This window comes from Primulina tabacum, chromosome 3 (genome assembly GCF_025594145.1).
Source record: "Primulina tabacum isolate GXHZ01 chromosome 3, ASM2559414v2, whole genome shotgun sequence".
Classification (NCBI taxonomy): domain Eukaryota; kingdom Viridiplantae; phylum Streptophyta; class Magnoliopsida; order Lamiales; family Gesneriaceae; genus Primulina; species Primulina tabacum.
In genome coordinates this window covers 35,452,231-35,524,319 of record NC_134552.1, presented here as the reverse complement: position 1 = coordinate 35,524,319, position 72,089 = coordinate 35,452,231, and positions in this window count along the sequence as shown.

The following is a 72,089-nucleotide window of genomic DNA, read 5'->3' as shown; positions in this document are numbered from 1 at the left end:
CCATAATCTTGATAACGAGTAATACGTAATACAGTCAACATATAACGGTGAAAAATATTTGTACTTCAAATATCGTTTTCATGAAGATGCATAAACTTCAAACATTTTCGTAACCATTTTAATGATGCATAAAACTTTAAACATAAACATTTTCATAAAATACTTTTCCATGACATGCAATCATAAACCTTAACTTTTTCCTTTTTCCTCAACATTACATGACATAAAACCTTTAACATGATCATAAACATTTTCCTTTTTCCTTTTCCTTTTCCTTTGTTGAATTCAGATCGTTAATTGTGACTTTCCTGACATGACATGACATGACGATGGATCCATCTACATAAAACCACAGTACTGGGCGGCGGGGGACACCAGCAACACTCTCACCGGTCAACTGGGCCCTGGCCTAACATGATCGAATAGAAATACGATCGTCAGGGCTCCCTCTGGGGCCTTCTCCCATGGGGCTCCCTCTGGGGCCTTCTCCCCTCTCGATATTCCCATTCTTACCTCAAACCTCATAACCTCATATTCGTAATAATGGAAACACGATCGTCGGGCTCCCACTGGGACCATAACCCTCACGACGTCGCCATCATTAACGAATTAGTCACAATCACTTCACTTCCTTCAACATTTATATTCTCAACACTTTATAAAAATCATGCATAACATAACATTTTATTTTTGAAACCAAGCATGCAACATTTCTTTTAAATGTCTTCCTTAAATCATAAAAATCAAATAGACATTTAAAAATCATAATTTAATCATGAACATTTCATAAACATTTCAAATGACATTTTAACCTCAAAACATTTAAAATAACATTTTTACATATTAAATCATAACCATCTAATTTTCCTTAAACATTAAAAATATCCGTTTTAACATAAAAATTCCACAAACATCCATAACTTTAAAAAAAATAATCATATTAGCACATAAAACAGCATTCAGGGCACTGCTATGACGTTTACTAATTTTTAGGTGTAAAAAGACCGTTTTACCCCTAGACTCGACATTTTACGTTTTCAACTTTTATCTTGATTTCATGACTCTAACATGTCACAAATAATTATTTAAGCCTACATGAATTTTCTCATATTTTTATTTAGCTTAAATCGAGGACTTTTGATTTAATTTTTAAATAAGACGTATTAACACGTTTTAATTCCGAATTAAACCAAATTTTAGTATAAAATTCTCAAATTAAAAACTTAGACTTATAATAATTATTTAAGCTTAAACCTAATTTTTCATAATTTTATAAAGCTTAAAACTAGGCGTTTCAATTAATACGTTAAATAGTGTTTCGTGCGACGATTAAATTCCGAATAATTCTAAAACTCGTTATTTTGACCCCAAATTTTAAACATAGCATTTTTAAGATTTATTATACCCTTACAAGTCATGAGCTACCCACGTGGACCCATGGATTAAATTTTGGTTCTTTAATTTTCGAAATTGACACCCTAACGAACGTACCGAGCCATCTCCTAATTTACTCGAGCCACGCTCGAGCCACCTTGAGCCAAAACCTAGACAACCCATCTAGGGACCCTACTGTGCAATCCCAGCCCCTAGGACCAGTCCCTAAGTCGCACAATCACTCCTGGAAAGTGAGACCAAATCTGCCCCTGTGTGTGCGTGTGTTACCCTTGAGCAATAGGACTCCTTCTCCCTCTAGGACACTACCCGCTGCTAATCACTCGACCCCTCATGAACCTAACCCTCCCTGGACCACGCCCAGACACAGCCCAGGCCAGCCCAAGCCCTTGAACTCGCGACCGAAGCCCTGCCCATGACAGCAATCTCTCGCGCAGCACATGCTGCCCTGCTTCTCTCACGTTCTTCTGTGTTTGGCTCGAGCTACGTCGAGCCACCCTGCACCAACCCATGACCCGACCCTTGGACAATCTCCCTTGACCCTGATGGACCAGCCTGGCTCGCGCCCAGGCCATCCTCAACCCTTTCTTTCCCGCTGCTCTCAGATCTGTGCGCATGGGAGAGTCCTAGTTAACTAAGACTCTTCCTTAGTCACATCCCTCGACCCTAGCCGCCCTAGGACCCTACCTAGCCTTCGAATCTGACCCTCCTCGAGCCCCAGACAGCCCTGACCAAAGCCCCAAGCCCCATGCAAGGAAATCGAACCCATGAAGACACACCAACTCTCGGCCCTCTTCCCTTAACCCATGCACGTTCGTTCCAGCTTGTGTTTGTTTTTATGTGCAGCTTATTTGTGTTATTATGACTCTTAAACCTTGTGTAAAACACCCTTAATCCATACCCTAGCAATGGCAGCCCCTTACCACAAATTAAACATGATTTTTGGATCAAAATTCATGATTTCAATACATATATGCACAATAATCCGAAAATAATCACAAAAACTTCATGCTTTTCATGCACACAATATTTAAAAAAATAATACGACGTGATAGATTAGAAAAGGAGATGTATGGCGTGCCTTTGCGTAATTTACGCACGAATATACGTTGACGAATCGAAGAACGGCGACGAGAAACCTTGGGTGAATTTTCCCTTGAACCTTCAAACTTCCTAATTGAAATTGTGTGTGCCGTGTCTTGAGTTTGAGGGGAGAGTTTGATAGAATTTTAAAAAGTGGGAGGCGTGTATATGTGTAGGGTTTGGGGAGGGTTTAATCATATTATATAGTTTAATTATTAACTAATTAGGCTTGAGCCCAATAAGGGATTTAATTAGGCCCATTAATCTTTAATTAAATACTAAAAATAATTTTGTGAAAATAAGTTTGTGAATTTATTAGCCGGGTTGTCAAAACGTTCGTATTTTGTTGAAAATCCAACACCGATAAAAATTACGTCCCGGCGTATAAAATCATCTCAAAACCTCTTATTTCAAGAATAAGAAAAAGCAACACCCTTATTTTAAATAATTAAAAACAACTATTTAATAAAAATATTTTCTATTTTTCAACCATCGGTCTCCGTTCCTCGATCGCAACTCGAATAACCTTTAAAAATACATTTTTATGCAACAATGTAGAAAATATATTTTAAACATGTAAATATGTACAACATAATTAATTCATGCAATTAAAACATTTAATTAAGATACAAGATACTTTAATAATTTTTATGCATGTGGTTCGCGTGAACCCTTAAATTTTTCGGGGCGTTACACTCTCATTTTGAAAATAAACATTTAAATAAATCGCATGCATGTAATCCTACCTAAAAACATCGTTTAAGAATTTTCATAAGCAATTACAAATAAAATATTACGGAGTAGAGATGGGTAAAATCCTAACATCAAACTGCAAAATAAAATAGCGTATATATCCTCATATCCTCTCCAAAACATATAGTCATAAACGTGCAGAAAAATCATAAGGCCCTCGAGTTTTGTCGCCCACCAAGCTCACTGACTCAGATTCTAGCACCTCCAGTCTCCTTGAGATCGAACTCACCTGCATCACACATGTCTAGTGAGTCTAAACTGTAAAATAAAACAACGTATAAAATCCTCATATTCTCACCAAAACATAAAGTCATAAATATGCGGAAAAATCATAAGGTCCTCGAGTCGTGTCGCCCACCAGGTCCACTGACTCAGAGTCTATCACCTCCAGTCTCCTCGACATCAAACTCACCTGTATCATACACGCCTAGTGAGTCTAAAGACTCAACACACTTGTACCAGGAATAACAAGTACATATACAGGCACACAACATTGAAAAATATTAAACTCAACATAACTTTCATGAAATTAAAAACATGAACATAAACGTGTCGTGTAGAATCATAACGTGTTAAATCATGTCATCTCATGTCATCATAAATGTATACATTTTCCTTTTATTGAATTCAGTTTATTAGTTGTTACTTTCATATCAGCTCTATCAATGGATCCACCTACGTATAACCACGGCACCGGACGGCGGGGACATCAGCGACAACGATATCCGTCCACTGAGCCTTGGCCTCAGCTCATCATATCTCATGTCATCGTATACATATACATCGTCAGTCCAACAAAATCTCATCTTTCAAAAATAACATCATATTCACCACTTTATAAAAACATACATATACGTAGCTTTTTTCTTAAAACCAAGCATGCGAAGTAATTATAATAATTGCGTAAAAATTGTAAACATGATGCATAAACATTTGAAATATAATAAATTTGTGCTCAGGGCGCTGCCAGAACCAAAATCTCACCCCGTGTGCAAAATGACCATTTTGCCCCTGAAAAACCCAAAAATTACAGTTTACCCCTTGACCTCTAAAATTGACCCGAAGCTTACCAAAGACCATTTTGCCACTGAAAAACCCAAAAATTACCGTTTACCCCTGGACCTCTAAAATTGACCCGAAGCTTACCAAACTTCTTAAAATATCCCAAAACATATTTAAAAGCATTCGTATACGTAAACTCGAGCCCATTTTACAATTTAACTTATTTGTTTTTAAACTTGCACCGATTTCTCGGTTTTAACCCGAATCGCACCGAAACTTAACCAAACTTTTTATCACACCTTAAAATCACTATAATGCTCCTAAAACAATGTCATTAGGCCCCTAAACACATGGCTGAAATTCCAGAAATTAACATAACTCTCGTCTATTTTCTAAATCACCTCCTCGTGCACCCCTTTTTCCCAAAAACTCATGCCTTCAGCCAAATCCGATGCACCAGCCATGAACCAACCTACCATTGACTAGACCAGACCCTACTGGGACCACATGAGCCATGGTAAACGCCCCCATGTAGCCTCCACCACGGACGCAAATGCTAGAACTCAAAAACACACACCACGCGATTACCTCGACTCGACGTTACCAGCTGTCCTAACAGCGAGTCAAGCAGCTTGCGGCCACCTCTCAGCCATGGATCAGACCTAGCGGGGGCTGGTCCATGGCCTGGACCGGTCCCTCACGTAGCCGGCCCACTCTACAACTCGATTCCGATCGGCCCTCTTATCCCAAGCAGCCTTCGGTTCCAGCCCAATATATCTCTTCGTATCGATGATCCCAGACCTCAACGCACCCCATGACAGCCCCTTGCACCAACAGCAGCAAAAACCGTGAGATAATATGAACAAAATGCATGTCATGAACTAAAAACCGAAATTCTTACCCATTCACGGTTGGATCAAGAATTTACAAGAAAGAACACTTATATCAGAATACAATATGTTTATGATGCGTAAACAATAGTACAATGAATGCCTTGATGAAGCTTAGAGAGGCGTGGAAATCCGGAAGAAGTTTTTCTTAGCAAACCAAAGTGAAAACCGAGGCCTTCAGCTGTTGTTCTCTGAAACCAAGGGTGAGGAATACTGAATGGAGGTGTTGGCTGTTGGGGAGGGATTAAGTTTAGGTTAATGATGCTTAGGTGCTTAATTATATAGATGATAATTAGTTAATGGGCAACAAATTTCATTTTAAAAGTTTTAAAAGAGTTTTAAGCCCAATAAGCTTAAAATTAGGCCCATTAAATCCAAACACAAAATAAAAATACATTTCGTGTTGGAAAGCTTTTGAAAATAATAGTCGAACCCTCAAAAACTCACCTGATTCGATAAAATTTATGTATCGTTAAAAATAAAATCATGCGGGTATTAATACCAAATAAAATCTCATTTTTTGAAAAATACACTTAAAAACTCCTTATAATAATTAATAAAAAATTAATCATGAAATTAAAAAAAAAATTCTGAAATTTCTCCGGTCTCCGATCCTCGTTCGACCGTGAAATGCACCTAGAAATCCTAATACATGAACTTAAAAAAATTTCGTGAATTAAATCCTATCATGCATGAATTATGCATAAAATGCATAAAAATAATTAAACAAATAATTTAAAATAAAATCCTAAATTGCATGCATTCAGGTCACGTGAATTAAATTCTTGGACCTTACAACTCTCCCACTCCCTAAACAAAATTTCATCCTCGAAATTTAGTACATACCGAATAACTGCGGGAAGCGACTCCTCATCTCGGTCTCGGTCTCCCAAGTAGCCTCCTCATCGTAATGATTCAACCACTTGACCTTGACCATTTGGATCACCTTGTTCCGGAGCCTTTTTTCCTGTCTGTCGATAATCTGCGTGGGACTCTCTTCGAATGACAGATGCGGTGTCAGCTGAAGTGCCTCATTATTAAGCACAAGTGAAGGATTCGACATGTACTTACGCAGCGTGGAGACGTGGAACACGTTATGAACTCCTGCCAGATTCGGCGGTAATGCAACTCTATACGCAAGTGTCCCAACTCTCTCTAGGATATTGAATGGCCCGATGAATCTAGGGCTGAGCTTTCCCTTCTTCCCGAACCTCATCACACCCTTCATCGGTGCGACCTTCACGAACACGTGATCTCCTACTGCGAACTCAAGATCTTGCCGTCTCTGATCAGCACAACTCTTCTGACGGCTCTGTGCAGTCTTCATTATATCTCTAATCATGGCCACTAAATCTGTTGTATGTCTGACAATATCCGGACCCAACTCAGCTCTCTCTCCTACCTCATCCCAATAAACTGTCGACCTAAATTTCCTCCCATAAAGTGCTTCGTACGGAGCCATTCCGATCGATGGATGATAACTGTTGTTGTATGTGAACTACACAAGAGGTAACTTCGGCCCCAGCTGCCCTGGAAGTCGATCATGCAAGCTCGGAGTAGGTCCTCCAGAATCTGAATAACCCTCTAGGACTGACCGTCTGTGTAGAACCCGTAAATTAGACTACGTATAAGCCATGCATAATTCTAGTATTTTAAATTAAAATGATTTTATTGCATGAGTATTTAAATTTTTTTCTTTAAAGTTAATTATTTTATGCAGTAGTTTAATTTTTATCTTTTCAGTTAATTCAGTGAGGCCGGACTGGAGTTGAAGTTTTGAGATAGAATTTAAGATTTATAAATCATTCCAAGAGTTTATTTTAGCTAGCTAGTAAGTTAATTTAAGTTAAAAGGAGGTTTAAGGAATTATTTAAGTAACTTGAGGTGAGTAGGAAATAAGTTCATTTAGGTTCCATCATTAAGGTATTAATTCACTAAATTATTTAAGGGATGGGTAAGGATCTAAAGGTTTAAAATTTACTAACTAAACAATATTTCCCCTCCATTTATTTGTTTAATTTTCGGCCCCCTTAGATGATTAAACAATTCTTTGCCAACTCACATTTGACCCTTTCCTTGTCATTCCTTAGCATGATAATCTTTTCACCCTTAATTAATTAATATAAGATCAATATCCTAGCCTTGTTTAGCATGTAGGATTCGGTCACCCTAGTATCTCTCCAACAATCATTTTTGATATCAAACAAATTCAAATTTCAAAAGGGAGCAATACTTGGTCATGCCATTTGAACCCCTTTATTATTGGAACTCCCCTCACTCTCATAACCGTCATTTCCCCTCCCCCATCACCGAAAAATTGAGAGCATTTCTGAGCAAAATGTGAGCCTCATAGCTTGAGTAAGTGAGAAAAATAATTGAGTAGAAGGTAGATCAAGAAGATCACTCCGCCTCCTCCGCGCCGCGTCGTCGTTTCGTTAATTTTCTTTTCAAAACGAACCAAGGCATGTTTATATTTTTGTTGACTCTTCAATCAAGCCATATTAGTATTTTAAAACATCATACTCATGATTTGTTTAAGCTCAAAACCGAAATCCTTCCATACTATTTTCGAAAAAATGAGGTGCAGATTTTCGGTCCTTCATTTCATGCTTCACGGGTTGGTTTGTTTTCATTGTTTCAGGTATTGGTTTGATTCCAGGCTTCCAAGGCTGCTCCAAGGCATGTACTAGGACATGTTAGGAACACATTTGTCCATTGTTTCAGTCCCATTCAAGCTGGAAACTCGCATGTGACAGCAACACCCCAAATGTGTCCCTTTGTGTTCGATTTCTGTCATGTTACTGTCAAGGGGGGAGTGTCTGATCTTGGCAGCCCCAGGGGCCTATAGTAATGATTAGAACACCTCCTTATCATGTCTAAGACGTGACCAAGTTGCCCTTTTGAGGCTTGGTCCATGGTGAATCGGTTTTCAAATAAAAAAGAAACAAGAACAGATTTTCGGCCCCTTCTCCTTATTTCAAGTGCAGTTCGATTTTGTGTAGTGATGTGGATCTTGGTTGGCTTCTGGCCCTTAGCCACGGTTCAAACCCTACCTCTTGATGTCTAGATTGTGCTACGGTCAACCAAATGACCACTGGAAGGGTCCATGATAGCAATAATCGCCGCAACATTTCCACGCGCAGATTAGGTCCTCGGTTTGGATGTTTGTTTTGTTTCTTGGGTGGTTCAAATTGTGGCTAGCCTAGGGCCCTTAGCAATGGTTCAAATCATTCCTTAGGATGTTGGTAAGAGGTTCTGGTCGGGTGTTCAAGCCCCAATGGCCATTAGCCTTGCAAACGACGCAAGGAAACCAAAGCACAACTGCTGTATTTTGTGGACAGAAACTTGCTGCTTCGGTTCAGTGGCTCGTTCGAGTTCTTGGTTGGCTTTTAGCCTATGGCCTTGAATTGGACAGTGCCTAATCAAGTTAGGAAGGTCATTTTTTTGGCCTTTTGTGATTCGGATCAGTTTTGAGGTTGTACGAGAATTTATGGTGTGATGTGCCAAATTGACTCTCGAAAGAGCGTTTCATGTTTTGGCCTCCATTTACCAAAATTTCGACTTGCATCATTTTTGGAGCATTTTTTCATCATTTTAGGTGTATTTTAATCATGACTAAATGATGGTTTGGTGTTGTTTTGGGTTGGCACGGAGTCATGATTAAATACAAAGTCGTTGGGCGTAATTGTCTCGTTTTTGGATTCAATTACAAAGTTTGGTCAAGAAAATCATTTGCATATTTTTCATGTTAAATTTAGGTCGCAGCGAGCCTGGGAACGATCCAATCCATGTGGTAAAATAATACAGGATATTTCATTACGCCATTTAATTATATTACGTGCATAAAAATATAAAATATTCATTTTTGAGATTTATGCGATATTGCTTGTGGCCATGTCACTGACATGGGATCATTATATTATCCGGTCGTCAGTTACCGGTCAGTTAAGTTCAGTTCCACCCAGTATACTATGGCATTAGTCTGATCAGACGTTCATTACTTCACCTGGTCGCCAGTTACCGGTCCGTTCAGTTCAGTTCAGTGCAGGGGCCACTTGCGTAGACCATAATCTCACCAGAAAATTATTACATGCTATTTAATTATAGGGCTCCAAGGATCAAACATTTTCACTATGATTTTCAGTCAGTTATGCACGTATTATAATTGCTCTTGACAAGTTATTTTCACATTATGCCTCATGACATGATATTTTACTCCCATGCAACTTTATTATATTATTTACTCGTTTTTTACGATATATGCATGCTGAGTCTTTAGGCTCACTAGACTTGATTGTTGTAGGTAGTGATGATGTCGGGGCCGAGGGCGGGGACAGGTGAGCTAGCTTGGGTCGGCAGTAGTGGAACCCGAGGACCTCATTTACATCCCTTGCCATTTTTATGCTCAAACATTTTTATCTGTTGTTGGATTACTTTACTTGTTATTTTGAGAGCAATAACTTCTTCCCCTGCTATTTTTAAACATTAAACTTGATTTATCAGTTTATTTTGCGAATGAGGTATTTTAATTATTTTAAAAAGAAAATTTTTAATTTTTCCGCAAATTTTCAAACACGAATTTTCGGGCCATTATAGCTGGTATCAGAGCAATGGTTCTGTAAAGAGTTGTACTACTACTGACCACGAGAAGCTCATGAAGTCACGTCTTCGGTCTGTAAGTTTTACATTTACGCATTTTATTCAAAGCATGAATTATTTGACATCATGTTTTCATGAAATATTTTACGTCCAGATTTATTTTATTGTTCAGTATTTAAATTTAAATAAATTATGGAATTATGCATGTTGGTTACATATGGGTTATGTATGGAACAGTATGCCTCCTAGACGCATTTTCGAGCGCACTAGAAATGATGAGCCTCGCCAAGAGGACAGGGAGGAGCAGAGGCAGGAGAGAGATTTACCAACTCCACCTCCACCTGACATGAATGCCCAGATGCTAGCTGGGATTACTCAGTTCTTCGCACAGTTTGCGGGGAACCATGCTGTGGCGACCAGGCCGACAGGGCCCGAGGCTGTCTATGAGAGATTCATGAAGATGCGTCCTAAGGAGTTTTCAGGGACGATGGACCCCATGGTTGCCGAGGGCTGGATCAAGTCCCTCGAGGTTATCTTCGAGTTCATGGAGCTTGGAGATGCAGACAGAGTCCAATGTGCCACATATTTATTCGGAGGAGATGCCCGCTTATGGTGGGAAGGAGCGTCAGTAGCCCTGAACTTGGCTACGCTGAGCTGGACACGCTTCACGGAGGTATTCTACTCCAAATATTTCACTGAGACAGTGCGCACCATGTTGACCACTGAGTTCATGAGCCTGAGACAGGGAGATCTGACTGTTACGGAGTTCATCCGTAAGTTTGAGAGGGGTTGTCATTTTGTGCCCCTGATCGCGAATGATGCTAAAGCCAAGTTGATACATTTCTTGGTGGGTCTACGGCCAATATTGCGCCGTGATGTTAGGGTGTCTGACCCTACTACTTATGAGGTCGCTGTCTCCAAAGCTCTAGCCGCAGAGCAGGATCAGCGTGATATCGAGAGAGACCGCCAGAGCAAACGCCTAGCCCAGGTACCACACCGCCCTCCTCCTCAGCAGCATCAGCAGCAGAACAAGAGGGCCTTTTCACGGGCCGCCTAGAAACAGAGGTCAGCAGCAGAAGCAGCGGGGACGCCCAGCCCCGAGGACTTTTGACCACCCAGTTTGCCCTAAGTGCTCACGCCGCCATCCTGGAGCATGTATGTTTGGTTTAGGGAAGTGTTATTGTTATAAGTGTGGTAGTCCAGACCACTTACTTCTGCAGTGCCCTCAGAGGAATCTGCCTACCCAAGGCAGAGTTTTTGCCTTGCATGCCACAGAGACAAACCCGGAGACCATGCTTATGACAGGGAGAAAATTTATATCTGGTTCCGCTACGAAGGCCTTGATAGAATCAGGGGCCACTCACTCATTTATTTTGGAGGTCTTTGCTAATTTCCTTAAGGTCAAGACGGTTGGGCTAGATGTAGCCTATTCAGTAGTATTGCCTTCTGGGAGGAGATGACAGCTACCAATGTGATCCGAGACATAGATCTTGAGCTCCAAGGCAACCTCTTTTATGCGGATCTGATCGTGTTGCCGATGCCAGAGTTTGACATCATCCTAGGGATGGACTGGCTATTGCGGAACAGAGTTTTAATTGACTTCCAGCGGAGATCTGTTCTAGTCCGACCGCCTGGAATGACGCAGTTCTTATTCGAGCCGGACAGGTACTTTTCCTTACCGCGCATTATTCCTTATGTCAAGGCTAGGAAGCTCATGCATAGAGGGTGTGGGGCGTTTTTAGCAACTTTTATATCTGTCCCCGAGGAGCCCAGTCAGTCAGCCGCAGATGTTCCGATTATTAGAGACTTTTTAGACGTTTTCCCTGAGGACGTTTCTGGTATGCCACCCGAGAGAGAGGTGGAGTTTTCTATCGAGCTTATGCCAGGTACGGTTTCGATCTCAAAAGCACCGTACCGACTAGCACCGACAGAGATGGCAGAGCATAAGAAGCAGATTCAGGAACTTCTTGACAAGGAGTTCATTTGCCCGAGTTTTTCACCATGGGGCACGCCAGTCTTATTTGTGAAGAAGAAGGATGGCTCTATGAGGCTTTGTATTGACTACCGGGAGTTGAACAGGGTTACAGTGAAGAACAAGTACCCATTTCCGAGGATCGAGGATTTGTTTGACCAGTTGCAGGGAGCTTCGATATTTTCCAAGATAGATCTGCGTTCCAGTTATCACCAGTTGAGGGTGAGAGATGCTGATGTTTCCAAGACTGCTTTCGGGACTCGTTATGGCCACTATGAGTTCCTTGTGATGCCGTTCGGTCTAACGAATGCGCCAGTGATCTTCATGGATCTCATTAATCGCGTATTTCAGCCGTATCTTGACCAGTTTGTGATAGTATTCATAGACGACATTCTCGTTTACTCCATGAATCAGGAGGATCACAGCAGACATCTGACCACAATGCTGCAGACCTTGCAGAAGCACAAGGTATTCGCAAAGTTCAGTAAGTGCGAATTCCGGTTAGAGAAGGTGGCGTTCTTAGGCCACATTGTTTCTAGCAGTGGTATTGAGGTAGACCCAGCGAAAGTTGCCTCAGTCAGAGATTGGGTTGTGCCGCAGAATGCATCAGAGATCCGCAGTTTTCTTGGGCTAGCAGGATATTATCGGAAGTTCATTAAGGGATTCTTCTCTATTGCCATTCCACTCACATCATTGACCAAGAAGAATGCTAAATTTGTGTGGAGCGAGGAGTGTCAGAAGAGCTTCGATACTTTGAAGCAAGCTCTTATCTCAGCGCCAGTTTTGGCCATGCCTTCAAGGCCCGGAGATTTTGTTTTGTACACCGATGCTTCGAAGCACGGTTTGGGCGCAGTATTGATGCAGCATGGGAAGGTGATAGCGTATGCTTCTCGACAGCTGAAAATCCATGAGAAGAACTACCCTACCCATGATCTAGAGTTGGCAGCCATAGTATTTGCCCTGAAGATTTGGAGGCATTATTTGTATGGAGAGAAGTGTCAGATCTTTACCGACCACAAGAGCCTCAAGTATTTCTTTACGCAGAAGGAGCTGAACATGCGTCAGAGGCGTTGGTTGGAGCTTGTGAAGGATTATGACTATGATATTAGCTACCACCCAAGTAAACCTAATGTAGTTGCGAATGCATTGAGCAGAAAAGTCGCAGTGATGGCTCATTTGACGATTCAGAGACCTCTTCAGCTTGAGATGCAGAGGTTTGATCTAGAGTCATATCCTCAAGGTAGAGTTCCCCGTCTATCTACCTTGACTATTCAGTCCTCTCTTCTAGACCGTATTCGTAGTTGTCAGTCAGCAGATGAGCAATTGGCACAGTGAAGAAGAGAGATGAAGCCAAGGGCAGTATCTTGTATTCAGTTAGCGACGGTATTGTGAGATACCGAGATAGGATGTGAGTTCCTAGCAGTGGTTCTATCCGAACAGATATTTTAGCAGAGGCCCACATGTCGCCGTACTCTATTCATCCAGGGAGTACGAAGATGTACCGAGATCTGCAGTCATTGTATTGGTGGCCTGGGATGAAGAAAGACATCAGACGGTTTGTATCCGAGTGTCTGACTTGCCAGTTAGTGAAGGCAGAGCATCAGAGACCAGCAGGTTTGCTCAAGCCTCTTCCCATTCCCGAGTGGAAATGGGAGAATGTTACCGTGGACTTCATGACCGGTTTTCCGAAGTCAGTCAGAGGATCAAATGCTATCTGGGTGATTGTAGATCGTCTTACAAAATCAGCGCATTTCTTTCCTATTAAGACGACTTTCACCATGATTCAGTATGCAGAGTTGTATATCCGGGAGATAGTCTGACTTCATGGTATTCCAGTTTTTATCGTATCTGACAGAGATCCCAGATTCACTTCCTCATTTTGGAAGAGTTTGCATTCGACTATGGGTACGAAGTTGCTGTTTAGCACAGCTTTCCATCCTCAGACAGATGGGCAGTCAGAGCGAGTTATTCAGATTTTAGAGGATCTTCTCCGTGCTTGTGTTATTGATTTCTCTGGGAGTTGGGAGTCGAACTTGCCATTAGTGGAGTTCACCTATAAAAATAGATTCCATTCGTCTATTGGTATGGCACCGTACTCTATTCATCCAGGGAGTACGAAGATGTACCGGGATCTGCAGTCATTGTATTTGTGGCCTGGGATGAAGAAAGACATCAGACGGTTTGTATCCGAGTGTCTGACTTGCCAGTTAGTGAAGGCGGAGCATCAGAGACCAGCAGGTTTGCTCAAGCCTCTTCCCATTCCCGAGTGAAAATGGGAGAATGTTACCATGGACTTCGTGACCGGTTTTCCGAAGTCAGTCAGAGGATCAAATGCTATCTGGGTGATTGTAGATCGTCTTACAAAATCAACGCACTTCTTGCCTATTAAGACGACTTTCACCATGATTCAGTATGCAGAGTTGTATATCCGGGAGATAGTCCGACTTCATGGTATTCTAGTTTTTATCGTATCTGACAGAGATCCCAGATTCACTTCCTCATTTTGGAAGAGTTTGCATTCGACTATGGGTACGAAGTTGCTGTTTAGCACAGCTTTCCATCCTCAGACAGATGGGCAGTCAGAGCGAGTAATTCAGATTTTAGAGGATCTTCTCCGTGCTTGTGTTATTGATTTCTCTGGGAGTTGGGAGTCGAACTTGCCATTAGTGGAGTTCACCTATAACAACAGCTTCCAGTCGTCTATTGGTATGGCACCGTATGAAACAGTATATGGCCGCAAGTGCAGATCTCCTGTTCATTGGGATGAAGAAGGAGAGAGATCAGAGTTGGGTACGGAGATTATTCAGCAGGCTGCCAATGTAGTAGTCATGATCCGTGATAGGATGAGGACTGCTCAGAGTCGACAGGGAAGTTATGCAGATCAGAGGAGGAGAGACCTAGAGTTTGCCGTTGGCGACCATGTCTTTGTGAAGGTAGCACCTATGAAGGGTGTCATGCGGTTCGGAAAGAAAGGGAAACTCAGTCCGAAATTCATTGGACCATTTGAGATCCTCGACAGAGTTGGGACTCTAGATTATCGTGTGGCTCTTCCGCCGAATTTGGCCGGAGTACACAATGTGTTCCACGTCTCTATGCTGAGGTAGTACATGGAAAATCCTTCGCATGTCTTGAACTTTGAGCCGTTGCAGTTTACTTTGAACCTATCTTATGAGGAGAGACCAGTGCAGATCTTAGACAGACAGGAGAAAAAGCTTCGGAACAAGCTGGTTAAGCGAGTCAAAGTCAAATGGCTCAACCATTCAGAGGAGGAAGCTACGTGGGAGTCTGAGCCAGAGATGAGGAGTCGGTACCCCGAGTTATTCGGTGAATTTTAATTTCGAGGACGAAATTTCTTTCAAGGGGGGAGAGTTGTAGAACCCGTAAATTAGACTACGTATAAGCCATGCATAATTCTAGTATTTTAAATTAAAATGATTTTATTGCATGAGTATTTAAATGCTTTTCTTTAAAGTTAATTATTTTAAGCAGTAGTTTAATTTTTATCTTTTCAGTTAATTCAGTGAGGCCGGACTGGAGTTGGAATTTTGAGATAGAATTTAAGATTTAGAAATCATTCCCAGAGTTTATTTTAGCTAGCTAGTAAGTTAATTTAGGTTAAAAAGAGGTTTAAGGAATTATTTAAGTAACTTGAGGTGAGTAGGAAGTAAGTTCATTTAGGTTCCATCATTAAGGTGTTAATTCACTAAATTATTTAAGGGATGGGTAAGGATCTAAAGGTTTAAAATTTACTAACTAAACAATATTTCCCCTCCATTTATTTTTTTAATTTTCGGCCCCCTTAGATGATTAAACAATTCTTTGCCAACTCACCTTTGACCCTTTCCTTGTCATTCTTTAGCATGATAATCTTTTCACCTTTAATTAATTAATATAAGATCAATATTCTAGCCTTTTTTAGCATGTAGGATTCGGTCACTCTAGTATCTCTTCAACAATCATTTTTGATATAAAACAAATTCAAATTTCAAAAGGGAGCAAGACTTGGTCATGCCATTTGAACCCCTTTATTATTGGAACTCCCTCACTCTCCTAACCATCATTTCCCCTCCCCCATCAACGAAAAATTGAGAGAATTTCAGAGTAAAACGTGAGCCTCATAGCTTGAGTAAGTGAGAAAAATAATTGAGTAGAAGGTAGATCAAGAAGATCACTCTGCCTCCTCTGCGCCGCGTCGTCGTTTCGTTCATTTTCTTTTCAAAACGAACCAATGCATGTTTATATATTTGTTGACTCTTCAATCAAGCCATATTAGTATTTTAAACATCATACTCATGATTTATTTAAGCTCAAAACCGAAATCCTTTCATACTATTTTCGAAAAAATGAGGTGCAGATTTTCGGTCCTTCATTTCATGCTTCACGGGTTGGTTTGTTTTCATTGTTTCAGGTATTGGTTCAATTCCAGGCTTCCAAGGCTGCTCCTAGGCATGTACTAGGACATGTTAGAACAAATTTGTACATTGGTTCAGTCCCATACACGTTGGAAACTTGCATGTGACAGCAACACCCCAAATGTGTCCCTTTGTGTTCGATTTTTGTCATGTTGCTGTCAAGGGGGGAGTGTCTGATCTTGGCTGCCCCAGGGGCCTATAGTCATGATTAGAACACCTACCTAGAATGTCTAAGACGTGACCAAGTCACCCTTTTGAGGCTTGGTCCATGGTGAGTCGGTTTTCAAATAAAAAAGAAACAAGAACTGATTTTCGGCCCCTTCCCCTTATTTCAAGTGTAGTTCGATTTTGTGTAGTGATGTGGATCTTGTTTGGCCTCTGGCCCTTAGCCATGGTTCACACCCAACTTCTTGATGTCTAGATTGTGCCACGGTCAACCAAATGACCACTGGAAGGGTCCATGATAGCAAGAACCGCCGCAACATTTCCACGCGCAGATTAGCTGCTCGATTGGGATGTTTGTTTTGTTTCTTGGGTGGTTCGAATTGTGGGTGGCCTAGGGCCCTTATCCGTGGTTCAAATCATTACTTAGGATGTTGGTAAGAGGTCCTGGTCAGTTTTTCAAGCCCCAATGGCCATTAGCCTCACAAACGACGCAAGGAAACCAAAGCACAGTTGCTGTAATTTGTGGACATCAACTTGATGCTTCGGTTCAATGGCTCGTTCGAGTTCTTGGTTGGCTTTTAGCCTAAGGCTTTGGACTGGACAGTGCCTCATCAAGTTTAGAAAGGTCAAGTTTTTGGCCGTTCGTGATTCGGATCAGTTTTGAGGTTGTACGAGAATTTACGGTGCGATGTGCCAAATTGACTCTCGAAAGAGCGTTTCATTTTTTGGCCTCCATTCACCAAAATTTCGACTTGCATCATTTTTGGAGAATTATTTCATCATTTTAGGTGTATTTTAATCATGACTAAATGATGGTTTGGTGTTGTTTTGGGTTGGCACGGAGTCATGATTAAATACGAAGTCGTTGGGCGTAATTGTCTCGTTTTTGGATTCAATTACAAAGTTTGGTCAAGAAAATCATTTGCATATTTTTCATGTTAAATTAGGTTGCAGCAAGCCTGGGAACGATCCAATCCATGTGGTAAAATAGTACAGGATATTTTATTACGCCATTTAATTATATTACGTGCATAAAAATATAAAATATTTATTTTGAGATTTATGCGATATTTCTTGTGGCCATGTCACTATCATGGGATCATTGTATTATCCGGTCGTCAGTTACAGGTCAGTTCAGTTCAGTTCCACCCAGTATACTATGGAATTAGTCTGATCAGACGTTCATTATTTCACCCGATCGTCAGTTACCTGTCAGTTCAGTTCAGTTCAGTGCAGGGGCCACTTGCGTAGACCATAATCTCACAAGAAAATTATTACATGCTATTTCATTACAGGGCTTCGAGGAGCAAACATTTTCACTATGATTTTCAGTCAGTTATGCACGTATTATAATTGCTCATGACAAGTTATTTTCACATTATGCCTCATGACATGATATTTTACTCCCATGCAACTTTATTATATTATTTACTCGTTATTTACGATATATGCATGCTGAGTCTTTAAGCTCACTAGACTTGATTGTTGTAGGTACTGATGATGTCGGGGCCGAGGGCGGCGACCAGTGAGCTAGCTTGGGTCGGCAATAGTGGAACCCGAGGACCTCATTTACAGCCCTTGCCATTTTTATGCTCAAACATTTTTATCATTTGTTGGATTACTTTACTTGTTATTTTGTGAGCAATAACTTCTTCCGCTGCTATTTTTAAACATTAAACTTTTTTTATCATTTTGTTTTGCGAATGAGGCATTTTAATTATTTTAAAAAGAAAATTTTTAATTTTTCCGCAAATTTTAAAACACGAATTTTCGGGCCATTATAGTCTGTCTGAGGATGGAACGCAGTACTGAACAATAGCTTCGTACCCAACGCCTGGTGAAGACTCTTCCAAAACGCAGACGTGAATCTTGTATCCCTGTCTGACACGATGGACATTGGAATTCCATGCAGTCTGACTATCTCTCTGATGTCAGCTCTGCGTACTGAGTCATGGTGAATGTCCTCCTGATCGATAAGAAATGAGCTGACTTAATGAGCCGATCAATAATCACACAAATGGCGTTAAATCCTCCAGTAGTCCTCGGAAGCCCTGTCACGAAATCCATAATAATATTCTCTCATTTCCATTGGGGAATAGGGAGTTGTCTCAGCTTCCCTGTAGGTCTCTGATGCTCTGCCTTGACCTGCTGACAAGTCAAACACTCGGAGACAAACCGCAAAATATCTCTTGTAATGCCCGGTTATTCGCACAAATGATAATAATGGGCTTATGTCGTTTATTATGTAGTTATTTAGCTCATTAGATTTCACGTGATGATTGAGGTATCAATATTGAGATTGAACATGATTTTTATATTTTTCATGTTGTATTGAGAATGACATTATGTCTAAATAGTGATAGTAAGATGTGTAGGAAGAAATAGTGTAATGAAGTTGGTAGGAAAAGAGATGAAAATATGGCAGTTTTTACGGGTTTTAGCATAATGATTTGAATATTGATCCAAATTGTGTGAAACCACCACCATTAGAAAGCTAAGATATAATGTTACAACTTTCATGTTTTGGGTTTTGTCCAAATCATTATGGAAGTGTAAGGCCCGAGATTTTATTACTGTAATATGAGATTAATCTGAAATGATTTATTTATTAATTGAGATGATTATAGATGAAACGGATCATACCGGGAGAGCCGAAAGAAGATTTGACATGAGGTGCAAGAAGAGTCCCCGCGCACAAGCGCGACATGTATGGGCGCACATGCGCGAGGAAGACAGAACCATGCGCGCACATGCGCGGCTTGAATGCGTGCACATGCGCGGAACGTCCAGAACCTTGGGCGCATATGCGCGGCAGGAGGCGCGCATATGCGCGAGATATGTCGCGCATATGCGCGAGAAGATAAATGAGGAAGGTGCCGGGCCGAACCTCCTGCGTATATGCGCGGCTTTGTGCGCGCATATGCGCGCGGCATGCAGAATGGAAAAATGCCACTTGGTCTCTTGAATGCCACGTGTATATATATGTATATATAAGGAACAAACCTTGATTCCTCACCATTTAGATCAGGAAGGAGACGAGAACTTTGGGAGCAATTCTTCAAGCAAAGAATTAGTGATTACGAAGAAACCGCCCGTTAGATTTTCAATCCAACTTCAGCACCGAGTTCCTATCAATGCAGGCTACAACTGGACGTAAGTTTTGTTACGTTTAGACATGATTTGAATTTATGATATTGTCAGAATTGAATATGAATCAGATATAGTGTTTCTGCTACAGTAGACATTGTATAATTTAAGTGAGATTAAAGAATAGACTGTTTATACAATTGTTATGATTTTTCGAAAGATATTGATTGGGATTTGATATCAGAGTTGTGTTGCTACTAATCATAAGTGTACAGAAATTGAGATTATGAATTGTACTGATACTGATTATGAATTCTGATATTATATCTGTGATGTTGAGATTGACGGGGATATCGAAACTGTATTGTTATGCCGTCGAAACATCAGTTGATTTAGAGTGATCAGATTCAGTACTGATTTCGATGATATCGGTTATATGAAGTAGATTGTACCTTGTGCAGATATGGATCAGATTATATACTGATTTGAGTATTGATCAGAACATGTTTTGAATTGAATTATATACTGATATTGTATTTATGCGATTGTCATTGCCAGACTGGGTATGGACAGATTGGAATACAAGACTTCGTCTTCGTCAGACCGGGAAGACAAAGGTATAATTCAATGTTTGTTTGGTGAAGACACGACTCAAATGAGATTCAGTTTGAGTTTCCCAACAAAATCACATACTTGTTCTGTTTGTACTTTATATTGATATATATATATGTACTGAGATAGGAGTGTCATTGGTAGATACGCCAATTTTCTAAACATTCGGTGATATCGATGCTTCGGATCAGATTCACTCCGATTGTAGATTTCAATACAGACCATACCGAAGTTTAGGAATAAGATGTAACACCACCACGATTGGGAGAGTAGGTGGGAGACCTGTTACATCTTATTCACACCGGGATCTCTAGACTTAGATAAGAGTCGAGTTAAAGAGTAAGAGTCAGATTGTTTTATCTGTATTCACTAATGTGTCATAATTACTGATTATGTGTTATGATTTGTATTAAACTGCATGACATGCATGTATACATGTTTTATACTGGGATTTATTCTCACCGGAGTATCCGGCTGTTGTCTTGTTTTGTATGTGTGCATGACAACAGGTGGGGCAGGATCGGGGTCAAGAAGATGATGAGAGAAGATGAGTTAGAGTGGTGATTCCGGACTTATTGTAGACTTGGTTTAATACTTGAAATTTAGTAGTTGAACCTTAGACTAGTTTGAATAAGTGTTGTACATTATTGTACTTTTATACTGAGATGTATATTAGTTAAATTCCATTACGTTCCGCACTTACATTTTTAAAAAGAAAAATTTTTAGACCCTGTTTATCTTAATTGATAATTAAATCCCAAAGGTGATTAAGAAGATGATTACCGTCCAGGTCCCCACAACAGGTGGTATCAGAGCGATAGATCCTTTAGACTGAGATAGAAGAGAATGAGCGGGGTAGATTGAGTTTTCTTTTCTTGCATGTGATTGCTAGCATGAGATTTATTTTAATGTTGATTTACATTATGTATGCTAGCATGATAACATGATTTACTGCTTTGAAATACATGTTTACCTGATTATCCGATTTGAGTTGGCATTATGTATTATTTAGTATGAATCAGATCTGATTCATGATCAGCAGTAAGATGATCCGAGAAAGAATGGAACGGATTTGTAGTATTTGGGTTACTAATGGTTTTGGTAATCAGATATACCTCCTTGAAGAATTCCAGAACGGGGCAGTACTTCGGTTGAACAGATAGATATATCACAAACTTCGATGAAAATACAGTTGAAGAAATTTCAGTCGTTTCAACCGCCGATTTTGAGGGGTACTGAGATGTCTGAAGAGTGTCAGAATTGGTTAGATGACATAGAACTGTTGTTTGATTTCCTTAAGTATTCAGATGAACAGAGAATTAAATTGGTGTCCAACCAGTTACAAGAGGCCGCCAGGAGTTGGTGGATTACAATCAAGGGAGTATTAGAACAACGTGGTACTGTGATCACGTGGGAAGTCATTAAAGCCGAATTCTATCAAAGATTTTTCTCAGTTTCATACCGAGAAGACAAAAGAGCAGAGTTTGATAATTTGAAACAAGGCCAACTGAATATTGAAGAATATGTTGCTAAATTCTCTACTATATTACATTTTGCTCCTCAGATAGCTGGGAATGATGAAGATGTAGCTGATCAGTTCATCAAAGGATTGAATTCGGAGATAGTTGCATTGATAAATATGCAGCGACCTTACCATCTTGCTGATACTTTGAGTAGGGCAAAAAGAGCTGAGGTGAGTCTGATTCGACAACGAGAAAGATTGGATGTGATTCCACTCCAAACACAACAACTCCCTCTTAGATTTGATAAAGGCAGTACGAGTGGAAAGCAAGATTTGCTGAAAGCTCGAAAAAAACAGTTTAAGAAGTTAAGGAGCGGACTGAGTGGTTCGTCTAGCTCTAGTGGTTCCAGCCCGAGTTATACTGGAGTATATTGCAGAACTTGCGGAGGGAGACATCCCACAGAGCAATGCCAGGGAGTGACTGTTAGTTGCCATATTTGTAGACAACCGGGACACTTTGCTAGAGTTTGTCCTCAGAGAAGTTCCCGAAGATTTTAGGGAGCAGAAGACCGAGGAACAGACACAGGACACACCTGATCATACAGTGGCAGGTACTGATCTTTTATGATTATATTGCATAGGTATTGATATATACTAATGTATTTCCTACGATTATCTTTGACTGGGTTGCATTGAGATATGCTGTATCTGTTGAGTCTGTTTGTACTGTAGTATTGATTCCCTTATTTTTTGGGAAAGAAAGATTGATATCAGAGATTTCTGTGAAATATTGTATACTACAGTAAGATGAGAATGAGGTCGAGTTAGATTATGATGTACTTGTGTTTCTGATTTAACCGCATTATTGATATTAATATGCTGAACAAGTACAGAACTATTGTAGATTTTTTCCAGAAAAATATAAGATTCAGACCAGATAGGACTGATGAGTAGAAATTCCACAGTAAGGATTCTAGATTTAGAATTCCTTTGATATCTGTATTGTTTATGACTCGATTGATACAGAAAGGAGCAGATGGTATCCTTATGTATTCAGTAGACATGCTGAAATCGAGCCTAGTATTGGCAGATTTGCCAAGTGATGTACGAGTTGGTTGACGTCCTCTTAGATAAGATTTTGGATTTGCTTTATATCAGGAAGATAGATTTCAGAATTGAATTGATACCAGGTACTGTTTGTGTTTTAGAATTCAGTACAGAATAATATTGAATGTACAGAATGTCACTGAATGAATTGAAAGAATTGAAAGATCAGTAGAAGAGTACCGGCCAGGAGTTACATTTGATTTAGTGTTTCTCTGTGGCATGTTTCAGTATGTTCAGAGATATTCTGATGATTTCACGTTCGTTGTATCTATGATATTTTGATATATCTGCAGCATTTGATTGATTGAATTGAATATCTGAAGATTGTATTGGATACTCTGAGAACTGTGATTGTTGTATACAGAAATTATTCAGATAAGAATTTTGCTTGAAACAAATTATATTCAGAATAAGCGATATCTGAAGTTAATATACCGATTGATTTTGACACAGTGGAGACTGTGATCAGTGATTGAGAACGATACCGATATCAGAAAGATCAGAAATTTCAGAAATGTCAGAAATTTATTTTTGTCTGAGTTGGCAGATTTTCTTATCCGATTATGTTTTGAACTGCTTGGGAATTGTAGCTTCTAGATAAGTATTTGATACAGATTGTATGGTTTGGGGGCATATCATCTTTGCAGATAATATAGCAGTTGATCTGGGCAACGTGAAGATGTAATCGATTATTCAAACAGAATCAGAGCTGAATTCGAGAATTACGGCAGTCAGAGATTTAACCAGAATGTTCAGAACTTAAATTCGATAATCAGAGTAGAACATCGATCAGAGTGACAGATATGCGATTTTTACTATATGAGAATGATTATCGTATGATGTCAAATGTGTCAGATTTGCACGACAGAATTTGATATCGATAGTCAGAACCGAATACCAGGTAGGTATTTTTTTAATTTATATTACTAACTGATTTGTTTGTACCAAATAGTTCGAATCTGAAATGACAGGTAGTGTCCGAAACGCACCGTAGTGGATTCAGTTTTCATTTTGGTGAATGAGAATGTATGATATTTGAACAGATAGTTTGGACATAGACAGATTAAATCAGTTGTGACAGAATTTGTACTGAAATGTTGGCAGAATTTGTACTGAAATGTCTGAATCGCCAATAAATGAACATAGAAAGATAGAAATCAGAAGAGTTATTACAGAATTGATATATTTCTGACTAGACATGGGGAGTATAATTCGATGAATTTCGTAATGAGATCACTATAATACTTTCCAGATTGTGATGTAGTATGATTGTGATTGACAGATTGTCCAATCTATATCTATTAGTTTGTGCAAGATGACGTACAAACATGACCAGATGACAAAGATCGATGTCAAAGAAATGGTCAGATTGATCAGAATGTTGAAGTAGATTATATTAGATTTTAAATTTTTAATTGAGTTGTACTTGTGGCAGAATATACCATGAGCTCTCTCATATATTATCTACCGACTGACAGATAGCCAGAGCGTACTATCCAGATATTAAAAGATATTTATGGAGTTGTAGTGCTGGATGTTAGCACTAGTTGACATGACATATTGTCACTATATGAATTATTGTATAACGATAGCTATCAAACGAGTATTGAGATAGCTACAGATGAGACATTGTACAGTGAGTATTGCGGATTTCCTCTGAATGGGAATGATATTACGGTGATATCCGTGATTGAATTTGATAAAAGCAGAAATCTGATAAAGAAAATGAAGCTGATTCAGAAAAGAATGAAAACCAGCTTCGAATGAACAGATTAAATATGCCAAAGTCGGACGATGACTGTTGGTATTTGAAGCCGAAGATTGAGTAAATCCTGGACTGGGATAAACATATTTGATAACAGCTGATGATATTGATTTGGTATGAGCTGTTGATTGGTATATACGGATGTTGTATAGCTAGTATTGTGAGATTGATTCTGTCAGAGTTATTTCGAAGGGTATTATGATATTATGCTCTTGAATTATTATTCCAATTTAGAATCACAGATCCATACAAGAAAGATATTCCAGAATGAAGACTATTCTATTATTGAAAATACAGTAAATTGACAGGGCATCAAAGAGACTATCTGAAAGATAGAATTTGTCATGAGACTGAGATTTCAGAATGATTTTATTGAGATGAGTTCTAATTAAACTCTGTTATACATTTCTTCTGATATATCTGAATTGAGTGCCTATGATTTCGGGGCGAAATCAGATTTTAGGGGGGGAGAAATGTAAGGCCCGAGATTTTATTACTGTAATCTGAGATTAATCTGAAATGATTTATTTATTAATTGAGATGATTATAGATGAAACGGATCAGACCGAGAGAACCGAAAGAAGATTTGACATGAGGTGCAAGAAGAGTCCCCGCGCACATGCGCGACATGTATGGGCGCACATGCGCGGCTTGAATGTGCGCACATGCGCGGAACGTCCAGAACCTTGGGCGCATATGCGCGGCTGAAGGCGCGCATATGCGCGAGTGAAGGGATGTGCGAGACAGAACATCTCGCGCATATGCGTGAGATATGTCGCGCATATGTGCGAGAAGATAAATGCGGAAGGTGCCGGACCGAACCTCCGGCGCATATGTGCGCGGCATGCAGAATGGAAAAATGCCACTTGGTCTCTTGAATGAAACGTGTATATATATGTATATATAAGGAACAAACCTTGATTCCTCACCATTTAGATCAGGAAGGAGACGAGAACTTTGGGAGCAATTCTTCAAGCAAAGAATTAGTGATTACGAAGAAACCGCCCGTTAGATTTTCAATCCATTTTCAATCCAACTTCAGCACCGAGTTCCTATCAACGCAGGCTACAACTGGACGTAAGTTTTGTTACGTTTAGACATGATTTGAATTTATGATATTGTCAGAATTGAATATGAATCAGATATAGTGTTTCTGCTACAGTAGACATTGTATAATTGAAGTCAGATTAAAGAATAGACTGTTTATACAATTGTTATGATTTTTCGAAAGATATTGATTGGGATTTGATATCAGAGTTTTGTTGTTACTAATCTTAAGTGTACAGATATTGAGATTATGAATTGTATTGATACTGATTATGAATTCTTATATTATATCTGTGATGTTAAGATTGACGGTAGGGTCGAAATAATGATAGGGTCGAAATCTAGGTGGAATGGAGGCCAAAACACGAAACGCTCTTTCGAGAGTCAATTTGGCACATTGCACCGTAAATTCTCGTACGACCTCAAAAATGATCCAAATGACAAACGGTCAAAAACATGACCTTCCTAACTCAATGAGGCACTGTCCAGTCCAAGGCCATGGGCTAAAAGCCAACCAAGAACTCAAACGACGCTTCTGAACAGCAGCATACTTGCTGTCAAAAAAATACAGCAGCTGCGCACTACAAGACTTGCATTGGTTTCGAGACTATCGGCCATTAGGGGCGTGAACCACCGACCAGAGACTCTTACCAACATCCCAAGGAATGATTTGAACCATGGCTAAGGGCCCTAGGCCAGCCACAATCCGCATCACACCAAATCTTAACCGAAGGGTCCAACCGAGAGCAACGTGTATGCGTGTGTAGTGTTTATGCTATGATCGATGTCTTGCGTCGTTCCAGTGGCCATTTGATTGACCATGGCACGATCTAGACATCTAGGAGCATGATATGAACCGTGGCTAAGGGCCATAGGCCAACCAAGATCCACACCAAGCCACAAAAGAAACGAACCATATGCTGAAAAATGGAAGGGCCGAATGGGGAAAGGGGCTGTTCTTGTTGATTATTTAAAAACCGATGAGCCATGGACCAAGCCACCAAAAGGGCGACTTAGTCACGTCTTAGACATGCTAGGGAAGTGATCCAACCATGGCTATAGGCCCTTGGGGCAGCCAAGATCAGATCCAACCCCTAGACAAGAAACTGAATTTTCGAACCACATTTTTCTGCACCTAAGGGGCTTGCTGTCATTCTGAATTTCCAGCAAGCATGGGGCTGGTTTGAATGGACCAACATGGTCCTAATGCATCCTACTACATGTATACAAGCCGCCTTGGGAGCCTGGAATCGAACCAATCACCTGAAACCACAAAACTCAGAAAAACGTGAAGCTTGTCATGAAAGGGCCGAAATTCTGCATGTGTGTTCCCAAAATATTTTGACATGTATCTCGGTTTTTGCTTGCTAAAACATGATCATGTACTGAAAAATAAATGATAATATGACTTGATTGAGGTTTGAAAGAAATCTAGACATGCCTGGTTTCGTTTCGAAAGAAAACGAAAAGAAGAGACGAGACGGCGCGGAGGAGACGGAGTGGCTTGCTTCTCTACCTTTCTTGGCTCTCGATTTTTCTCCCTTTCTCCCTAGCTGTTATTCACGTTTTTTCTACTGAAAAGGGGTCTTATTTTCGGTGGAGGTGGAGGGGGGAGTGATGGTTATGAAGGTGAGGAGAATGGTGCACAAAAATAGGATCATATCAAGACCAAGTCTTCATGCATTTGAATTTTGAATTTTGAATTGCTATCAAATGATCTCTTGGGTGGTTCTAGACTATAGTGGCCGATTTTATCATGCCAAACAAGGGTTAGGATAGTGGTCTAGTATTAATTAATTAAGGTGGAAAAATAGCTAAAAGAATTAGCATGCTAATCAACCAAGAATGGGTCAAAGGTGAGTTGGCAAGTCCTAGTTTGTTCTTCTAGGGGTGTGGCCGAAAATGCATGATAAATGGTAGGGGGAAAATTGATTATCTAGTAATTTAATAACCCTTAAAAGCCTTACTAATCCTTTAATTAATTTAGTGAACTAACCCCTTAATTAAGTAACTTAAATGAGCTCATTTCTTAATCACCTCCAATAATTTAAATTAAAATCCTCAACTAACTTAAATAATTCCTTAAACTTCTTTTTATCTTAAATGAACTTACTTGCTAGCTAAATTAACTTCTGGAAATATTTCTCAAATCTTAAATTCTATCTCAAAACTCCAACTCCGGTCCGGCCTCACTGAAAATACTGAAATGCTAAAAATCAATCTACTGAACTGAAATAATGAAATAATTAACTTCAAATAAATGCATTTAAAATAATCATGCAATGAAGTCAATTAAATTTAAAAATCTAGAATTATGCATGGCTTATACGTCTACTGTCTTACGGGTTCTACAATCCTTCCCCCCTTAAATAAATTTCGTCCTCGAAATTAGAACTCACCGAATAACTCAGGGTATCGACTTCTCATCTCCGGCTCAGACTCCCACGTAGCTTCCTCCTCTGAATGGTTGAGCCATTTGACTTTGACTCGCTTAACCAACTTGTTCCGAAGTTTCTTCTCCTGTCTGTCTAAGATCTGCACGGGTCTCTCCTCATAAGATAAGTTCGGAGTAAGCTGCAACGGCTCGAAATTCAGCACATGCGAAGGATTTGCCATATACTTCCTCAGCATGGAGACGTGAAAGACATTGTGTACTCCGGTCAGATTTGGCGGAAGAGCCACACGATACGCTAGCGTCCCAACTCTGTCGAGGATCTCAAACGGTCCAATGAATCTCGGACTGAGCTTCCCTTTCTTGCCAAATCTCATGACACCCTTCATAGGTGCCACTTTCATGAAGACATGATCGCCCACTGCAAACTCTAACTCTCTCCTCCGCTGATCGGCATAACTCTTCTGTCGACTCTGAGCAGTCCTCATTCTATCACGGATCTTGACTACTACATCTGCTGCCTGCTGAACAATCTCTGGACCCAACTCTGCTCTCTCTCCTACTTCATCCCAATGAACAGGAGATCTACACTTGCGGCCATACAGCGCCTCATACGGAGCCATACCTATAGACGACTGGAAACTGTTGTTATAGGTGAACTCTACCAATGGTAAGTTCGACTCCCAACTCCCAGAGAAATCAATGACGCAAGCACGGAGAAGATCCTCTAAGATCTGAATAACTCGCTCCGACTGTCCATCTGTCTGCGGATGGAAAGCTGTGCTAAACAGCAACTTCGTACCCAAAGTCGAATGCAAACTCTTCCAAAACGAGGAAGTGAATCTGGGATCTCTGTCGGATACGATAGAAACTGGAATACCGTGGAGTCGGACTATCTCTTGGATATACAGCTCTGCATACTGAACCATGGTGAAAGTCGTCTTAATAGGCAAGAAGTGCGCTGATTTGGTAAGACGATCTACAATCACCCAAATAGCATTCGATCCTCTGGCTGACCTCGGCAATCCGGTCACAAAGTCCATGGTAACATTCTCCCACTTCCACTCGGGAATAGGGAGAGGCTTGAGCAAACCTGCTGGTCTCTGATGCTCGGCCTTCACTAACTGGCAAGTCAGGCACTCGGATACAAAACGCCTGATGTCCTTCTTCATTCCTGGCCACCAATACAATAGCTGCAGATCTTTGTACATCTTCGTACTCCCAGGGTGAATGGAGTACGGGGACGTATGGGCCTCTGATAAGATGTCTGCTCGGATGGAATCACTGCTGGGAACCCATATCCTATCTTGGTATCTCACAATACCGTCGCTGACTGAATACAAAACACTGCCCTTAGCTTCATCTCTCTTCTTCCACTGTGCCAACTGCTCATCTGCTGCCTGACCGCTGCGAATACGGTCAAAAAGAGAGGACTGGATAGTCAAGGTAGATAAACGAGGAACTCTACCTCGAGGGTAAGTCTCAAGATCAAACCTCTGCATCTCAATCTGAAGAGGTTTCTGCATCGTCAAATGAGCCATCACTGCGACTTTCCTGCTCAAAGCATCCGCAACTACATTAGCTTTACCCGGGTGGTAGCTAATGTCACAATCGTAGTCTTTCACAAGCTCCAACCAACGTCTCTGACGCATGTTCAGCTCCTTCTGCGTAAAGAAATACTTGAGGCTCTTATGGTCGGTAAAGATCTGGCATTTCTCTCCATACAGATAGTGCCTCCAAATCTTCAAAGCAAAAACTACGGCCGCTAACTCCAGATCATGGGTGGGGTAGTTCTTCTCGTGGATTTTCAGCTGTCGAGAAGCATACGCTATCACTCTCCCATGCTGCATCAAAACTGCACCTAAACCAAGCTTCGAAGCATCGGTATAAAGAACAAACTCGCCAGATCCTGACGGTACAGCCAAAACGGGTGCTGAGATAAGAGCTTGCTTCAAAGTATCGAAGCTCTTCTGACACTCCTCGCTCCACACAAACTTTACATTTTTCTTGGTCAGTGCTGTGAGTGGAACGGCGATAGAGGAGAATCCCTGGATGAATTTCCTGTAATATCCTGCTAGCCCAAGAAAACTGCGGATCTCTGATGCATTTTGAGGCACAACCCAATCTCTGACTGCTGCAACTTTCGCCGGGTCTACCTCAATGCCACTGCTAGAAACAATGTGGCCCAAGAACGCCACCTTCTCTAACCAGAATTCGCACTTACAGAACTTTGCGAATAGTTTATGTTTCTGCAATGTCTGCAACACTGTGGTCAGATGCCTGCTGTGCTCCTCCCGACTCTTGGAGTAGACGAGAATGTCATCTATGAACACTATCACAAACTGGTCGAGGTACGGCTGAAATACGCGATTCATGAGATCCATGAAGATCGCTGGCGCATTCGTCAGACCGAACGGCATCACAAGGAACTCGTAGTGACCATAACGAGTCCTGAAAGCTGTCTTCGAGACATCAGCATCTCTCACCCTCAACTGGTGATAACCGGAACGCAAATCTATCTTGGAGAAAATCGAAGCTCCCTGCAACTGGTCAAACAGATCCTCAATCCTCGGCAGTGGGTATTTATTCTTCACTGTAACCCTGTTCAACTCCCGGTAGTCAATGCAAAGCCTCATCGAGCCATCCTTCTTTTTAACGAATAAGACTGGCGCGCCCCATGGAGAAAAGCTCGGGCGAATGAACTCCTTGTCGAGAAGTTCCTGGATCTGCTTCTTAAGCTCTGCCATCTCTGTCGGTGCTAGTCGGTATGGCGCTTTGGATATCGGAGTCGTACCTGGCATAAGCTCAATGGAAAACTCCACCTCTCTCTCTGGTGGCATACCAGAGACGTCTTCGGGAAAAACGTCTAAGAAATCTCTAACAATCGGAACATCTGAGGCTGACAGGCTGGGTTCCTCGGGGACAGATAAAAGGGTTGCTAGAAATGCCCGACACCCTCTATGCATGAGCTTCCTAGCCTGAACATAAGGAATAATGCGCGGTAAGGAAAAGTACCTGTCCGGCTCAAATAAGAACTGCTCCATTCCAGGCGGTCGGACAAGAACGGATCTCCGCTGGAAGTCTATCAACACTCTGTTCCTCAATAGCCAGTCCATCCCTAGGATGATGTCAAATTCCGGCATCGGTAGCACAATCAGATCCGCATAAACAAGATTACCGTGCAGCTCAAGGTCTATATCTCGGATAACATTGGTGGCTGCCATCTCCTCGCCTGACGGCAACACTACTGAAAAGGCTGTATCTAGCCCAATGGTCTGGATCTTGAGAAAGTTTGCAAAGACCTCCGAAATAAATGAGTGAGTGGCCCCTGAATCTATCAAGGCCTTGGTAGCGGAACCAGATATAAAAATTCTCCCTGAAAGAGCGGAGCTCTAAGTTGAATCCCACTACAAGATCTAAACTTATAGACACGCAAAGGTCTAGGTTCCTCTAGCTTAATTTCCCCGAAATAAATCTGAGTAGAGCATGCAATCCTATAACAGTTCTAAGTTCAAAATCTAAATCCCGATTCCCAAAACGCGGAAATTCAAATAATAACTTAAAGTTTAAAGGTACCTGTCAACAACATAGTCTCCGGGTTGGCTTCCGCGGCATGGAGAGCAAAAACTCTGCCTTGGGTAGGCAGATTCCTCTGAGGTCACTGCAGCAACATGTGGTCTGGACTGCCACACTTAAAACACTTTCCTGAGCCAGCCATACATGCTCCAGGATGGCGACGTGAGCACCTGGGACAGACTGGGTGCTCCTGAGTCCTCGGGGCTAGGCGTCCCCGCTGCTGCTGCTGCTGGCCTCGGTTCCTGGGCGGTCCATGAAAAGGCCTCTTATTCTGCTGCTGATGCTGATGAGGAGGAGGGTGGTGCGGTGCCTGGACTGGGCGCTTGCCCTGGCGATCCCTCTCGATATCCCGCAGATCCTGCTCTGCGGCTAAGGCCTTGGAGACGGCAATCTCATAAGTAGCAGGGTCAGATACCCTAACATCCCGGCGCAAGATCGGCCGTAAACCCACCAGGAAGTGCATCAGCTTGGCTTTGGCATCATTCGCTATCAGGGGCACAAAGTGACAGCCCCTCTCGAACTTACGGATAAACTCCGTAACCGACATATCCCCCTGTCTCAGGCTCATGAACTCGGTGGTCAGCCTGGTGCGAACCTCCTCAGCAAAATACTTGGAGTAGAAAACCTCCGTAAAGCGGGTCCAAGAAAGTGTAGCCAATGTCAGGGCTACCGAAGCTCCTTCCCACCACAAGCGGGCGTCTCCAGTGAACAAGTAGGTGGCACATCGGACTCGGTCTGCGTCCCCCAGCTCCATAAAATCGAAGATCACCTCGAGGGATTTGATCCATCCCTCGGCAACCATGGGGTCAGATGCCCCAGAGAATTCCTTCGGGCGCATCTTCATGAATCGCTCATACACTGCCTCGGGCCCTGTCGGCCTGGCTGCGGCTGCGGCTACGGCTGCGGCATTGCCCCCCGCAAACTGTGCGAAGAACTGTGCCATCCCAGCTAACATCTGGGCACTCATGTCCGGTGGGGGCGGTGGAGGAGGTGCTAGGTCTCCCTCCGGTCTATGCTCCTCTCTGTCCTCTCGGCGAGGCTCCACCTCTCTGTTGCGCTCTAAAATGCGTCTAGGGGGCATACTGTTCCAACATAACCCATACGTAACTAACATGCATAATTCCATAATTTATTTTAAATGAACTCTGAAATACTGAAAATCTGGAAGCATGCTGACAAAATAATTCATGCTATAACTGAAATGCTGAACAAAAATGCTGAACTGAAAAACTTACAGACCAAAGGCGTGGCTTCGTGAGCTTCTCGCGGTCAGTAGTAGTGAAACCCTATACAGAACCACCGCTCTGATACCAACTGTGAAGGCCCTCGAACTCCTTTCTTGAAAATTTGCGGAAAAATTAAAAATTTTCTTTTTAAAAGAACTTAAATGGCCTCATTCATAAAATCACTGGTGAATCAAGTCCAATATTTCAAAATATTGCAGCGGAAGAAAATCAAAGTTTTGCCAACAACAACGATTTAAAAATATCCAACAACTAATAAAAATTGTTTGCGAAGAAAATAACAACTGCTGCTCTGAGGTCCTCGGGTGCCACTACTGCCGACCCAAGCTGGCTCACTGGTCCCCGCCCTCGGCCCTGGCCTCATCAGTACCTACAACAATCAAGTCTAGTGAGCCTAAAGACTCAGCATGCATAAATCGCAGGTAACGAGTAAAAATCTGAATTTAAAATATGCATGTGATAAAATATCATGTCCTGAGGCATACTGAAAATAATCTGTACTGAGCAATTATAATACGTGCATAACTGAACTGGAAGTCACTGTAAAAATATTTGCTCCTTGGAGCCTGTACTGAAATAACTGATAAAATTTTCTGTTGAGATTATGTTTTACGCCTGTGGCCACTGCACTAAGCTGAACTGATCGGTAACTGGCTACCGGGGAGGCTGAAACTGAACTGAGCTGGCCGGTCACTGGCGACCGGGTGGTACCATACTGAACTGATCGGTCACTGGCGACCGTATAAAATAACACTCCCACATAGTGAATGAACCACAAGCCATATCGCATAAATCTCAAAAATAATCATTTTCTATTTAATGCACGTAAAATAATTAACTGGCGTAATGAAAATTCCTGTAATTTTACCAACTGGATTGGATTGGATCGTTCCCAGGCTCGCTGCAACCTAACTGTGCCATGAAAAATATGCAATAGCTTAAACATGACCAACTATGCAATTTACGTTCAAAAGATGCGACTATGACGCCTAATGACTTCGCATTTAATCATGACTCCGAGCCAACCTGAACCGACACTGAACCGACATATAGTCATGATTAAAATACGCTGAAAAATCATAAAATAATGTTCCTATAATGATAGGGTCGAAATCTAGGTGGAATGGAGGCCAAAACACGAAACGCTCTTTCGAGAGTCAATTTGGCACATTGCACCGTAAATTCTCGTACGACCTCAAAAATGATCCAAATGACAAACGGTCAAAAACATGACCTTCCTAACTCAATGAGGCACTGTCCAGTCCAAGGCCATGGGCTAAAAGCCAACCAAGAACTCAAACGACGCTTCTGAACAGCAGCATACTTGCTGTCAAAAAAATACAGCAGCTGCGCACTACAAGACTTTCATTGGTTTCGAGACTATCGGCCATTAGGGGCGTGAACCACCGACCAGAGACTCTTACCAACATCCCAAGGAATGATTTGAACCATGGCTAAGGGCCCTAGGCCAGCCACAATCCGCATCACACCAAATCTTAACCGAAGGGTCCAACCGAGAGCAACGTGTATGCGTGTGTAGTGTTTATGCTATGATCGATGTCTTGCGTCGTTCCAGTGGCCATTTGATTGACCATGGCACGATCTAGACATCTAGGAGCATGATATGAACCGTGGCTAAGGGCCATAGGCCAACCAAGATCCACACCAAGCCACAAAAGAAACGAACCATATGCTGAAAAATGGAAGGGCCGAATGGGGAAAGGGGCTGTTCTTGTTGATTATTTAAAAACCGATGAGCCATGGACCAAGCCACCAAAAGGGCGACTTAGTCACGTCTTAGACATGCTAGGGAAGTGATCCAACCATGGCTATAGGCCCTTGGGGCAGCCAAGATCAGATCCAACCCCTAGACAAGAAACTGAATTTTCGAACCACATTTTTCTGCACCTAAGGGGCTTGCTGTCATTCTGAATTTCCAGCAAGCATGGGGCTGGTTTGAATGGACCAACATGGTCCTAATGCATCCTACTACATGTATACAAGCCGCCTTGGGAGCCTGGAATCGAACCAATCACCTGAAACCACAAAACTCAGAAAAACGTGAAGCTTGTCATGAAAGGGCCGAAATTCTGCATGTGTGTTCCCAAAATATTTTGACATGTATCTCGGTTTTTGCTTGCTAAAACATGATCATGTACTGAAAAATAAATGATAATATGACTTGATTGAGGTTTGAAAGAAATCTAGACATGCCTGGTTTCGTTTCGAAAGAAAACGAAAAGAAGAGACGAGACGGCGCGGAGGAGACGGAGTGGCTTGCTTCTCTACCTTTCTTGGCTCTCGATTTTTCTCCCTTTCTCCCTAGCTGTTATTCACGTTTTTTCTACTGAAAAGGGGTCTTATTTTCGGTGGAGGTGGAGGGGGGAGTGATGGTTATGAAGGTGAGGAGAATGGTGCACAAAAATAGGATCATATCAAGACCAAGTCTTCATGCATTTGAATTTTGAATTTTGAATTGCTATCAAATGATCTCTTGGGTGGTTCTAGACTATAGTGGCCGATTTTATCATGCCAAACAAGGGTTAGGATAGTGGTCTAGTATTAATTAATTAAGGTGGAAAAATAGCTAAAAGAATTAGCATGCTAATCAACCAAGAATGGGTCAAAGGTGAGTTGGCAAGTCCTAGTTTGTTCTTCTAGGGGTGTGGCCGAAAATGCATGATAAATGGTAGGGGGAAAATTGATTATCTAGTAATTTAATAACCCTTAAAAGCCTTACTAATCCTTTAATTAATTTAGTGAACTAACCCCTTAATTAAGTAACTTAAATGAGCTCATTTCTTAATCACCTCCAATAATTTAAATTAAAATCCTCAACTAACTTAAATAATTCCTTAAACTTCTTTTTAACTTAAATGAACTTACTTGCTAGCTAAATTAACTTCTGGAAATATTTCTCAAATCTTAAATTCTATCTCAAAACTCCAACTCCGGTCCGGCCTCACTGAAAATACTGAAATGCTAAAAATCAATCTACTGAACTGAAATAATGAAATAATTAACTTCAAATAAATGCATTTAAAATAATCATGCAATGAAGTCAATTAAATTTAAAAATCTAGAATTATGCATGGCTTATACGTCTACTGACTTACGGGTTCTACAGTAAGAGTCAGATTGTTTTATCTGTATTCACTAATGTGTCATAATTACTGATTATGTGTTATGATTTGTATTAAACTGTTGGACATGCATGTATACATGTTTTATACTGGGATTTATTCTCACCGGAGTATCTGGCTGTTGTCTTGTTTTGTATGTGTGCATGACAACAGGTGGGGCAGGATCGGGGTCAAGAAGATGATGAGAGAAGATGAGTTAGAGTGGTGATTCCGGACTTATTGTAGACTTGGTTTAATATATGAAATTTAGTAGTTGAACCTTAGACTAGTTTGAATAAGTGTTGTACATTATTGTACTTTTATACTGAGATGTATATTAGTTAAATTCCATTACGTTCCGCACTTACATTTTTAAAAAGAAAAATTTTTAGACCCTGTTTATCTTAATTGATAATTAAATCCCAAAGATGATTAAGAAGATGATTAGCGTCCGGGTCCCCACAGGAAGACAAGCCAAAAGTGCCCTGAAGTGTGTCGTGTATACCGTCATTCTCTCACTGACACATGTTTGGAGAATAAGCATAACTCTTTCCTCAGACCTCCAAATGACATGAAACTAATTGGAGAGTCAAGCCAAGAGATAGGGCTACAACGTTCATGTTTACCACTTTTTTAGATTATGAACGGAAGAGCCGTTTCTGGAGCGATCTTTGATGAAACAGTGTGCAGGGCAGAACATGTGGCGCTCGAGCGGTAGAAAATGACACCCCGAGCGCCGGTGCACTTCAAGCCCACCAATTTTACAGAATGTTTGGCGCCCGAGCGGTAGAAAATGACCGCCCGAGTGACGCTGTGTATAAGAAAAGATAAACTTCGAAATTCTAGACATCTTTATCAGTTCTTTCCTTCCCTTTTAATGGCAAAACATGAAAGAAAAACAAAGAAATTTTCCTCCAAAGCTTCTTCTTCATTCCTTTCATCATTTTGAAGTAGGAACTTAGTTCTCCATTACAAGAACTTCATAAGAGTGTAAGTTTTCATCTCTTTTGGTTATTATAAATGTAGAGGAGCAAACTTCACCTAGAATAGACATAGTAATTGAATTTTTGATATATTTGACAGTATAGGAGCGAGATACATAGTCTCAAACCCGTGTTCTTACGCTTGGACTGTAAGTTGGCATGTTCTTGAAGTAGTACATGAGTAATATTATGATTTAAAATACTTCCCATTGATTATTGCTATACGTACATTGTTAGTATCTTATTGATGAAAACATAGCACCATATTCCATTGTTATGTATTAAATATGAAAGAAACTCATGAATATTGAAGATGGGTGCTATGTCATTAACATGAACATGAACATGTAAGGAAAATGACTAATTTTTACATGATATAGAGCTTGTTGACATCATGGGTGATTTTAAGTCCACCAAACCTATTGGCCAATATATGTTCATGGGGCGTGGGGTTGCCAAAGGCTGTTCCCTGACGTCCAACACAGTAGTAGCTATATAATAAAGCAAGCACGGTAGTACAGGTCAACTAATGAGGCTCAAGTACGAAAATGAACATGAATATATGCTATCATATGACATGGTTTAAAGATTCATTGTTGTCCCGACTTGATATGTATGTTCCTTCGAAGCATATTGATACGTACAAGTGCCAACTTATTGAGTTTTATAAACTCACGTAACTCATGCATTACAAGATCAGGTAGTGAAGAAGTTTTACGACGTTTATGATTATAAAAAGTACGCTTGTATATGAGAATATGTATATGTATAACAATATGGTGTATGGTTGTGTATGAAAATATGCTTGATGTTGTTGCTTGAGTTGAGTTATTGGCTTTTACAAAATATAAGGACATCATGCCCAAAATTTTATAAACCGTTAAATTGATGCCCTTGTTTGGAATTGCTTCATTAATACAAATATATCAGTCAAATCCTATTTTGATTATGGTAATCATGTCAAGTATAGAGTAAGGGTGTGACATTTTAGTTGGTATCAGAGCCCACGGTTCTTCGAGAGGGAAGACACTGCGCTTCATCCATGCATGGGGAACTCGGCAAGTAAGTATCTTTTTATTCCATAGTTTATGCTAAGTTATGTGTCTATGTATCCTACATGTAGGTTAAGATGAGAGACGATGCCACCTAAACGTAAGGTACATGAAGGAAAGTCATATAAAGGCAAGGCCCCAGCAGTAGAAGGCGAAGGCAGTGCGCCACGACCTGTAGATAATTTTGCTCAACTGCTCCAACAACAATCGAAAGTCCATGGAGAGCAGATACATCAATTACTTGAGATGCAATGGACTATTTATGAGCAGGCACACGCACAAGCCATGCTACCCAGACAAGGACCTGTTCAAACAGATGTGTATGATCGTTTTTGACATCTGAATCCTCCGGAATTCATGGGAAGCACCGATCCAGCAGTAGCAGAAGAATGGATTATATCATTGGAGTCCATCTTCTCCTACCTTCATATGGTAGATGCAGACAAAGTAACGTGTGCCATATTTTTATTAACAAAGCATTCAAAAATATGGTGGGAGAGTGCAAGGGTGGCATTACCAACGATACCATTGACTTGGGAAACTTTCAAAACTGTGTTTTACAACAAGTATTTTAGCAAAGATGTACGAGCCAAGAAAGCCAGTGATTTCCTCAATCTAAAACAAGGAACCATATCAATGACTGAGTATATACAACAATTCAAGGCTGGAGTCCATTATGTACCATATATTGCACAAGATGACACCAATAAGGGCGAACACTTCATGCGGGGACTTCGCTCTGAAATTAAAAGAGATGTACGGATGTCGAAAGTTGCTACCTATTGGGAGATAGTGGAAACAACACTTATGGCTGAACAGGATGAACAAGACATTGACAGAGACAGACAACAGCGAAGGCAGCAGTACTTTCAAAAGATCCAAGGAACAGGACAAGGCAAAAAGACCGATAGCAAAGGTACTCGACCAGAGGAACCTAGTGGCAAGGGTAGCGCTCCACATAAAGAACAGGACAGACCACCTTGTCCTAAATGTGGCAAACTTCATGGCGGGGAATGTATGCAAGGTTCCAATGTTTGTTATCGTTGCAAAAAGCCAGGGCATTTTGCCAGGAATTGTCCAGGGAGTTCTGAGAAAGTACAGGGACGCCTTTTCTCGATGACCAAAGAGGAAGTGGATGCGGATACATCGATGATTACCGGTATGTTCTTGATTTCTGGTATTACTGCTATTGTTTTACTAGATTCAGGAGCCACGCTTTCCTTTATTTCGGAATCGTTTGTACGGAGACTGGGCATTACAGCAAGTACAACAGAGACACAACTCACCATAGCCTTACCTTCCGGGCAAGAATTACAGACAGATCAGATTGTGCGAGGGTGTCCAATATATGTCCAAGGCCATCAGATGTATGCTGAATTGATAGTTTTGAAAATGACCGAATTTGATGTGATATTGGGAATGGATTGGCTCTCAAAGTACATAGTTACTATTGATTGTGGCATAAAGATGATCAAGTTTGCACCAGTAGGAGCTGAACCATTCACAGTAGCAAGTGCAGGTATATCCTTACCTCTTCGGATAATCTCTTGTATGAAAGCTTGTTAATTACTACAGGAGGGGTGTCAAGGATATTTAGCATCTGTTTTAACTATTGACCCACCTGTTCGTGAATTAAAAGATACAGATGTTGTTTTTGAATTTCAAGAGGTATTTCATGATGATGTAACAAGCTTACCCCTAGATAGAGAGATCGAATTTGTGATTGATGTTGTGACGGGAACTCATCCGATCTCAAAAGCTCCTTATCGATTAGCTCCTACAGAAATGAAAGAATTGAAAGAACAGTTGCAGGAGTTACTTGATAAAGGGTTTATTAGACCGAGTTTTTCACCATGGGGTGCACCTGTTTTATTTGTGAAGAAGAAAACGGTACCCTTCGTCTATGTATTGATTATCGAAGATTGATTTACGATCAGGCTATCATCAACTAAAAGTTAAATCAGATAATATCTCAAAGACTACCTTCCGAACCAGGTACGTGCATTATGAATTTCTTGTAATTCCATTTGGACTAACAAATGCACCGGCAGCTTTTATGGATTTAATGAACAGAATTTTCAAGTCATTTCTAGACAAGTTCGTGATTGTGTTTATAGATGATATTCTCATCTACTCACGAACTGTAGAGGAGCATCGAGAACATCTGAACCTAGTATTTAAATTTAGAACCCGTAACTTAGACTACGTATAAGCCATGCATAATTCTAGTATTGTAGAACCCGTAACTTAGACTACGTATAAGCCATGCATAATTCTAGTATTTAAATTTAAAATGATTTTATTGCATGAGTATTTAAATTTAATTATTTTATTGCAGTCGTTTAAATTTTTATCATTTCAGTTAATTCAGTGAGGCCGGACTGGAGTTGGAGTTTTGAGATAGAATTTATGATTAAGAAATCATTTCCAGAATTTATTTTAGCTAGCAAGTAAGTTGATTTAAGTTAAAAAGGAGGTTTGAGGATTTATTTTAATTACTTGAGGTGAGTAGAAAATAAGTTCATTTAAGTTTCTAATTAAGGGGTTAGTTCACTAAATTATTTAAAAGATAGGTAAGGCTTTTAAGGGTTATAAATTTAGTAAATAATCATTATTTCCCCTTCATTTTTATTGTGTATTTTCGGCCCCTTAGTTGCTAGATTATTCCTTGCCAACTCAACACCTTTGACCCTTTCTTTGTTATTTAATAAGTAGGATAATCCTTTTATTTTTGGAGCACCATTTAATTAATATTAGATCATATCCAAGCCTTGTATAACATGTAGAAATCGGTCATGCTTTTCCCCCCAAGAAGACTTGATCAACAATTTCAAAATTCAAATGAGAAGTAGACTTAGTCTTGCCATTTGAATCCCTTTATTAGTGGATCTTCCCCTCACTCTCCTAACCATCATTCTCCATTCCTCACCACCGAATTCAGGGCCAATTTTGAGTGTAAGAACTGTGGGTTTCATAGCTTAAAACAAGAGAGAAGATCAGTAGCAAACAAGGTAGCAAAAGCGCTTCACCTCCTCCGCGCCGAATCGTCTCATTCTTTCGGTTTTCTTTCAAACGAAACCAGGCATGCATATATTCTTCCTTGACTCTTCAATCAAGTCCTATTATTATTATTTTTCCATTTCATGATCATCATTTTCATGCAAAAACCGAAACACACCAACAATTTTCAGAAAATAAAACATGCAGATTTTTTCGGTTCCATGACAAGCTTCACGGTTTCTTTTGTTTTCATGGTTTCAGGTGTTGGTTCGATTCCAGGCTCCCAAGGCGACATCTAGACATGTACTAGGATGCATTAGGACCATGATGGTCCATTCATTTAACCCCATGTACGCTGGAAGTCTAGAAGATGACAGCAACTTCCCATTTGTGTCCACTTGTGTTTCGAAAAATTCAGTTTGCTGTCAAAAGGAAAAGTTTCTGATCATGGCTGTCCAAAAGGCCTATAGCCATGGTTAGAACACTTCCTTAGCATGTCTAAGATGTGACTAAGTCGCCCTTTTGGTGGCTTGGTCCATGGTGAAACGGTTTTTAAATAAAACTCAAAAACAGCCCCTGAACCCTTCGGCCCTCTTCTTTTTACAGCTTGTGTGGTTTCGATTTTTAGGGAATGGTGTGGATCTTGGTTGGACTATGGCCCTTAGCCACGGTTTACACCATGACCCTAGATGTCTAGATCGTGCCATGGCCAATCAAATGGCCACTGGAACGACACGAGACAGCAAACAAAGCACAACACTACACACGCATGCAAGGTGTTCTCGGTTGGAACTTTCGGATTGTTGCTGGGGTGATGCGAATTGTGGATGGCCTAGGGCCCTTAGCCATGGTTCAAATCATTCTTTGGGATGTTGTTAAGAGTCTCTGGTCAGTGGTTCAAGCCCCAATGGCCGGTAGTCTCGAAAACGACACAAGAAAAGCAAATGTGCAGCTGCTGTAATTTTGACAGCAAGCGTGCTGTTGTTCTCAGGCGTCGTTTGAGTTCTTGGTTGGCTTATAGCCCATGGCCTTGGATTGGACAGTGCCTCATCAAGTTAGGAAGGTCATGTTTTTGGTCGTTGGTGATTCGGATCATTTTTGAGGTCGTACGAGAATTTACGGTGCGTTGTGCCAAATTGACTCTCGAAAGAGCGTTTCATGTTTTGGTTTCCATTCACCTAGATTTCGACCCTCACAATTTTAGGAGCATAATCTCATCATTTTAAGCGTATTTTAATCATGACTATATGATGTTTCAGTGTTGGTTCGGGTTGGTTCGGAGTCATGATTAAATACGAAGTCATTAGGCGCACTTGTCTCAGTTTTTGGATGTTGTTGCATAGTTTGGTCCCATAAAGCTATTGCATATTTTTCATGGCATATGTAGGTTGCACCGAGCCTGGGAGCAATCCAATCCATTCAGTAAAATTATTACAGGATATTTAATTGTGTTAATTAATTATATTACGTGCAAAAATACTTATTTTGAGATTTATGCGATATTGCTTGTGGTCACTTTACTATCATGCTTAAGTCCGATCGCCAGTTACCGGCCCAGTCACCAGTTACCGGTCAGTTCAGTTGTTTCACCCAGTATACTGTGGCAGTAGTCTGATCAGACGTACATTATTAAGTCCGGTCGCCAGTTACCGGTCAGCTCAGTTCAGTTCAGTTCAGGGACCACTTGCGTAGACCATAATCTCACCAGAAAATTATTACATGCTATTTCAGTACAGGGCTCCAAGGAGCAAACATTTTCACCGTGATCTTCAGTTCAGTGATGCACGTATTATAATTAATCATGACACGATATTTTCACGATATGTCTCATGACATGATATTTTCCCTTGCATGAAACTTTACTATTTATTTACTTGTTATTCACGATATATGCATGTTGAGTCTTTAGACTCACTGGACTTGATTGTTGTAGGTACTAATGATGTCGGGATCGAGGGCGGGGACCAGTGAGCCAGCTCGAGTCGGCAGTAGTAGGACTCGAGGACCTCAGTTCAGCATTTATTATTATTTGATGGCTCAAACATTTTAATTATCGTTGGATAAACTTTTTAGTGTTATTTCAAAAATGTTAATTTCTTCCGCTGCCACTTTGAACATCAAATGTTATTTATCAGTTCAGTTATGAATGAGGCAATTTTAATTATTTAAAAGAAAAAATTTTAAATTTTCCGCAAATTTCCAAGTAAGGATTTTTAGGCCTCTACAGCTGGTATCAGAGCAATGGTTCTGTATAGGGTTGTACTACTACTGACCTCGAGAAGCTCACGAAGTCACGTCTTCGGTCTGTAAGTTTTACATTTGCGCATTTTATTCAAGTATGAATTATTTGACAGCATGTTTTCATGAAATGTTTTACGTCTAGATTTATTTTATTTTTCAGTATTTCAATTTAAATAAATCAGGGAATTATGCATGTTAGTTACGTATGGGTTATGTATGGAACAGTATGCCCCCTAGACGCATTCTCGAGCGCACTAGAAATGACGAGCCTCGCCGAGAGGACAGGGAGGAGCAGAGACAGGAGAGAGATTTACCAGCTCCACCCCCACCGGACATGAATGCCCAGATGCTGGCTGGGATGACTCAGTTCTTCGAACAGTTTGCGGGGAACAATGCTTTGGCGACCAGGCCGACAGGGCCCGAGGCGGTATATGAGAGATTCATGAAGATGCGTCCAAAGGAGTTTTCAGGGACGTCGGACCCCATGATTGACGAGGGCTGGATCAAGTCCCTCGAGGTTATCTTCGATTTCATGGAGCTTGGGGATGCAGATCGAGTTCGTTGTGCCTCTTATCTGTTCGGAGGATATGCCCACTTATGGTGGGAAGGAGCTTCAGTAGCCCTTAACTTGGCTACGCTGTCTTGGGTGCGCTTCACGGAGGTATTATACTCCAAATATTTTACAGAGGAGGTGCGCACCAGGTTGACCACTGAGTTCATGAGCCTGAGACAGGGAGATTCGACTGTTACGGAGTTCATTCGTAAGTTTGAGAGGGGTTTTCATTTTGTGCCCCTGATCGCGAATGATGCTAGAGCCAAGTTGATGCATTTCTTGGTGGGTCTACGGCCGATCTTGCGCCGTGCTGTTAGGGTGTCTGACCCTACTTCTTATGAGGTCGCTGTCTCCAAAGCCTTAGCCGCAGAGCAGGATCAGCGGGACATCGAGAGAGACCGTCAGGGCAAGCGCCCAATCCAGGTACCACACCACCCTCCTCCTCAGCAGCATCAGCATCAGCACAAGAGGCCTTTTCACGGGCCGCCCAGAAACAGAGGAGGACCTCAACAGCAGCAACAGCAGCAGCAGGGACGTGCCGTCCCGAGGACCTCTGAGCATCCGGCTTGCCCTAAATGCTCACGCCGTCATCCCAGAGCATGCATGTATGGCTCAGGGAAATGTTACAAGTGTGGCAGCACAGACCATGTACTGCAGCAGTGCCCCCGGAAGAATCTTCCTACCCAAGGCAGGGTTTTTGCTCTCCATGCTGCGGAGACAAACCCCGATACCATGTTGATGACAGGTACCTTACAGCTTTAAGTTTACATTTGCATTCCAATGTTTTGGGAATCGGGATTAAGATTTTGAACTTAGATTTGCGATAAGATTGCATGCTCTACTTAGTATTTATTTTCGGGATTTAGTTAGATGAACTGTGACCTTTGCATGTCTATAAGCTTAAGTCTTGTAATTCTTGGGTTCAGTTTAGTGTTCCGAACTTTCAGGGAGAATTTTTATAGCTGGCTCAGCTACCAAGGCCTTGATAGATTCAAGGGCTACCCACTCATTTATTTCGGAGGTCTTTGCCAATTTCCTCAAAGTCAAGACCATCGGGCTAGATATAGCCTATTCAGTAGTGTTGCCTTCAGGCGAGGAGATGGCAGCCACCAATGTGATACGAGACATCGATCTTGAGTTCCACGACAATCTTGTCTATGCGGATCTTATCGTGCTGCCGATTCCAGAGTTTGACATCATCCTAGGGATGGACTGGCTATTGCGGAACAGAGTTTTGATTGACTTCCAGCGGAGACCTGTTTTAGTCCGACCGCCTGGAATGACGCAGTTCTTATTTGAGCCAGACAGGTACTTTCCCTTACCGCGCATTATTCCATATGTTCAGGCTAGGAAGCTCATGCATAGAGGGTGTCGGGCGTTTCTAGCGGCTTTTATATCTGTCCCCGAGGTACCCAGTCAGTCAGCTTCAGATGTTCCGATTGTTAGAGACTTCTTAGACGTTTTTCCGGAGGATGTCTCTTGTATGCCACTTGAGAGAGAGGTGGAGTTTTCTATCGAGCTTATGCCAGGTACGGTTCCGATCTCCAAAGCACCGTACCGACTTGCACCGACAGAGATGGCAGAGCTTAAGAACTAGATTCAGGAACTTCTTGACAAGGAGTTCATTCGCCCTAGTTTCTCACCTTGGGGCGCGCCAGTCTTGTTTGTTAAGAAGAAAGATGGCTCTATGAGGCTTTGTATTGACTATCGGGAGGATCACAGCAGGCATCTGACCACAGTGTTGCAGACATTGCAGAAGCACAAATTATTCGCAAAGTTCAGTAAATGCGAATTATAGTTAGAGAAGGTGGCGTTCCTAGGCCACATTGTTTCCAGCAGTGGCATTGAGGTAGACCCAGCGAAAGTTGCAGCAGTCAGAGATTGGGTTGTGCCGCAGAATGCATCAGAGATCCGCAGTTTTCTTTGCTTAGCAGGATATTATCCGAAGTTCATTAAGGGATTTTCCTCTATTGCCGTTCCACTCACAGCACTGACAAAGAAAAATGTGAAATTTGTTTGGAGCGAGGAGTGTTAGAAGAGCTTCGATACTTTGAAGCAAGCTCTTATCTCAGCACCAGTTTTGGCTGTGCCATCAGGGTCCGGTGATTTTGTTCTATATACCGATGCTTCGAAGCTCGGTCTTGGCGCCGTATTGATGCAGCATGGGAGGGTGATAGCTTATACTTCTAGACAGTTGAAAATTCATGAAAAGAACTACCCTACCCATGATCTAGAGTTGGCCGCAGTAGTTTTTGCCTTGAAGATTTGGAGGCACTATCTGTATGGAGAGAAATGCCAGATCTTTACCGACCACAAGAGCCTCAAGTATTTCTTTACGCAGAAGGAGCTGAATATGCGTCAGAGGCGTTGGTTGGAGCTTGTGAAGGACTATGATTGTGACATTAGCTACCACCCGGGTAAAGCTAATGTAGTTGCGGATGCACTGAGCAGGAAGGTTGCGGCGATGGCCCATTTGACAGTTTCGAGACCTCTTCAGTTTGAGATGCAGAGGTTTGATCTGGAGACTTATCCTCGAGTTATAATTCCCCGTCTATCTACCTTGACCATTCAGTCTTCCCTTATGGACCGTATTCGCAGTGGGCAGTCATCAGATGAGCAGTAAGCAAAGTGGAAGCAGAGAGATGAGGCCAAGGGCAGTGTCTTGTATTCAGTCAGCGATGGTATTGTGAGATACCGAGACAGGATATGGGTTCCTAGCAGTGATTCCATTGGAACAGATATTCTGTCGGAAGCCCACATGTCACCGTACTCCATTCACCCTGGGAGTACAAAGATGTACAAAGATCTACAGCTATTGTATTGGTGGCCTGGTATGAAGAAGGACATCAGACGATTTGTATCTGAGTGTCTGACCTGTCAGTTAGTGAAGGCCGAGCATCAGAGAACAGGAGGTTTGCTCAAGCCTCTTCCTATTCCCGAGTGGAAGTGGGAGAATGTTACCATGGACTTTGCGACAGGATTGCCGAAGTCAGTCAGAGGATCAAATGCTATTTGGGTGATTGTAGATCGTCTTACCAAATCAGCGCACTTCTTGCCTATTAAGACGACATTCACCATGATTCAGTATGCAGAGCTGTATATCCGAGAGATAGTCCGACTCCATGGCATTCCAGTTTCTATCGTATCTGACAGAGATCCCAGATTCACTTCCTCGTTTCTGAAGAGTTTGCATTCGACTATGGGTACGAAGTTGCTGTTTAGCACAGCTTTCCATCCGCAGACAGATGGGCAGTCAGAGCGAGTCATTCAGATTTTGGAGGATCTTCCCCGTGCTTGCGTCATTGATTTCTCTGGGAGTTGGGAGTCGAACTTACCATTGGTTGAGTTCACCTATAACAATAACTTCCAGTCTACTATTGGTATGGCTCCGTATGAAGCACTATATGCCCATAAGTGTAGATCTCCTGTTCATTAGGATGAAGTAGGGGAGAGAGCAGAGCTGGGTCCAGAGATTATTCAGCAGACTGTCGACATAGTAGCCCGGATCCGTGATAGAATGAGGACTGCTCAGAGTCGACAGAAGAGCTATGCAGATCAGAGGAGGAGAGATTTAGAGTTTGCTGTCGGCGACCATGTCTTTGTGAAGGTGGCACCTATGAAGGGTGTCATACGATTTGCGAAGAAAGGGAAGCTCAGTCCGAGATTCATTGGACCATTTGAGATCCTCGACAGAGTTGGGACGCTAGCTTATCGTGTGGCTCTTCCGCCGAATCTGGCCGGAGTACACAATGTCTTTCACGTCTCTATGCTGAGGAAGTACATGGCGAATCCTTCGCATGTCTTGAACTTCGAGCCATTGCAGCTTACTCCGAACTTGTCTTATGAGGAGAGACCAGTGCCGATCTTAGACAGACAGGAGAAGAAGCTTCGGAACAAGCTGGTTAAGCGAGTGAAAGTCAAATGGCTTAACCATTCTGAGGAGGAAACTACGTGGGAGTCTGAGCCAGAGATGAGGAGTCGGCACCCCGAGTTATTTGTTGAGTCTTAATTTCGAGGACGAAATTTCTTTTAAGGGAGGAAGGATTGTAGAACCCGTAACTTAGACTACGTATAAGCCATGCATAATTCTAGTATTTAAATTTAAAATGATTTTATTGCATGAGTATTTAAATTTAATTATTTTATTATTTTATTGCAGTCGTTTAAATTTTTATCAATTCAGGTAATTCAGTAAGGTCGGACTGGAGTTTGAGTTTTGAGATAGAATTTATGATTAAGAAATCATTTCCAGAATTTATTTTAGCTAGAAAGTAAGTTGATTTAAGTTTAAAAAGAGGTTTGAGGATTTATTTTAATTACTTGAGGTGAGTTGGAAATAAGTTCATTTAAGTTCCATAATTAAGGGGTTAGTTCACTAAATTATTTAAAAGATAGGGAAGACTTTTAAGGGTTATAAATTTAGTAAATAATCAACATTTCCCCTTCATTTTTATTGTGTATTTTCGGCCCCTTAGTTGCTAGATTATTCCTTGCCAACTCAACACCTTTGACCCTTTCTTTGTTATTTAATAAGTAGGATATGAAAGGGGATCGGTTACGGTGACCGGAAGCGCAACGGAAGTTTAAAAATCGAATTTTTACAAGAAAATTTTCGGCCACCCCTTATAATGTGTAGCAAATACAATAAAACACAAAAATGACATTCATAGTGTGTTTAGAATTTTAACTATCAATCACAAGGATTGATGTATGGCTCCAACTAAGGTGTAAACACCTTAGCTCTTCAATGGTAGAAACTATCTTCAAGCTTTCTTTGAGCACTTCTTGCTCAACTATTAAGCCCAATACCAACTAGGTAGATCCTCTTTTAATTTGCACTAGAAAACTAAGAGGATTTTTTTTGAGAAGTGAGTGTTTTCTCCAACAATTGAAGAACACAAAAATGAGAGAAAACTTGAGAGAATTTCCTTCAATATTTCGGCCATAGTAGATGGAATGAGGGGGGAGGGAGACTTGTCTTGGTCTTGCCAAAAAGCAAAAAGCAAAAACACCTTTTTGCATGCCATGCCTTGATAACCCAAAAAATAGTCTCCAACCCCTTACCTCCCATGCATGCATAGGTTTTTAACAAATTAAAAAACCCATGGACTTAATTTAATTATCTCAAACATTTTTGAGTTTAATTAAACATTACTTGAATTTACTCAAGTCCACTAGTTAAATAATTTATTTAAATTGAGCTCTACAAGACTCAATATGATTTAATTAATTCAACACTTGAATTAATTTAATTATTTGGACTCTACTAGGTCCTCTAGTGTTTAATTAATTCAACACTTGAATTAATTTAATTTAGTCCATAATAATGTTTATGAAAATCACAATTTTCAAATACATTATTCATTTGGCCAACTTTTAATTTAGGAACACTTCCATAAATTAAAAGTTACATTTCTCTCATAGAAGTCATACTTCTATTTTTCTTTACGCTTATAAACTCATTTATAAGTCGTTCAACACATTGAACTTATTTCTCCTTTATAGAAGTCATACTTCTAATTTTACTTACGCTTATAAACTCCTTTATAAGCCGTTCAACACATTGAACTATTTTTACTTCTCAACGGGATCTAGAAAGCTAGTACTTGTGTGGCCTTCAATGGTTCATTGATACAACTAGCCGTGGGTTCACATCTCCATGTGATTCGGACTAAACATGTCCTTATATGAGCATAATTTAATTGCTCCATTCTTACTTATCAACTCCTTGATAACAAGAACGTCAGAACTCAAGTCTGATAATACCCAACCAATCATGTTAAACGCCTAGCAGCATCGCTTACATGATTCCCTAGGTATCAAATGATAGTGCCTGCAAGAACCATTCAATTATGGTTAGCGTACAGTACAGTCCCTTCAACTCTTATATCCCGACCGATTCGACAACCATTGGTTTATCGAGAGTTGTCAATGAATCGATACTATGTGTCATGTCGTAGTTGCATCGATGGTGTAATCTATGAAACCCCTTTCATAATTACCACCATACCTTGATCAGAGATTTCAACCTACACATACATGAGAACACACAGGATATCCATACCCGAAGGTAAGCGGTGAATCCCCAACTACAATGCATCGACTCCTATGTGTTTCGACAGAACACCCAACCTTGCCACCTGATGACCCCTTGAGAGTCGGTAAACAAGTCAAAGTGTAATTCTAGCACATTGAGTCTCAATGTTGTCCCGGGTCATAAAGACTAATGGTGTACAACCCTAAACTAGGACGTTTCCACTCGATAAGTGAGAACCACTTGGAAAGTCCTTTATAGAGGGTTGTTCGGTGCACTCTACCAGGAGCACCTATCTGCATGCTCGGACATCACAATGTCCCATACCAATGAAACATGGTACTCACATCGCAGATACTAGTCTTGAACTTTAGCGGCTTATATCCTTCTTAGCGGCGGCTGAATCGACTAGGAACTGTTTAGAATATACAGTATTCCAAATATGAGTTTCATGATACTCATCATATGATCATCTCATATTCTTTCTACTATTTGTATATTCAAGGGCTTTATCTATGCAACTAGCATGGGTATATAGATAAAGATTTGCCAAAACAATAATTTCAAATATTATTAAAATAAAGATTGCTTATACATAGAGTTTCATTGTGAACACTCGGCCAACACTTGGCTCGACGGGCACCTACTCTAACAATCTCCCACTTGCACTAGAGCCAACTACCCATATGCTTCAAACCCATTGATTCGCGATGCATCTCAAATAATGGTCCAGGTAAAGGCTTAGCTAGTGGATCAGCAACATTATCTGCGGAGCCGACTATGTCAATCGAGACTTCTCCTCTTTCCACAATCTCTCGGAGGATGTGGTACTTTCTCAATACGTGTTTGGACTTCTGATGAGACCTCGGCTCCTTTGCTTGAGCTAAAGCTCCCGTGTTGTCACACAACACCGGGAGAGGAGCAACTCCATTAGGAATGACGTCCAACTATTAGACGAAATTCCTTATCCAAACAGCCTCCCTTGCTGCATCTGATGCAGCAATGTATTCGGCCTCTGTGCTGGAATCCGCAGTATTGTCTTGCTTGAAACTCTTCCAAGAGATAGCAGCACCATTGAGCATGAATACAAACCCAGAGGTTGACTTCGAGTCATCGATATCGCTTTATAAGCTAAAGTCGGTATAGCCTTCCAATTTCAGTTCTCCACCCCATAGACCAAGAACAATTTATTGGTCCTTCTCAACTACTTGAGGATGTCTTTCACAGCTTTCCAGTGTGGAAGACCAGGGTTCGATTGATATCTACTCATTACACTTAGTGCAAAAGCCACGTCAGGACGTGTAGATATCATCCCATACATGATGCTACCAATCGCAGATGCATAAGTAATGCTTTTCATCGCCGCTATCTCTGCATCAGTCTTGGGAGACATAGACTTGGATAGGGACACGCCATGACACATTGGTAGATGTCCTCTCTTGGAATCATCCATCGAGAACCGCATCACGATGGTATCAATGTATGTGGATTGGGTGAGACCAAGCAATCTTCTTGATCTATCTCTATAGATCTGTATTCCCAATACAAAAGATGCTTCACCCAAGTCCTGTATCGAGAACTTACTTGCTAACCATATCTTAGTTGATTGCAACATTCCTACATCATTCCCAATGATTAGAATGTCATCAACATACAACACCAGGAATATCACAACACTCCCACTGACTTTCTCATATACACAGGGTTCCTCAAGATTCTTAGTAAAAGCAAACTCTTTGATTGGACTATCGAATCTGAGGTTCCAACTCCTAGATGTCTGCTTTAGACCATAAATAGATCTTTGAAGTTTGCATACCATATGCTCACTTCCGATAGATGTAAACCCTTCGGGTATGTAAATCTCTTCGTTAATATTTCCATTAAGAAAGACTGTCTTAACATCCATCTGCCATATCTCATAGTCATACCATGCAGCCTATGGCTAGCAAAATCCTTATGGACTTGAACATTGCAACTGGAGAAAAGGTTTCCTCAAAGTCAACTCCTTGTCTTTGAGTTTATCCTTTTGCCACCAATCGCGCCTTGAAGGTCAATACCTTCCCATCCGCCCCAAGTTTCCTCTTGTAAATCCATTTACACCCTATGGGAACAATTCCCTCAGGTGGATCCACGAGATTCCACACTTGGTTCGAATGCATGGAATTCATCTCAGATTCCATCGCTTCAAGCCACTTAGATGAATCGGCATCAGATAATGTTTCCTTGAAGGTCCTTGGATAACATCCATTGTTAGGCTCAACATGGCCCTCTTCAAGAAGCAGACCATACCTCATAGGTGGTCTCGAGACTCTCTCGGATCTTCTAGGAGGTTGTATCTCCTCTCTTAACTCTTCGGGTGTGGGTTCTACAATTGTGGGTGTCTCTCGAACCTCTTTGAGTTCTATCATCTCGCCTTTTCTATCTAATAGAAATTTCTTTTCCAAAAAGGTTGCATTCCTAGAAACAAACACCTTAGTTTCTTGGGGATGATAGAAGTAGTATCCAATCGAATTCTTTGGATATCCCATAAAGTAACATAAAATGGATCGACTATCTAATTTATCTCCCACTACCTGCTTCACATAAGCAGGGCTCCCCATATTCTAAGATAAGAATATTTGGGTGGCTTACCCATCCATATCTCATATGGTGTCTGCCTTTGAATGGACATTTAGTGGAATATCTTTCAATTTTAAGTTTTAGAGATCGTTTTCAAGTTCTCCAGTACCAATTAAACATTCATTCTTTTAAATGTTGCAAACACCTTTGCAAAATAAACAAGAATATCCATTTTTATCAACATATAAATGGAAACAATGTTTTTCACAAAACTAGGTACAAACAAAACATCACATAAAATTAACTTAAAACTATTGTTCAACAATAAGTAAACATCTTCAACAGCTTTGGCAGCAACTCTTGCTCCATTGCCTATCCTCAAGAAGGTCACACCTTCCCTAAGCTTTCTACTTCTTCCCATCGCCTGTAACTCATTACAGAGATGTGAACCACAACCGATATCTAATACCTAAGAAGTAGAGTTAATTGAAATGTTTACTTCAATTTAGAACATACCGTTTCCAGAACTCTTCTGGGCCAGATATTCCTTGCAATTTCGCCTCCAATGTCCAGGCTTCTTGCAGTGATGACAAACATCACTAGTCTTGTCAGCCTTAACTGGTGTGGCTGCCACAACGGGATTCGGAGATTGCCTCATCAAGGGCACATTCTTCTTGGGACGTTGGAAAGAACGCTTCTTTCCATTCCCATGTGGATCAATCTTCGTACCAGATGAAGAACCCACATAAAGAACCAACTTCTCTTTCTTGATGGTTGATTCAAACGTAACAAGCATATTCACCAATTCCTCAAGGGTCGGCTCCATCTTGTTCATGTTGAAGTTCACCACAAAAGGATCAAATGAGCTAGGCAATGATAACAGCAACACGTCGGTGGCCAACTCCGAAGGCAAGATCAGATCCATGCCAACGAACTTGTCCACGAGCCCAATCATCTTCAAGCAATGCTCATGGACCGAGGCCCCATCTCGCATGCGCATAGTGATCAGCTCCTTGACGGTAGCATGCCTAAGAGGCCGAGTCTGCTCACCAAAGAGCTCCTTGAGGTGCATATGAATGTCAGCAGCATTCTTTGCATCCTCAAAACGCCTCTGCAGCTCATCATTCATAGAAGCCTGCATTTAACACCTAGCCTTCAAGTCATGGTCACACCAATCCTTGTAGGTCTGCAATTCCTCAGGAATGCAGCTAGTCGGAGCCTCAGCAGGGGGCGACTCAGTCAGTGTATATGCAATCTTTTCCGAGTTTAAGACGATTTTTAGGTTTCTTAGCCAAGTGAGGTAATTAGGTCCAGTTAATATGTGTTTGTCGAGTATTGCAGATATCGGATTGCGAATCGAAGATATTGTCAATTTGTACTGAAAAGTAAAAACAGATAAATGTTGATGACTTTTTTAAAATATTTAGTAAGATATGAAGTTTGGTTTACTTCATAAATATTCGCTCCCACTGTTTTGACATTTCCACTACCCTCTAGTGAAAAAGGGAAACTCTTTTTCTCAGTAGGTACGTAAGGTCCAATTAGCGAATCATGATCCCGAATAATATCAACCAATCATAATTCCTAAAAGGTAGTTTCCAATTGCATCACAATGCAACCCTCTACGTAAAATTTTGTCTCACGTTTGATTAGGACCCAATAATATGACGTCGTTCATCTTTACGTGTCAAGCCTTACCCATCGATGTTGAACCTTAATGGACGGTCGCCATGAGTTCCATCAATAATATGAGCCGAAATCATGGGAGTTCCACGTAGTTCAAATCACTATGTCAATGGATGTCACAGCTTTCCGGCACCCAGGGCCCCCCCAATAATATGAGCCGAGCCCCGAGCACGGGTAGCGTTCATCATGCACCCATTGTCGATGGAAGACATGGAAATTATAAACAAATTTATAATTCTCCTTTTCGGGCTTGATATTAATTTTGAATCTTATTCAAAATGAGGGTTTTTAATTTTGAAAGGTCTCATCATTAATTTTATTTAAAAGCTCGCCATGTTTGATCGTATGTTTGCCGGATTCATGCAACTTTGTTATTATCATAATAATAACGCACATACTCATTATTTATAACATATCATGCATATATTATAAACAGTAAACAAACAAGGATGATCAATTGCCCCAATATTAATGGCCCGTGTGAGCTAAACACGAGCCTAGGTCCAATCCTAGGGAAATGCAAGGGATGCAAATGCAACTATTACATTAGCTTCCAATATTTACATGTCTTCGATCTTCATAATCATCATGGCCACCATCTTCCAATCTTGATCATCCACTATACTAATATTTACAAATAAATATCCATGGCAAATAGGGATACATTTCATGGGGGTGGGAACGGTCCATAAACCAAGCCCACTTTATAAATTGATAATTATTACAATCATTCAACACAAAATATCCTAGCATACACCTAGCAAATTGGGCTTGGGCTTTTGATCATCCTTCATGCATAATATCACATATCATACACCATCAATTAATTATCACAATAATTAATTGATCTAATATTATATATCTTGATCCAATCACTAACCGCCACGATTATAAACTAAATTAACAAAGTATACAAACACCTTTGTCTACTTTCAAATTAATTTATTTATAACCGAATTTCTTGTAAATCACCATTTACTATAAATATTTAAAGTCCAACTTAAAATATTTATTTCATGAGAAAATATTTGCAACTTTTGTAATTTTAAACTTAAGGGCCCAAAAACTCATTTTTCACCAAAAACATTTTGGCCCATTTAAAATTCACAAATATGTTAACCATCTAATGGCCCAACAACATCAAGGCCCATGACACTTTGATTATCCAAAACACTTTTGGAAACCCTAGTCGTCATCGCCATCGTCGGAGCTCCGTCGCCGAATTCCGTCCAACTTACCAAAAATTTTTTTATTTTTTTTATAAAAAACATGGGGCTGTTCGGGCAGCCCCTTGGGCTGCCCTAGCTGCCCGTTTTGGGCAGCCCCTCGGGCAGCCCAAGCTGCCCGAAATGGGCAGCAACTTGCTGCCCAAAATTCCCCCGAAACCGGCCTTGATTCGATGCAAAATATTAGTCTCATGCGGTTAGAAATCAATCTCAATATAATATTTTGTAATTGCTACACAAAATCGTAACCATAGCTCGGATACCACTTGAAAGGGGATCGGTTACGGTGACCGGAAGCGCAACGAAAGTTTAAAAATCAAATTTTTACAAGAAAATTTTCGGCCACCCCTTATAATGTGTAGCAAATACAATAAAACACAAAAGTGACATTCATAGTGTGTTTAAAATTTTACCTATCAATCACAAGGATTGATTTATGGCTCCAACTAAGGTGTAAACACTTTAGCTCTTCAATGGTAGAAACTATCTTCAAGCTTCCTTTGAGCACTCCTTGCTCAACTATTAAGCCCACCACCAACTAGGTAGATCCTCTCTTAATTTGCACTAGAAAACTAAGAGGATTTTTCTTTGAGAAGTGAGTGTTTTCTCCAACAATTGAAGAACACAAAAATGAGAGAAAACTTGAGAGAATTTCCTTCAATATTTCGGCCATAGTAGATGGAATGAGGGGGGAGGGAGACTTGTCTTGGTCTTGCCAAAAAGCAAAAAGCAAAAACACCTTTTTGCATGCCATGCCTTGATAACCCAAAAAGTAGTCTCCAACCCTTCACCTCCCATGCATTCATATATTATATGGTTTTTAACAAATTAAAAAACCCATGGACTTAATTTAATTATCTAAAACATTTTTGAGATTAGTTAAACCTTACTTGAATTTACTCAAGTCCACTAGTTAAATAATTTAATTAAATTGAGCTCTACAAGACTCAATATGCTTTAATTAATTCAACATTTGAATTAATTTAATTATTTGGACTCTACTAGGTCCTCTAGTGTTTAATTAATTCAACACTTGAATTAATTTAATTTAGTCCATAATAATATTTATGAAAATCACAATTTTCAAATACATTATTCACTTGGCCAACTTTTAATTTAGGAACACTTCCATAAATTAAAAGTTACATTTCTCTCATAGAAGTCATACTTCTATTTTTCTTTACGCTTATAAACTCATTTATAAGCCGTTCAACACATTGAACTAATTTCTCCTTTATAGAAGTCATAATTCTAATTTTCCTCACACTTATAAACTCCTTTATAAGCCGTTCAACACATTGAACTATTTTTACTTCTCAACGGGATCTAGAAAGCTAGTACTTGTGTGGCCTTCAATGGTTCATTGATACAACTAGCCGTGGGTTCACATCTCCATGTGATTCGGACTAAACATGTCCATATATGAGCATACCCCAATTGCTCCATTCTTACTTATCAACTCCTTGATAACAAGAACGTCAGAACTCAAGTCTGATAGTACCCAACCAATCATGTTAAAGAAGCACAAATTATTCGCAAATTTCAGTAAATGCGAATTCTGGTTAGAGAAGGTGGCGTTCCTAGGCCACATTGTTTCCAGCAGTGGCATTGAGGTACACCCAGCGAAAGTTGCAGCAGTCAGAGATTGGGTTGTGCCGCAGAATGCATTAGAGATCCGTAGTTTTCTTTGCTTAGCAGGATATTATCCGAAGTTCATTAAAGGATTTTTCTCTATTTCCGTTCCACTCACAGCACTGACAAAGAAGAATGTGAAATTTGTTTGGAGCGAGAAGTGTTAGAAGAGCTTCGATACTTTGAAGCAAGCTCTTATCTCAGCACCAGTTTTGGCTGTGCCGTCAGGGTCCGGTGAGTTTGTTCTGTATACCGATGCTTCGAAGCTCGGTCTTGGCGCCGTATTGATGCAGCATGGGAGGGTGATAGCTTATGCTTCTAGACAGTTTAAAATTCATGAGAAGAACTACCCTACCCATGATCTAGAGTTGGCCGCAGTAGTTTTTGCCTTGAAGATTTGGAGGCACTATCTCTATGGAGAGAAATGCCAGATCTTTACCGACCACAAGAGCCTCAAGTATTTCTTTACGCAGAAGGAGCTGAATATGCGTCAGAGGCGTTGGTTGGAGCTTGTGAAGGACTATGATAGTGACATTAGCTATCACCCGGGTAAAGCTAATGTAGTTGCGGATGCACTGAGCAGGAAGGTTGCGGCGATGGCCTATATGACAGTTTCGAGACCTCTTCAGTTTGAGATGCAGAGGTTTGATCTGGAGACTTATCCTCGAGTTATAATTCCCCGTCTATCTACCTTGACCATTCAGTCTTCCTTTATGGACCGTATTCGCAGTGGGCAGTCATCAGATGAGCAGTTAGCAAAGTGGAAGCAGAGAGATGAGGCCAAGGGCAGTGTCTTGTATTCAGTCATCGATGGTATTGTGAGATACCGAGACAGGATATGGGTTCCTAGCAGTGATTCCATTGGAGCAGATATTCTGTCGGAAGCCCACATGTCACCGTACTCCATTCACCCTGGGAGTACAAAGATGTACAAAGATCTACAGCTATTGTATTGGTGGCCTGGTATGAAGAAGGACATCAGACGATTTGTATCCGAGTGTCTGACCTGTCAGTTAGTGAAGGCTGAGCATCAGAGACCAGCAGGTTTGGTCAAGCCTCTTCCTATTCCCGAGTGGAAGTGGGAGAATGTTACCATGGACTTTGCGACAGGATTGCCGAAGTCAGTCAGAGGATCAAATGTTATTTGGGTGATTGTAGATCGTCTTACCAAATCAGCGCACTTCTTGCCTATTAAGACGACATTCACCATGATTCAGTATGCAGACCTGTATATCCGAGAGATAGTCCGACTCCATGGCATTCCAGTTTCTATCGTATCCGACAGAGATCCCAGATTCACTTCCTCGTTTTGGAAGAGTTTTCATTCGACTATGGGTACGAAGTTGCTGTTTAGCACAGCTTTCCATCCGCAGACAGATGGGCAGTGAGAGCGAGTCATTCAGATTTTGGAGGATCTTCTCCGTGCTTGCGTCATTGATTTCTCTGGGAGTTGGGAGTCGAACTTACCATTGGTTGAGTTCACCTATAACAACATCTTCCAGTCTTCTATTGGTATGTTTCCGTATGAAGCACTATATGCCCGTAAGTGTAGATCTCCTGTTCAATGGGATGAAGTAGGAGAGAGAGCAGAGCTGGGTCCAGAGATTATTCAGCAGACTGTCGACGTAGTAGCCCGGATCCGTGATAGAATGAGGACTGCTCAGAGTCGACAGAAGAGCTATGCGGATCAGAGGAGGAGAGATTTAGAGTTTGCTGTCGGCGACCATGTCTTTGTGAAGGTGGCACCTATGAAGGGTGTCATGCGATTTGGGAAGAAAGGGAAGCTCAATCCGAGATTCATTGGACCATTTGAGATCCTCGACAGAGTTGGGACGCTAGCTTATCGTGTGGCTCTTCCGCCGAATCTGGCCGGAGTACACAATGTCTTTCATGTCTCTATGCTGAAGAAGTACATGGCGAATCCTTCGCATGTCTTGAACTTCTAGCCGTTGCAGCTAACTCCGAACTTGTCTTATGAGGAGAGACCAGTGGCAGATCTTAGACAGACAGGAGAAGAAGCTTCGGAACAAGCTGGTTAAGCGAGTGAAAGTCAAATGGCTTAACCATTCTGAGGAGGAAACTACGTGGGAGTCTGAGCCAGAGATGAGGAGTCGGCACCCCGAGTTATTTGGTGAGTCTTAATTTCGAGGACGAAATTTCATTTAAGGGAGAAAGGATTGTAGAACCCGTAACTTAGACTACGTATAAGCCATGCATAATTCTAGTATTTAAATTTAAAATGATTTTATTGCATGAGTATTTAAATTTAATTATTTAATTATTTTATTATTTTATTGCAGTCGTTTAAATTTTTATCAATTCAGGTAATTCAGTGAGGTCGGACTGAAGTTGGAGTTTTGAGATAGAATTTATAATTAAGAAATCATTTCCAGAATTTATTTTAGCTAGAAAGTAAGTTGATTTAAGTTAAAAAGGAGGTTTGAGGATTTATTTTAATTACTTGAGGTGAGTTGGAAATAAGTTCATTTAAGTTCCATAATTAAGGGGTTAGTTCACTAAATTATTTAAAAGATAGGTAAGACTTTTAAGGGTTATAAATTTAGTAAATAATCAACATTTCCCCTTCATTTTTATTGTGTATTTTCGGCCCCTTAGTTGCTAGATTATTCCTTGCCAACTCAACACCTTTGACCATTTCTTTGTTATTTAATAAGTAGGATATGAAAGGGGATCGGTTACGGTGACCGGAAGCGCAACGGAAGTTTAAAAATCGAATTTTTACAAGAAAATTTTCGGCCACCCCTTATAATGTGTAGCAAATACAATAAAACACAAAAATGACATTCATAGTGTGTTTAGAATTTTACCTATCAATCACAAGGATTGATGTATGGCTCCAACTAAGGTGTAAACATCTTAGCTCCTTAATGGTAGAAACTATCTTCAAGCTTCCTTTGAGCACTTCTTGCTCAACTATTAAGCCCAATACCAACTAGGTAGATCCTCTCTTAATTTGCACTAGAAAACTAAGAGGATTTTTTTTTGAGAAGTGAGTGTTTTCTCCAACAATTGAAGAACACAAAAATGAGAGAAAACTTGAGAGAATTTCCTTCAATATTTCGGCCATAGTAGATGGAATGAGGGGGGAGGGAGACTTGTCTTGGTCTTGCCAAAAAGCAAAAAGCAAAAACACCTTTTTGCATGCCATGCCTTGATAACCCAAAAAGTAGTCTCCAACCCCTTACCTCCCATGCATGCATAGGTTTTTAACAAATTAAAAAACCCATGGACTTAATTTAATTATCTCAAACATTTTTGAGATTAATTAAACATTACTTGAATTTACTCAAGTCCACTAGTTAAATAATTTATTTAAATTGAGCTCTACAAGACTCAATATGATTTAATTAATCCAACCCTTCACCTCCCAAGCATGCAATGTGACTTGGGTTTGTAACTATTACAAGGCCCATGAATTATTTAAATTGTCTCAAACATATTTGATCCCAATTAGACTTTACTTGATTTTACTCAAGCCCACTAGTTAAATAATTATTTCCAATTGGGCTCTACAAGGCCCAATGTTATTTAATTAATTTAACACTTGAATTAATTTAATTATTTGGACTCTACTAGGCCCACTAGTGTTTAATTAATTCAACACTTGAATTAATTTAATTTAGTCCATAATAATGTTTATGAAAATCACAATTTTCAAATACATTATTCACTTGACCGACTTTTAATTTAGGAACACATTCATAAATTAAAAGTCACATTTCTCTCATAGTAGTCATACTTCTATTTTTCTTTACGCTTATAAACTCATTTATAAGCCGTTCAACACATTGAACTTATTTCTCCTTTATAGAAGTCATACTTCTAATTTTTCTTACGCTTATAAACTCCTTTATAAGCCGTTCAACACATTGAACTATTTCTCTTCTCAACGGGATCTAGAAAACTAGTACTTGTGTGGCCCTCAATGGTTCATTGATACAACTAGCCGTGGGTTCACATCTCCATGTGATTCGGACTAAACATGTCCTTATATGAGGATACCCTAATTGCTCCATTCTTACTTATCAACTCCTTGATAACAAGAATGTCAGAACTCAAGTCTGATAGTACCCAACCAACCATGTTAAACGCCTAGCAGCATCGCTTACATGATTCCCTAGGTATCAAATGATAGTGCCTGCAAGAACCATTCAATTATGGTTAGCGTACAGTACGGTCCCTTCAACTCATATATCCCGATCGATTCAACAACCATTGGTTTATCGAGAGTTGTCAATGAATCGATACTATGTGTCATGTCGTAGTTGCATCGATGGTGTATTACTATGAAACCCCTTTCATAATTACCACCATACCTTGATCAGAGATTTCAACCTACACATACATGAGAACACATAGGATATCCATACCCGAAGGTAAGCGGTGAATCCCCGACTACAATGCATTGACTCCAATGTGTTTCGACAGAACACCCAACCTTGCCACCTGATGACCCATTGAGAGTCGGTAAACAAGTCAAAGTGTAATTCTAGCACATAGAGTCTCAATGTTGTCTCGGGTCATAAGGACTAATGGTGTACAACCATAAACTAGGACGTTTCCACTCGATAAGTGAGAACCACTTGGAAAGTCCTTTATGGAGGGTTGTTCAGTGCACTCTACCAGGAGCACCTATCTGCTTGCTCGGACATCACAATGTCCCCTACCAATGAAACATGGTACTCACATCGCAGATACTAGTCTCAAACTCTAGCGGCCTATATCCTTCTTAGCGGCGGCTGAATCGACTAGGAACTGTTTAGAATATACAGCATTCCAAATATGAGTTTCATGATACTCATCATATGAGCATCTCATATTCTTTCTACTATTTGTATATTCAAGGGCTTTATCTATGCAACTAGCATGGGTATATAGATAAAGATTTTGCCAAAACAATAATTTCAAATATTATTAAAATAAAGATTGCTTATACATAGAGTTTCATTGTGAACACTCGGCCAACACTTGGCTCGACGGGCACCTACTCTAACAGGATAATCCTTTTATTTTTGGAGCACCATTTAATTAATATTAGATCATATCCAAGCCTTGTATAACATGTAGAAATCGGTCATGCTTTTCCCCCCAAGAAGACTTGATCAACAATTTAAAAATTCAAATGAGAAGTAGACTTAGTCTTGCCATTTGAATCCCTTTATTAGTGGATCTTCCCCTCACTCTCCTAACCATCATTCTCCATCCCTCACCACCGAATTCAGGGCCAATTCTGAGTGTAAGAACCGTGGGTTTCATAGCTTAAAACAAGAGAGAAGATCAGTAGCAAACAAGGTAGCAAAAGCGCTTCACCTCCTCCGCGCCGAATCATCTCATTCTTTCGTTTTTCTTTCAGACAAAACCAGGCATGCATATATTCTTCCTTGACTCTTCAATCAAGTCCTATTATCATTATTTTTCCATTTCATGATCATCATTTTCATGCAAAAACCGAAACACACCAACAATTTTCAGAAAATAAAACATGCAGATTTTTTCGGTTCCATGACAAGCTTCACGGTTTCTTTTGTTTTCATGGTTTCAGGTGTTGGTTCGATTCCAGGCTCCCAAGGCCACATCTATAAATGTACTAGGATGCATTAGGACCATTATGGTCCATTAATTTAACCCCATGTATGCTGGAAGTCGAGAAGATGACAGCAAATTCCCATTTGTGTCCATTTGTGTTTTGAAAAATTCAGTTTGCTGTCAAAGGGAAAAGTTTCTGATCATGGCTGTCCAAAATGGCTATAGCCATGGTTAGAACACTTTCCTAGCATGTCTAAGACGTGACTAAGTCGCCCTTTTGGTGGCTTGGTCCATGGTGAATCGGTTTTTAAATAAAACTCAAGAACAGCCCCTGAACCCTTCGGCCCTCTTCTTTTTACAGCTTGTGTTGTTTCGATTTTTAGGGAATGGTGTGGATCTTGGTTGGCCTATGGACCTTAGCCATGGTTTACACCATGCCCCTAGATGTCTAGATCATGCCATGGCCAATCAAATGGCCACTGGAACGACACGAGACAGCAAACAAAGCACAACACTACACACGCATGCAAGGTGTTCTCGGTTGGAACTTTCGGATTGTTGCTGGGGTGATGCGAATTGTGGCTGGCCTAGGGCCCTTAGCCATGGTTCAAATCATTCCTTGGGATGTTGTAAAGAGTCTCTGATCGGTGGTTCAAGCCCCCATGACCCGTAGTCTCGAAAACGACACAAGAAAAGCAAATGTGCAGCTGCTGTAATTTTGACAGCAAGCGTGCTGTTGTTCTCAGGCGTTGTTTGAGTTCTTGGTTGGCTTTTAGCCCATGGCCTTGGACTGGACAGTGCCTCATTGAGTTAAAAAGGTCATGTTTTTGGCCGTTCGTGATTCGGATCAGTTTTGAGGTTGTACGAGAATTTATGGTGTGATGTGCCAAATTGACTCTCGAAAGAGCGTTTCATGTTTTGGCCTCCATTCACCTAGATTTTGACCCTCACCATTTTAGGAGCATAATCTCATCATTTTAAGCGTATTTTAATCATGACTATATGATGTTTCAGTGTTGGTTCGGGTTGGTTCAGAGTCATGATTAAATACGAAGTCATTAGGCGCACTTGTCTCAGTTTTTGGATGATGTTGCATAGTTTGGTCCCATAAAGCTATTGCATATTTTTCATGGCATATGTAGGTTGCAGCGAGCCTGCGAGCGATCCAATCCATTCAGTAAAATTATTACAGGATATTTAATTGTGTTAATTAATTATATTACGTGCAAAATACTTATTTTGAGATTTATGCGATATTGCTTGTGGTCACTTTACTATCATGCTTAAGTCCAGTCGCCAGTTACCGGCCCGATCGCCAGTTACCGGTCAGTTCAGTTGTTTCACCCAGTATACTGTGGCAGTAGTCTGATCAGACGTACATTATTAAGCCCGGTCGCCAGTTACCGGCCCGGTTGCCAGTTACCGGTCAGCTCAGTTCAGTTCAGTTCAGGGACCACTTGCGTAGACCATAATCTCACCAGAAAATTATTACATGCTATTTCAGTACAGGGCTCCAAGGAGCAAACATTTTCACCATGATTTTCAGTTCAGTGATGCAAGTATTATAATTAATCATGACACGATATTTTCATGATATGCCTCATGACATGATATTTTCACTTGCATGAAACTTTACTATTTATTTACTTGTTATTCACGATATATGCATGTTGAGTCTTTAGACTCACTAGACTTGATTGTTGTAGGTACTGATGATGTCGGGATCGAGGGCGGGGACCAGTGAGCCAGCTCGAGTCGGCAGTAGTAGGACCCGAGGACCTCAGTTCAACATTTATTATTATTTGATGGCTCAAACATTTTAATTATTGTTGGATAAACTTTTTACTGTTATTTCGAAAATGTTAATTTATTCCGCTGCCACTTTGAACATCAAACGTTATTTATCAGTTCAGTTATGAATGAGGCAATTTTAATTATTCATAAGAAAAAATTTTAAATTTTCCGCAAATTTCCAAGTAAGGATTTTTAGGCCTCTACAGCGAGACTTCATGGCATCCCAGTGTCCATTGTATCAGATAGAGATCCCAAATTTACGTCTGCATTTTGGAAGAGTTTACATCATGCTATGGGAACTCGATGGGCATTTAGTACAACATTCCACCCTTAAACTGATGGACAATCAGAACAAGTGAATCTGATCTTAGAAGATATGTTGAGGACCTGTACTATTGACTTCCCAGGTAGTTGGGACAGTAAACTACCATTGGCTGAGTTTACATATAACAATAGCTATCAGTCAAATATTGGAATGGCACCAGATACTGCATTATATGGTAGAAAATGTCGCTCTCTGGTACATTGGATGAAGTAGGAGAAAGAAAATTATTAGTCCCTGAATTGGTACAACAAACAGCCGAATTGGTAACCAAGATCAGTGAAAGAATGCACACTACCCAGAGTCGACAGAAAAGCTATGCTGATGTGCGACGGCGTTGATTGGAATTCCAAGTTGTTGACCATGTATTTGAAAAAATATCACCATTGAAGGGCGTTTTTCGTTTTGGTAAGATGGGAAAATTGAGTCCACGATATATTGGTCCATTTGAAATCTTGGAACGAATAGGAGACAGGGCCTACCGAGTTGCTTTACCACCGAACTTATCAAATGTTCAAAAAGTTTTTCATGTTTCCTTGCTACGAAAATATTTAGCCAATCCTTCTCACGTTCTTCATTACGAACCATTGAAGCTTGCATCGAATCTCTTGTATGAAGAACGACCGGTACAAATCCTCGATCAAAAATCAAAAGTTTTACGAGGTAAGGAAATACCCTTGGTGAAACTATTATGGCGCAACCATGCAATTTAAGAAGCAACTTGGGAGCGAGAAGACGAGATTAAATAGAGATATCCTGAACTATATGGTACGTCAAATTTCGAGGATGAAATTCTTTGAAGGAGAGGAGAATTGTAATGTCGGGTTATTCGTACAAATGCTAATAATGCGCTTATTTTGGGGACCCGGGCTCTAACTCAATTCTTTTTGGGATTGATTGGATATTTGCTAGAAAATGTGGGTCAAAATTTTGCTTTTAATATTAAATCAAATGTATATAAATCAAGCACAATAACTTTCTCTCTTTTATTTTAACAAACATAAATACATGTCTTGTTTCATTTCAAAGGTATACAAACTAGTGTTCAATACTAACTACACACCACACGTAGTACATGTCTAGTAAGAAACCACTAGTAGTCTTCCTCTATGCCCGTAATCTCCACGCTATCTCGATCTCTCATCTCTGTCGCGACCCAGATCCTGTCCCACCTGTCGTTATGCACACATATAGACACAACAACAGCCGGAAACTCCGGTGAGAACAAATCCCAGTATAAAACATGTATACATGCATATACACAATATAAATCATGAACATACTATCATGGATGTAATCAACAACAATACATCTTAAAGACTATAAAACATAATCAGAATAAGTCAAGCAATGTAATTCAACTCATATCTTTGACTCAATTCATATCTAATTCTAGGGATCTCGGTGTGAATAAGATGTAACAGGTCTCCCACCTACTCTCCAAATCGGGGTGGCGTTACATCTTATTCCTAAACTTCGGTCCTGTCTGTATCGAATTCTACAATCGGAGTGAATCTTCCCCTATGCTTCGATATCACCGAACGTTTAGAAAATTGACGTATCTACCAATGATTTTCCTATCTCAGTACATATATATAAATCAATATAAAGTACAAATATAACAAGTATGTGATTTTGGGAAACTCAAATCGAATCTCATTTGAGTTGTATCTTCCCGAATTCACCTGAATTATACCTTTCGTTGCACAGTCTTTGTCGTAGTCGAAGTCTCGATCTCGAAATTACCAATACAACTCTGAAATGGTAAAATCAATGTGCATTCTATTAATCTTCCACTCAATGCAACCCATATATGAATCAATAATCAATCTCGATACAATTCGAGGCATAACAGCGTAATCTTGCGATACCGATAACTCAAACAACAATAATCAACTCTCACAATGAATAAGCAACACCATATACACATCATACTCTCAAAATCTGCATATTCTTAACTCAACATATGCTGGAATTCACAATAATCACAATGCGATATCATTTCTTCGATCCGGTTGCATTTCCACAATGGCTAGAATCTTAAGCACATATCATAGAACTCACATCATAATTCTTCCAACACAAAAATATCAAAAAATGCTGGAAAGATATAAAAATATACCCTTTTTGAAGTCCTTGTTAAGAGGAACAAGAATCTTATCTCGGATCTAAATTCGGTTGGTTGGATTCTTCAAAATCAACACTCTAAGCTTGAAGGACTTGGAGAATATTTCATGTATGCTCTCGGTGGGTTTCTGAAATTGATGTGCTGAAATGAAGACAACACTTGATATATGCATGGTTAAGGACACATGTTTCATTCTTTGTTCAACACGCAAGACCGCGGGTGCGCTCTTTCTTGACCGCGGGTGCGGTTAGCTCACGGCATCCCCTTCCAATTTTCTAGAATCATCGACCGCTGGTGCGCTCAGTTATGCGGGTGCGCTCACCCTACTGTATCACATCCAAAATTTCAGAATAATGACCGCAGGTGCGCCGGCTTTTGCACCACGGGTGCGGTCTTGCTACTGTAAATCTTCCACATTTCATGAGTCAAAACCGCGGGTGCGGTCTTTTTTACACCGCGGGTGCGGTGTCTCTTCGGCAACACATTCCAAAATTCAGGGTAAATAATCGCGGGTGCGATAGGTGTTGCTGTGCGGGTGCGGTCCTCTGTCCATGCAACATTTCATAATTTCTTTTTATCAACCTACAATTCTCGGGCATTACATTTCTCCCCCTCTTAGATAAGAGTTCGTCCTCGAACTCGCAGGCAGTCAATTAAAATATGTACAAAAACAATTAGTATGATCAAACTGAACAAATACTCACATCATGAGAATAGCTCGGGATATCTCTGTCTCATCTCTGATTCTGTTTCCTAAGTCGCTTCTTCGGTGCCATTACGACTCCACTGGACTTTCACTAGCGGAATAGTCTTCGTTCTGAGTTGTTTTTCTTTTCGATCCAAAAGCTGTAATGGTTGCTCAAAATAACTCAGTGTATCGTCAAGCTCGGCCTCATCAGGCTGAATGACATGAGAAGCATCAGGCATGTATCTAGGCATCATCGATACATGAAAAACGTCATGTATCCCATATAAAGAAGGAGGAAGAGCAAGTCGATATGCTCGATCACCAATCTTTTCAAGAATCTCGTACGGACCGATGTATCTAGGGGATAACTTCCCGCGTTTGCCAAATCTGACAACGCCTCTGAACGGAGAAATCTTCAAGAATACTCTGTCTCCCTGTTCAAATACTAACGGTCTACGTCTGATGTTCGCATACTTGGCTTGTCTATCCTGCGCCGTTTTCATTCTCTTCTGAATGATCTTCACCTTTTCAGTCATTTCACGAATCATATTAGGTCCAAGTTCTTGTACCTCAGATACATCATCCCAATAAAGAGGAGATCTGCACTTCTTGCCATATAACGCCTCAAACAGTGCCATCTCGATGCTCGTCTGATAGCTGTTGTTGTACGAGAATTCACAAAGTGGTAGTGAATCTTGCCAACTAGTGCCAAAATCTAGCACTACAGCTCTCAACATATCTTCTAATGTTTGGATAGTCCGCTCTGACTGTCCGTCTGTCTGGGATGATAAGCAGTGCTCAGATGCAATGTCGTACCTAAAGCCTGCTGCAGACTGTGCCAGAAATGAGAAGTGAATCGTGGATCACGATCTGATACAATCGACTTCGGCACACCATGCAGTCTGACTACCTCTCTGATATATATCTCTGCCATCTGATCATGTCGGTACGTCATTCTGTATGGAATAAAGCATGCGGATTTGGTCAATCTGTCAATAACAACCCAAATCGTATCATAACCCCGGGATGATCGTGGTAACCTCGTAACGAAATCCATGGAAATGTGATCCCATTTCCATTCAGGAACAGATAAACTCTGAAGTAAACCTCCGGGCTTCTTTCTCTCAGCCTTCACCTGTTGGCAATTCAAGCACTTAGACACAAACTCTGCAATATCTGACTTCATCTGTTTCCACCAGAATTGTGTCTTCAAATCGTTGTACATCTTCCTGCCACCAGGATGAATATTGAACCGACTACAGTGCGCTTCTGACAATATCTGTTGTTTCAAATCTGAAACATCTGGCACTACATAACGGTTATTCACATACAAAAATGATCATGTACCTGATACTCTGAATTGTGCCCTGATCTGATCATCTCAACTGACTTCTGAATACTCTGATCGGTTCTTTGTGCTGCTTTAATTCTCGAAATCAAATCTGGCTCAACTTGAATCGTAGCAAGTCGTAGTGGTCTACTATCTGTATCAAATGATAATCCAGACAAACAGCAATCTTCAATCATATTCGAAACACCTATCATCGATAAGGATAGGGAACATACCTTTCGACTCAAGGCATCCGCTGCTGCATTCGACTTTCCTGGATAGTATTTGATTTCGCAATCAAAGTCCTTCAGCAAATCGAGTCATCTACGCAGTCTCATGTTCAATTCTGACTAAGAAAATAGATATTTCAGGCTTTTGTGATCAGAGTAGATTTCAAATTTCTCTCCATAAAGATAGTGACGCCAGATCTTCAATGCAAAGACAATGGCCGCCAATTCAAGATCATGGATTGGGTAGCGAGTCTCGTGTGGCTTCAACTGTCTTGAGGCATATGCGATCACATGTCCTCGCTGCATAAGAATACATCCTAGCCCTCTGTGAGATGCATCACAATATACAACGAAATCACCAGTACCTGAAGGTATCGTCAATACTGGAGCACTGGTCAGTCGTCTCTTCAACTCTAAAAAGCTAGACTCACAGGCTTCAGACCACACGAATGGCGCATTTTTCTGTGTTAACTGGGTAATCGGCTTCGCAATACTGGAAAAATCTTAATAAATCGTCGATAGTACCCTGCCAAACCCATGAAACTGCGTATTTCAGGTACTAATGTCGGTCTAGGCCAACTAATCACAGCTTCAACTTTACTTGGATCGACAGAAATATCGTCTCCAGATATGATATGCCCCAAAAAGACAACCTGTCTCAACCAAAACTCACACTTTAACAGTTTAGCATATAATTTCTCATTTCTAAATGTCTGCAGCACAGTTCTTAAATTTTTGGCATGCTCAGTTTCATTCTTGGAATATACCAAAATATCATTAATAAAAACAATAACAAACTCATCTAGATACTTCTGAAAGATACGGTTCATCAAACTCATAAACACTGCTGGAGCATTCGTTAAACCAAAAGGCATGACAATAAATTCGTAATGTCCATACCTGGTTCGGAACGCTGTCTTCGGTATATCAACATCTCGGACTCTCAGCTGGTGATATCCAGATCTCAGATCGATCTTGGAATAGACAGAGGATCCCTGCAACTGATCAAATAAGTCGTCGATACGAGGCAATGGATATTTGTTCTTAACTGTTGCCTTGTTCAGTTGTCGGTAATCAATACACAATCTCATCGAACCGTCTTTCTTTCGAACAAATAATACCAGAGCACCCCAAGAAGATACACTCGGTCTGATGTAACCCTTGGCCAATAAATCTTCGAGCTGTTCTTTCAATTCTTTCAATTCAATAGGCGCAATTCTATAGGGAGCTCGAGATATAGGAACAGTACCTGGAATGAGATCGATGCTAAAATCTACCTCTCGAGCTGGAGGTAACCCTGGAATCTCGTCTGGGAATACATCCGCAAACTCACGTACCACTAGCAGATCTGCCAATGACGGACTCGGTTTCAGTAAATCTACTGAATATATAAGGAACCCCTCTGCTCCTTTCTGCAACAATCTACTCATAGTCAAAGCAGATACTAAGGGAATCCGAGATCTGGAACCCTTACCGTAGAATTTCCACTCGTCAGTCATCTCTGGTCTGAATCTGACAATCTTCTTGAAACAATCTACAGTGGCTCTGTACTTGGTTAACATATCACTCCCAACAATACAATCAAAATCAGCTAACCCAAGCACAATACAATCAAAATCAGCTAACCCAAGCACAATACAATCTAAATCAATCTCGTGACACTCAAACTGTGGTATACAATGTGTAACTGAAGTTACAGATATAAGACCACTTCCCAACGGAGAAGAAATAGACATTATAGTAGCTAATGCTTCGACAGACAATGAATGTAATAATGCAAAATGTTCTGATATGAATGTATGAGATGCACCTGTATCTATCAAAACATAGGCAGGATAACCGCAAAGAAAACAGTTACCTGCGATCACATAGTCCGATGCATCTTGGGCCTGCTCCTCTGTCAGTGCAAAGACCTGAGCCTGTTGTCTGGGAGGCTGGCTCACTGTTTGGCTACCTCTGTTTCAAGGCTGGGTCTGTGGTAGGGTTTGGTTGGAAGGAATGGACAGACGAAGCTTGCCTCTCAGGCTGAGCTACTGATGCAGATAACCCTGCACCCTGAAATCTCTGTTAACCTTTCTGTGGACAGACTTTGGCGAAATGTCCCTGCTGCCTACATATGTTACATCTGCCCATCACACCCTGACACTGCTCGGTGGCATGTTGGCCTCCATAGGAACTGCAATATACCCCTGTATACTCTGTACTCTGGCCAGGACCTCTCTGTCGAGATCCACTGGAGCTCGATGAACTGATCCCTGATCTCTTAAATTGTTTGCCCTTTGGTTTCAACTGGTCTTTCCTTCCGCTGCTGCTACAACCGCTCTCGAATCTGGGAGGGGGTTGAACTGAAGGTTGTGGCGGTCTCGGAGTAGGAGCGACATAGGAAGTGCTTCGTTGCCTAAGCAATCCAGCTTCTGCCCCCTTGGCATGGTTCAATGCTTCAGCAAAATTATTAGGCCTACTGGTATTCACCAAGGTAAAGATTTCTGGATTCAGGCCATTGATAAACTGATCCGCAACGGCTTCGTCATTTTCTGCGACATGAAGAGCAAATCGGAGCAATGCAGAGAACTTAGAAACATACTCCTCAATTTTCAGCTGTTCCTGTCTCAAATTGGCAAATTCAGCACCTTTGTCTTTTCGGTAGGACACGGGGAAAAATCGCTGATAAAACTCAGTCTTGAACACCTTCCAAGTAATCTGCGTGCCACGGTGCTCCAATGCTCTTTTCGTAGTCAACCACAAATTCTTTGCTACTTCTTGTAGTTGATGTCCAACCAATTTCACTAGTCGCTCGCCGGGGTAGTCAAGAGATTCAAATAACATCTCTATGTCATCGAGCCAACTTTCACACTCAACTAAATTTTCAGTGCCCTTCAGTGTCGGTGGGCGAAATGACTGAAACCTTTTCAGCAAAGTTTCCATCGGTGTAGCAGTCACATCCATCGGATCATTGGATGTACTACCCTGTTCTGGTACCCGGCCTACTGCTGGTTGCGGTACTCGTCGAGGCGGCATATCTGAATATCAAACAGATTAATACACAATCTATACAATCTGTCTCAGCCCTCCTCTGATCATATACCTCTGATCCAGAATCGGTTCTGATTCAGTCTATGCGAATACATGCTGTAAATCAACTCAGATAACAAGACAACATGTAATAGGGAAAGCAATAAATCATGCTAGCACAAGAAAAGCAAGGAAGACGACTCGATCTACCCCGCTCATTCACTTCTATTTAAGTCAACAGAACCTACTGCTCTGATACCACCTGTTGTGGGGAACCGGGCTCTAACTCAATTCTTTTTGGGATTAATTGGATATTTTCTAGAAAATGTGGGTCAAAATTTTGCTTTTAACATTAAATCAAATGTATATAAATCAAGCACAATAACTTTC